The sequence below is a fragment of the Camellia sinensis genome, chromosome 1 (assembly GCF_055761805.1).
Source record: "Camellia sinensis isolate YWXY chromosome 1, ASM5576180v1, whole genome shotgun sequence".
Classification (NCBI taxonomy): Eukaryota; Viridiplantae; Streptophyta; class Magnoliopsida; order Ericales; family Theaceae; genus Camellia; species Camellia sinensis.
Window position 1 is genome coordinate 197,480,858 of NC_138961.1, and position 72,089 is coordinate 197,552,946.

The 72,089-nt window shown below is 34.3% G+C and overlaps 5 protein-coding genes across 6 annotated transcripts; 2 read left to right on the plus strand and 3 right to left on the minus strand.

The window, feature by feature from the left end:
- Window positions 1–6,875: 6,875 nt before the first annotated feature.
- On the minus strand, window positions 6,876–13,583 carry LOC114316020 (protein MID1-COMPLEMENTING ACTIVITY 1). The gene is made up of 9 exons (XM_082891756.1): window positions 13,015–13,583; window positions 12,816–12,896; window positions 11,812–12,575; window positions 9,969–10,387; window positions 9,586–9,695; window positions 8,946–9,017; window positions 7,908–8,014; window positions 7,348–7,441; window positions 6,876–7,156 (listed from the first exon to the last, which is right to left on the minus strand). The coding sequence occupies exons 3-9, from the start codon at window positions 12,220–12,222 to the stop codon at window positions 7,104–7,106; spliced, it is 1,266 nt and encodes a 421-aa protein (XP_082747882.1). The 5' UTR covers window positions 12,223–12,575; window positions 12,816–12,896; window positions 13,015–13,583; the 3' UTR covers window positions 6,876–7,103.
- Window positions 13,584–18,014: 4,431 nt separating this feature from the next.
- LOC145790492 (uncharacterized) lies at window positions 18,015–20,219 on the plus strand. The gene is made up of 3 exons (XM_082868403.1): window positions 18,015–18,978; window positions 19,068–19,208; window positions 19,847–20,219. Exons 1-3 carry the CDS (start codon window positions 18,022–18,024, stop codon window positions 20,198–20,200), a joined length of 1,452 nt encoding a protein of 483 aa, XP_082724529.1. The 5' UTR covers window positions 18,015–18,021; the 3' UTR covers window positions 20,201–20,219.
- Window positions 20,220–20,530: 311 nt separating this feature from the next.
- On the plus strand, window positions 20,531–22,811 carry LOC145822086 (uncharacterized). Its single transcript, XM_082918677.1, has 8 exons — window positions 20,531–20,696; window positions 20,910–20,996; window positions 21,095–21,398; window positions 21,494–21,578; window positions 21,667–21,756; window positions 21,880–22,131; window positions 22,247–22,386; window positions 22,467–22,811. The coding sequence occupies exons 1-8, from the start codon at window positions 20,531–20,533 to the stop codon at window positions 22,651–22,653; spliced, it is 1,311 nt and encodes a 436-aa protein (XP_082774803.1). The 3' UTR covers window positions 22,654–22,811.
- Window positions 22,812–23,546: 735 nt separating this feature from the next.
- On the minus strand, window positions 23,547–27,461 carry LOC145801170 (uncharacterized). Its single transcript, XM_082891668.1, has 2 exons — window positions 25,275–27,461; window positions 23,547–24,727 (listed from the first exon to the last, which is right to left on the minus strand). Exons 1-2 carry the CDS (start codon window positions 26,362–26,364, stop codon window positions 23,676–23,678), a joined length of 2,142 nt encoding a protein of 713 aa, XP_082747794.1. The 5' UTR covers window positions 26,365–27,461; the 3' UTR covers window positions 23,547–23,675.
- A 40,926-nt stretch (window positions 27,462–68,387) lies between these two features.
- LOC145801196 (uncharacterized) lies at window positions 68,388–71,217 on the minus strand. Of its 2 annotated transcripts, none has more exons than XM_082891762.1 (5): window positions 70,977–71,217; window positions 69,840–70,112; window positions 69,642–69,728; window positions 68,745–68,984; window positions 68,388–68,650 (listed from the first exon to the last, which is right to left on the minus strand). In XM_082891762.1, exons 1-5 carry the CDS (start codon window positions 71,178–71,180, stop codon window positions 68,606–68,608), a joined length of 849 nt encoding a protein of 282 aa, XP_082747888.1. In that variant the 5' UTR covers window positions 71,181–71,217; the 3' UTR covers window positions 68,388–68,605. The 2 variants fall into 2 exon arrangements, with proteins under 2 accessions (XP_082747888.1, XP_082747892.1); XM_082891766.1 differs by lacking the exon at window positions 70,977–71,217 and adding an exon at window positions 70,227–70,334.
- Window positions 71,218–72,089: the final 872 nt, after the last annotated feature.

Consider the following 72,089-nt stretch of genomic DNA (forward strand, 5'->3'; position numbering starts at 1 on the left):
AAGAGAGTACATGCATAGCGAAATTCGCTAGGCTTGCAATAGTTGTGTTGCTAGTGCAAGACATTGATCGTTGTATCTTGGGAGATAGACGTTCATTGAATCCTACGCACTGGTGGGAGGACAAATCTGTCTTAAGGAAAGAGTGTCACACACTCGACTCGATCAGGTTTTATCTATTTATGTGCTGTAAGTTTTGTTACGTTGTTTTGTCAATTTATTTCAGTTTTGGTTTTGCCCAAAAACCGTTTACATATTTTTAAATTATATTTTCCATATAGTTTGGTACTATTTTTCTAGCAATTAGTACTTCATTTTTTTTTTTTGAATAATGTACTAATTACTGTACTAACTAGTGTACTAATAGATAATGTGGCATCATTTTAGAGGTTTTGGGTATTTGTAATATTTATAATAAATGTGGTCAGTAATAATGTCATAAAACTAATTGATACATTAGTTAGTACACTAATTGATGCATGTGGCACCACCGTTTTATTAATTTATTATGTCAATCTCCAATTTAATTTTTTATTATTTTGATTGAATGTATTCTACAAAATGAATAATAGAATAATTGATAAATTAACAAATGTGTTTAATATCATCAGACAAATTTTGTCATAAGCTAACCAAAATTATGAAACACATAGGATTGAATATTTTTATAATTGATTGTAAATATAGTTTTATAATTTATTCTATTTTTATTTAATTCATACCAATAAAGTTATGAGATATGTATTTGTTATTGAAAACATAGCAAATAAAAATAAAGAACTCACTGTAGTTGTGATGAATATAGTTAAATTTTATTTAATTTTAAATTTATTATTATTATTATTTAAGTTTTAAAATAATTTTTAATTATTTATTTAAACATGTGCATAGCACAAGCATTATGCTAGTATCTATCTATACTATAGCCTTGTGAATCTCAAAATCCTCATACTATTTTTCTAGAATTCATACTTTTTAAATAATTAAAAAATCTTCTATTGACTAACTTTTATTGAATCATTAAAAAAAATCTTATTATACCTTGATTTACACATTTCTTTGAATCATTAAAAATCTCATTATACCTTGATTTACATAATTCAAGAAGAAAGTTAATTAATCTATTTAGCCTTCGTTTGGCAAGAAAAAGCTCAGGCTTTTTTGGCTAAAATAGCCACAAAAAACAAAATAGGCTATTTTAGTCACAAAAAACAAAACATCAAATCCAACCTATAATCATTACAATCCTCTCTCACAAAAAAAGTCAAAAAAGCCAAAAAGCCAAAAAACCCTTCCCAAACCAGGCTAAAATAGCCAAAAAGTCAAAAAGCCAAAAAGTCAACCCACTTCCCAAACGGAGGCTTAGAAATTTGAAAAGGAAAGTCATCTGACCAGTTTTAAAAAAAAATTTAAAAAAAAATCTTATTATATCTTGATTTACATATTTCAAAAAAAAAAAAAGTTAATTAATCCATTTAAAATTTAAAGTTAGAGATTTGAAGATCAGTTTTAAAATTTAAATTTTTGCACCACTAAAATATAGTAATCAATTCACATTTTTCAAAGATTTATTTCTCTTGATGCTTAATTTTTTAAATAATTAAAAAATATTTTATTGGTTAGTTTTTATTCCCTTATAATTTGATTGATGATCCATTTTATGAACTTACTTCCCCCACCCTCGTACTATTTTTCTAGAATTCTTATTTCTTTTATTGGCTAACTTTTATTGAATCATTAAAAAAAAATCTTATTATAACTTGATTTACACATTATAAAAGGAAAGTTAATCAATCCATTTAGAAATTTGAAAAGGAAAATTAACTAATCTGCTTCAAAATAAAAATAAATAAAAATAAAAGACTTATTATGCCTTGATTTACATATTTCAAAAAGAAAGTTAATTAATCCATTTACAATTTAAATTTAGAAATTTGAAAAAGATCAGTTTTAAAATTTAGATTTTTGTACCACTAAAATATAGGAATCAATTCACATTTTAAGAACTTGCTTCTCCCACGCTCATACAATTTTTCTGGAATTCTTATTTCTTTTATTGGCTAACTTTTATTGAATCATTAAAAAAAAATTTTATTATGCCTTGATTTACACATTTCAAAAGAAAAGTTAATTAATCCATTTATAAATTTAAATTCAAAAATTTAAAAAGGAAAGTTAAACTAATCAGTTTTTAAAAAAAAAATTAAAAATCTTATTATATCTTAATTTGCACATTTCAAAAAGAAAGTTAATTAATCTATTTAAAAATTTGAACTTAGAAATTTGAAAATGATTAGTTTTAAAATTTAGATTTTTGTTTCACTAAATATTGGAATCAATTCACATCTTCTGTAGATTATTTATTTTGACGTTTAATTTTTTCAACAATTAAAAAATATTTTATTGGCTAGCTTTTATTCCCTTATAATGTGATTGATAATCCATTTTAAGAACATGCTTCTCCCACCAAATATTATATTTATATATATATATATATATATATATATATTGATAATATATATCAATACAAAGGATCCAAAACTCCTTTCAAACATTGATGTTGTGTTTGGTTTATGATTTTTGGTAGAAATTTTGAAAAGAAAAATAAAAAGGTCTGTGAAATTAGATAAAATGTAGTTATATTTCATTCACATTTCACTTATCTTTTTATTTTCTCATTCCAAATTCTATTCAAATCCAAGAATCAAACATAACATAAAGTTGGTACATATTTTCTATATTGAAAATTTTGAATTAATATTATTTTTAAAATTGTGTACTACAACCTTTTATCACACATGTTTCTCCAAATAATAATGATTGAAATTTATTTTAGTAATCTCAAAGATTAGTTATAGAGTCAAAGAAAATGTGTGCTTCTTAAAGTTTTAAAATAAAAATTTTATATTAGAATTTGTTCAAATCTAATTCTCTTAATATTTATAATTTTTTTATTAATTGATAAAAAGTACGCTAAACATTAAGATTTTTTTTTAATGATATTGAGTTATTAAAATATGATGTATTATAGGCTCAAATGAAGAATTGTTAAAAAAAATAACTCGAACTAGATTTTTTAGGTTAATTTTTAATATTTATTCCAATATTAGAACTCCAAACTAGCTCATACTGGTAATGAACCGATAAAGACAATTTTTAATGATTAGGTGAAGGTTATATAAATATTTAGTCAAGTAGCTTCTAGATCACTTCTAATATTTAGTCCAACACTACAAGTCAATTTTAATCTATTTTCACGTGAGAATTGTAACATACGATAATTTACAATTTTGAGTAGACAGATTTTTCGGCTTTACAAAATAATAATAAAAAATTAGTATATTAACCAATATAATTTACTAGTATCATATGGTAAATTAAAATTATAAAACTTATAAAACGAAATGTATTTATATTTTATCATAAATAAAATTTTTGTAATTTGTTCTTTAATTATTATCAATTAAATTATGGCATGCAATTTTTTTATTAAGAACTTAGAACACACAATTAATGATATCAAAATAAAAAATTTCTCTGATGTGTAACTCTAATAAAAATGAATAAATTTTAATTAATTATAAATTATTTTTACAAAATATTTTAAAACTATCGTTAAAAATCAACTATTAGTGACATTTTTTTAATAGTGTATAATAAAAAATATCATTAATTATCATAAGACCTATTAGATAATAAATTCACTTAATAACACTTACATGTAAGTCCTCCTATTATTTTTTCGTTAAGAATTCTTAACAAAATCAAATTGATGAATGATTAAAAATGTATAATTATTTTATTATTTTTAATCATTAAAACACCTTTATTAAATTAATTCCCCCACTTTATTTTTAATTGTGAATTTAACGATATAATTTTATGGTGTAATCAGTCAGTGAGAGTAATTAATTTTTTTGGGATTAATTTTTATATAGAATAATCATTTTTATCTTCCGATTGAAAATACCTTTTGTGTATGTTTCAATTGAGTTATATAAATTGAATCTAAAATATTTTTAATAAAGTATTGGTGGAGGATCCTTGATGCATTAATACCCTTGTTATAATCACCTTATTTTATCTTGTAATTACTTATTTTTCTCAAATTATTCAACCATTTCAAAAATTCAAAACCATATTTTTCTTTATTTTATTTGAGTGGTCGGTAATTATTTTGAGCAAACTGGTCATTGTGAATTCGACCTCGGACTCATCGAGTTATATTACTTCGCGATATCCTGCACTTGAGATTGCAATATAAAAGTTGCAGCACAAATACTTGAACACATGAATTTTATTATTGATAATCTCATTGCTAATAATATTCACATTCCTTCTCAAGATTTATATCATTCAAATATTACATTCATGAAATTCTCACCTAATTAGATTACACCTAAACATAAGAATAATGAGATACACTACTCCTTGTACAATGAGATACACTACTTCTATATGTACAAATTAGTACATTAACTAGTGTATCAATTGATGATGTGACATAATTTCAGATATCTTTGATATTTATAATTTGTATAATGAGTGTATCATAACTAGTGTTGGTATACTAGTTAATACACTAATTGGTGCATGTAGCACCACTCAAAGTAAAAGGCTTGACATTGCCAAGAGCTATACCAAAAATCTAGAAGTTCTAACCTCCAAGTATTTTAATTGGGTTTTAAAATTTTACTTAAATTTAAATCAAATCTGGTTAACAGTTTTATTTGATATATGAATCATTTTAATGGACGAACTCACATTTAAATATAAATGTAAATAAAAGTCTTATTAATGACAAGGTGATAAATTTTAAAGTTGCAAAATAATTTTAAAATTTTGAAAAAGCGTTCGACTCTGTGCCCATTTGGACACTGTGGTTAAAAGCAAGTTTTGTAGTTTGTCCGAAAAAGGTTAGATTGGCTTTTTTAACATAAAAGTCATTTGGGAAGGTTCAAAAAAGTTACTTGTGAAATTACAATTATACTCTTCATGCTGTTTAGATTATATATGGGTAAAAATGTAAATTTTTTAAATTGGGTTGGAATAATTTGATCATTTTATTATGATGTGACATCATAAATAAATATTAAAAAAAAAAAATCAAAAGTAAATTTTTACCAATTATACAAATTACTTTCTAAAAAATTCAAAAAGTTTGGTTAAAAACTAAAAGTCAGTTTTTAATCTTCTTCCGAAAACACCTCTCTCCTTTTGATTTGAAAAATAAAAGAGGAAAATCATTTTGATACAAGTGAAATTTTTTGTATTATCACACTTTACTAATGAACAATTTTATTTTATTACTTTACTCATGATTTAGGATAAAATTTTATTTTATTACTTTACTCATGAACTATTAATTGGAACAATTAAGCCTTAAATTATTGACTAGTAGTTCACTTTATTCTAAATCATCAACATAGCTAATATTTTTACAAAAGGGAATGGCTTCCCTCCAATCTAATTATAAACTGGGGGTACTGTTGGGCCAGTGGAGGCCCACCATAAGTCTCATTTCAATAATTTGAACCGTTTGATGTGTAGAACTCGTCGAGTACTATATACTTGTGAAAAATTACATTGATTGGATATCGATAGCTATGTGATCAAATCAGATTTTTGTAAGCTATTTATTTTTCACCATCTATTTTTTTCATACAAAACCGATTTAATTACATAGCTATCGATCTTCGATTAACATGATTTTTTACAGGCCTAGCATACTCGACGAGTTTTACACATTGAATAGTTTAGATTTTCAAAACGAGACCCATGGTGGGTCCCCACGGATCCAATAGTATCCTTTAGTCCGTGATTGGACACAAGGAAAGCCATTCCCTTTTACAAAATATCGCACTTTTCACCACACAAAAAAATTTGAACATATGATTTGTTTAATTTAATTGTGTTCAAAGACAGTAATTTGTTACAATTATTTATGTTTTGTGTTTTATTGAATAATTTTCAAATAATTGGTTGTGTTTTGTTGCATGATATCTATATCCTTACTACGGGTAGAGCAAATCAATGCATTCAATTAATCATGTTTGCGCTAGCATGTGTGATATTCCATCAAAATATTAACCTTGTTTGGGATCAAATGAATTAATGTTAAAATTAAAATATGTATATATATATATATATGAATTAATGTTAATTATTTCAAAAAAAAAAATTAATGTTAATAGTTTAAAAGAATAATTATTTAAATTGATAGTTTAAGAAGTAAAAGTAACACAAGCATAATAATTTTAGAAAACGAAATGAAATTCATTTTAAATACGAGAGGAGAGGGTTTTTGAGAGTTTTTTTTTTTTTTTTTAAACTAAAAAATGAAAATAATTTGTCAAAATGACCTTTAAAAATGGCTTAACCACCTCCAACAAGCTTCATTGGGCCACCAACCCTTCGGGACATCTAGGTCCTGGTCAACATGTTTTTTTTTTTTTGGGGGGGGGGGGGTACTCGTGAGATGTTTGGCAATTTGTTAAAATAACTAAAAAAAATAAAAAAAATCAATATAATTCTTTCTATTTTTTTTTTTTTTTTTTTTACATCTTTACGAAAATTATCAAAAAAATCACTAAAAAAACTAGTTCCAAATCGAACCCTCAGTGCCTGCTTGGCTGTGCGATAGCTTCTAGTGAACTGCTTTACTGTGATTTCAAAAGAGCAACAGAGATTTGCCTATCAAGAGCGCTTTTGAACCTTCAATTTTTCCACCAGTAAGTTCTTTAAGTATGTAGCCAAACATATAATAAAGCACTTTTTAACAGCCAAAAAACACTCCTAAGCTACCACACCGTACCACCAAACAAAACCTTATAACAGTTAAAAGAGTTGGCAGCACAATATAATAACCAAACAATAAGTACAGAGAAACACTATTAACATTGAAAACAAATTTCTATGATACACATGCTGAATCTGGAAGGGGGGGGGGGGGGGGACTGCTTTACATAATATGTAATAATGTAAAAGCCGATGGCACAAGAGGAATCCCAGCAAAGATTATAAGAATGGCAATAGCCAACAGGCCATTATCTCTGTATAAAGCTAAGTATAAGAATATTGTAAACAGCTAATCAATTTTTACCGTTTCACGATTCCATGTATTGAGAGGGTGGAGGGCTTATCGTCGTCTTCTCAGGACCTGCAAGTTGGATTAATTTCACATATCACACACACAAGCTATGAGAGAGTACTTACAAAACAAAAGAAATCTACTAGAACCTCAAAGAAAAATAAGACAACTAGAAAGGATTAGATTTTTGAATTGTTGGTAAGTAGAGAATACATGCTGTTTCAATAAATTTTAAGCTAAGCATTATGCATAGGACATACCATAAGCCCCTCGAATCTCCACTTCTCGCCATTCTTGGACAAGGGCACAGCAACAACACATCAAATGCGAGAGAAAATCATCGACAAACCCTCCCTGCCAGAGAAGAAGATGATAAGATGTATTAAGTTCCTTGATTTGATAAATAAATCCCTACGTTACGTACACATGGATTATGTATAGAAGACATTGAGATGAGACCCCAGATATGAATAGACTGTAACTAAAAATATGTAAGTTGAAAATTGATGAAAAGTGACTTTGTACCATCAGATTTAGTATGACCATTGCATTGGGAACCAAGTAAAAATTTCAATTCAATTTTCAAACCAAATGGTTAAAAGGAATCCAACACTACCATTTTTTTGTCAAATGCACACAGCATTGACTAAATCTTGGGCTGTAAACAAAGGCAACAATTAGCTGGAGCTAAATTGTAAAACAAGGGGCACAGGATTAACTAGTGGATTGGAGGAGGCAAGAGCTAGAATACTATCCAGTTCCAATGGCTCATCTATGACACACAAAAATATAGTGTTGAAGTAGGGCATAGAGTGGCTACCGTGATGTTCAGCATCTTGCGAAGCTTCCGTCTGATGCAGCAAGTATAGCAACAGCATGACAATATCAGAGAATAAGCCATTAAGTCATTGCATGCTTCTGCTGAAGCTGATGATTAGATACAACAAATTCCTGTGTAAGCTTTCCATATAGGATACAAAATCATGAAGAAAAAAACATATATTCAACAATGTTGCAGCCTATCAATTGAAGCAAAAGAATAAAGGAGGTCATTTTAGAAGGAAGAATTTATAGTCTGAATTCTAAAAAACTAGTACACGATTGTAATATCATCTCCACAAGCATACATGTGATATATCCTCTGTTAGTGCACAAGAAGATTTCATGATATAATATCCCATCATCCTCAAACAGAAGAAAATTGGCTACTTCAATTTCCTTTTGAGAGGTTTCCTTCCACATAATCAACTAGTAAGCCAATTAAGACAGCTCAAGCAATTTCATCACACAGACTGAATGATCCAGTTTTATAAACAATCAATGACAACTGAGGGCCCTCATGAATTTACCTAGTTACTTTTTTAGTAACATGTGGCCTCCTAGTTATCTTGTTTCACTATTGCAAGATACCATAATGAAAAAGTGTACTATGTATTCATCATAAACAAAGTAAAACATCATGCACCATCTACCTTACATAATACTTAACAAATGAACACTCCATCTCATATTCACCAGCGAAAGCTCATCACTTGCAGTGTTTAGATTAGGCACGGGAATATTTGAGAATGAAAATAGTGTATGAACATTCATACAATAAACAGAAGCTCATTCATACATTTCATACAAATATATAAATCTGCAAACATGTAAATTCAAAATCTGGAGAATGCTCTTACAGTCCATACCTTCAAAGTTTTAAATAAAACCAAATAATCAACAATATGCAGTAAGAAATACATACATACATATTAAAGCATCGACATTTAGTTGAAGTGAATGCTCTAATCCTTGTTAGATGTAATCAGAAGGTAATGAAGATTGATAAGAAGCCTTGAACAATATGAGAGCCACTTACAGATGTGCCTGTTAGTTGCCACAGTAGCAATCTTTGAAAAAGTCCCACAAGGGCATAAACAAGTTTTTATACCTGTACAGTACAGACGAACTGCTCAGGATACATTTAAGTACAACAAAGATAATAACACCTCAATAACTAAAAGCAAAATATTAGTTGCACCAAACTTTTGGTGCAGTCATAGCAAAACAGAGCTTTACTTGAAAGGCAGGGCAGAAACAGCCCATAGAAGCTACATAGTTTTTGAACGGCTCCAACATTAAGTGCATGAAGAAGAACACAAGGAAGAAGAAGAAACCTTGCAAAGGGAGAATCTTTGCATCTTATAATTTGTAATTTGCAAAGGGTACCAGACCAATAAAGAATTGACTAAAAAAGGAAAAGAAAACACAAATAAGTAGAAATCCCCTATACATCCTATGTCCTAATTATCAGTCTATGTAGAGGAAAGAGGAAGGCAAATAGAAGTTACTCCACAAGACTACCTCTCTGCTCTAGAAAGGTAGAACATAGAAAACGAAACTGACTTTAAATTTATATCTGATAAGCCAATCAACACGTGTTCATTACACAAAATAGGTTACTGTTCTGGCATCATGCAGTTGAATAACAAGTGCTGTGATATAATCATATAACATACACAAAATAGGTTCAGAACAACAGCCGAGCAAATCTGAATGCCATTCATCATCCCAATTTGAACCTCTAGTAGACAGCAGATCACGTCCGGATGATACTGAAGAAGTGTTTCTGCAAAGAATTTAGACAGAAAATTCTCGCATCAGGCAACTGAGTTACGAATTCAAGCAATCTACTAGTTAAAATTTGTTGATGATTCAATGAATTACATGACAGAGTAAACACATTAACTGTTTTCTGATAAGCACAGATTTCAAACTAATGAGGCAATATAGGCCACTTGACACCAACACAAACTGCATTTTAAGGAATGATTTCACTCTCTTCTACAACAACAACAACAACAACAAACAAACAAAAACAAAAAAAGGAGAGAAAACAAACCTTGGAGTTGAGTGAGTCTCACTTTGCTTAGTATAGCTTTCATCGTATGAATGCTCCTTTTCACTATTAACATCCGAATAATTCTGCTCCACCTTTGTGGAATTTCTCATGGATGAACTCTTCTCAGATACAGAATTTACGGCAACAGCCTCTGTGACATCAAGCAGATGTTGAATCACTTCGCACTCACCCACATCCAAATTGGCTTGCGAACGTTGTAGTTCTAACTGAAGCTTTTCATTTTCTTTTTGGAGTGCCTCATTAAAAGGCAAGTTTGGGTAGGAACAAGAAAGAGTTTTCTTCAACCACATAGTGTCATTTTTTGAGGGGTCTGGTTTAAGAATTACATCTTGAACCTTCCTGTCCTCATCGTCCAATGTATATTCACGTTGGTCCCTTTCAATATCCTCCAGTCTTTCCTGCCAATTTGAGGGAAGTAAAAATCAATTTACATTAACAAATTAACCATACCATAAAGAAAACTGCACATAATAGTAAAAACGATATCCTGTTGACAATATCCAAGGTTCCATTCCAAATATTTTGGCCACCATGTCAAGCAGAGTTCACTATATGTAAAAATATAGAAATATAATCCACAACTGCATCAACAAAATCAGAAATCATCTTTTTCAATCATAGCCCCAACCAAACAAATATTAGAATCTACAAATTGCACTTCACAAGAAATGCCACTGCATGATGTATAGAAAAAATATGGTGCTCATTGTAGAAGGAGAAATAGAGGGAAAAAATATAGTACAAAAAAAAAGGCTAGCATGAACATATATCATGACTGGCTAGTCATATATCACCGCAAGGTTAAAGGACAATAAGCTAATTATTCTTACCAACACTATATATAGAGAGGGTGTATCCAATGGCAAAGATATAGTATAACAGTACTTAATAGGTTACCTCCAATCACCGAAAGTGTGCGTTGCATATTAGCAAAACAAATCACAGCTACTAAGAAAAAAAATGTCCAGTATGAGCATGTTCACAATATGTAAACAGTGCACAAAATACAAAGAGGGGACCGAGGTAAAATTACTTAGATTTTGGAGGGGCCAAAGTAAAATTACATAGATTTTGAAAGGGACAAAATATTAACTTCATTAATAAATACTCAAAATACAATGGGAGTCAAATGGGTATTATGTTACAAAATATGTTACAGGATTTGTGTCCACCAATGGGTATTATGTTATAAAATAAGGTAACAGATTTGTGTTCACATTAGCCAAAAGCATTTTGTTGACATTATGTTATAAAATATGTTAGAGGACTTGTGTTCACATTATGATGTTTTTCTTTTTTTCTTTTTCTATTGGGGCAATAACAGTAGGAAGTTACTTCATTACAAAATGAAAATTTTGTACTGCTAAGTTTTCAACTTGGTTTCAATTTCAATTAAAAAATTTGGCCACTATCAACAAGCTAGAGTTCCAACAGTAATCAAGCAGCAAAAAACACAATTTTAACAAACTTCATGTGCTTATACTTAATTAGCAGGGAAATCCCATAAAAAAATTTAAAAAAATCATGCAGTTCCAGTAAGGTTACAAAAACCAATGTTCCATAAAAAATAATTATAAGGCAGCTGATTGAGGTGGGTAGTAAAAAACAATTCTTGATTGGAAATGAGTACAGAATTTTTTTAACAAAGTTCACATCCACCAATAAAAAGTCATCAAATAAAATTATACTAAAAGAACCCAGCCAAAATACACTAGCAAACAGAGAGGAGAAAAATAAATAAATAATGAAAATTATTTACCAAACTTTAATTAACCAAAAAAAGGACAAGGAACAAAAATAATAACAAAGATTTATATAATACCCTGACTCGAGCATTATCAACAAGAGTTATGAGGGGGACGATCTTCAAGTATCGGTCGATCTCATTTTGAGCCTTCCTAAATTGGTACACAATGTTCCATCCCATTGCAAGGAGATAGAGATAGCTCCTGTCCTGGCAGCTGTTGACCAAAATGTAAGACCTCCTCAGGGCATCCTCAAGCTGCTCCAATGGTTCCCGGGTCTCCGGATACCTCTTAAGCTCCGAGATCCTGAGCTGCTCCAGCAGGTTACCAATCAATTTGAGATGCAGCGCAAATTGCCTGCAGTTCTTTTTGTGCATTCGAGCCGTGTTTGCGGCTTGTACAATCATCCCAATTAGCTTAACCGCATCAAGGCCGGTGAGTTGGGCTACATTTGCAATCTCACCTATTTGATCCCAAGAGGATGCCATCTTCACCACCTCAGATTAATCCCCAATCCTGACTATTTTAACTCACATCAAACACAATGACCACCTAATCGACATCTTCTGATCATATTGCTCAAATTACAGAACCAATGCAGTTTTTTTTTTTTTCTTTCATTCTTTCCCCTCTTCGTACACGAATTTCTCAGAAAATGTAGGAAAATCAGATTTTTTTTATTTTTTTTTCAGTTCCAACACCACTGCTCGTCCAATTGCACTTTTTCCGACATCAAAATAATAAAAATCGAAGATCGAGGTAAAGTCCTCAACTTGCACACTTCTACCGGAGGGAAAGCTGAAAGATCTCTTTGAATAACGTTCTGGAAATTCAAATTCAACTGCAATGGAATTCAGCAAAAGAATCAACAAAATCTCGAAGATTATCATTTACGCATCTTGACTTTCTTTTTTAATAAGCTATGAAAAAAAAATAAAAAGAGCAAAAATAAATAAATAAATAAAAATAAAGAAAGATTTTGTTTATGATAAAATCCCTCCTCTTCCACAAAAAGCAACGATAACTAAAAATAAATATAATAAAATATAGAGTGAAAATCTGGGGAATTCCGGAGCGTTACCTGAAATTTGCAGAAACCGCTGGCCTCACTGTTCTTCGCGGGAATCTAAACGACCGCTCGTGATCAATCTCAGTTTCAAAACTGTAATCCAAATCTTTCCATTACACATTTGTATATATATATATATATATATTCATATCATATGAATTGCTGCATGTACATATACATATATATAAATGTTGAAGACAAAGGTTTATACCTTCTTGATGCGCAAAAGCTTCCAATGTCTAGAGTTTGTGAATAGACAAAACAAATGATGAATCGAAGACGAGAAGGGACATGGAATTCTGCAAAAGCGACTTCTGGAACGGAGAAGATTTTGGAGGAATTTGAGCACCACAGAAACACCACAAACAGATCACACACACACACACACACACACACTCTCTCTCTCTCTCTCTCTCTCTCTCTTCTCTATCAAAGCTTCGGTGTCATTTGTCTTGACTATGTTCTGTTCTTGTTTGGGTTGTGACTCTTCTGTGAGTGGACATGTAAGGTAAACTATGCCGGACGATCAGGTATTAACTGCAGCAATAAAAGGCGGTCAGTGGAATGACTAAAAGGCCCTCAATGTTTGTCGGTATTACGAGAATGCGGGCGATCTTCACGGGACGTAAATGTAGAGAAGAAGAAGATAAACACACAGGAAGAGTGGGGTGGGGGGGTTGACTAGAAAAAATGAGATTGGGTCGAAAGTTTTTTTAACAGAAGAACCAACTCGGCTGACAGCTGGCTCCTGCAATTGCTGCCAAACAATCTTGAATGCCACCACCAATCAACATTCGCTCCATTAAATTCAGTGGTGTTTTGGGGGAGTTAATAAAAAATTAATTTTTTGATTTTTTTTTTTGTGATTTTTTGATTTTTATATAAAAAATAGAGGGTTTATGTGATTTAAAAAATCAAAAAATTAAAAAGTTAACTCTTTATTAGAGTACTATTAAGGATATCAAATTTTCTATTAAATAAATAACCAAATGGCTGATATGGGTGTGAGATTTGCAATTTTATGAATCTCATACCCATGTATGAATCTTATATCCATGTGAGATATTTGATAATTTATTTAGTAAACAATTTAGAACAAATATCATTTTCTTATTACCAACCACCAATTACATGCACATACCTAAATTTTTTATCTAAATTTTTACCAAATATTTTTATATAGAAGAAAAATATTAGAGGCTCTAAAAAATTTTGTTTGGTAAAAAAAAATTTGGTAATTTTTATAGGGCCTTTAGCATTGCCCTTTATATAATAATACAAAACTATGTGAGTGTTTAGAAATTTTAAAATTATAATAGTTATCAGTTTTTTAATTAACACAATTTGAAAATAAATTTTTTTAATTTAAAATATTTATAAATTTGTATTCATATTTTATAGTCATTTCCATTATATATAGAATGAAGAGGATTAAAATCCAAAATTTTGTATCTCTCTTCTTTTTTTTTAGGTGAATTAAATTTTTTTATCTCATACTCACAATTTTATGATAAATAATGTCAAAAATATTAAAGCTTTTAAATATTTTACATAGTTTTAATTATACAGTCTTTAAAATAAACCATGATTTGTGATCTAGTTTAAAAAAGGCTCTAGTGATTTATTTTTTTTAAATTAATACTAATTTTGTTTTTATTTTTCAGTTCATCTATATAGAAGGATCTACAAAAATTAGAAAAAAAAAACAATAATTAAAAACCAAAGAAAATCAAATATTTCTAATTTATTTTCTTTTTAGTAATCTTTTTATTTTTACTTTTACGGTATGTCTAGTCCAATAAAACCTGTAAAGCTTTTGAACTTTTTTTAATAAAAACTTTACTAAAACAAAAAAAAATCAACAAAAAAATTCATTAATACAGCTACTTCTAAACTACAAATTTTTTTAACGTTGACACTATATTTAAAATAAAAAAAAAATATTAAAGTGCTATATTTTATAAAATTGTAATTGTAAACTTATTAATTTTCTCAACTTTTTGTCACAAATTGTCATAGTTTATCCAAAATTGAATAAGATACTACATGTGCTTCTTTAATTTTCAGATCCATCCAATTTGGGAAGGACAGTACAACTTTAGATTGTTCTCACCTCTCATCATTGTTCTATCCGAATACATATTCCTCTCATATTTGTGATTTTTCTTTGCTCAAATTTACACCAATTGACTACATGACATCTTATGCTTATCTATAGTTTTACATTTATTTGTAGGTGGGGTTTGACAAAAAAATAAAAATTCTTTTATATGAAAAAAAGTTGATGCGTTCGAAAATTATTAAAAAAAGTTACTTTTTGTTATGTAAAAAATAAATTTGCGAGTCTTTTCAAACTTTTTTTTTGAGTGAAAAATTACTATATTACTATTTTTGAGTCTTTGTTAACATAATCAAAGGGACACTGTGAAATTTGTCAATATATTGAGAGTAAAGTCATTCTTACACAAATCTATAGTGATTTACAACAAAAAAAATCACCTTTTCATGAAAAAGTTAAACAGACTTTTCATTTTTTAATTTTTTTTAAACAAAAAGTAGTTTATTTGGAAATTGTCATTACAAGACAATATAAAAGAAATCTCCATTGACTTCAGTTAACTTAAAATTGATGAACATAACAAAATAAGGAAGAAATATGTAATTTACTAAAGTTATTTAACAGTATATACTATGAAAAAGAGAATATAAAAACTAAATGAAAACATACAAGATACAATGCCCTCACCAACCACAGATATTGTAAATAATTTTATTATTATTATTTATTTTTTTGGTGAATATCATGGAGGGTCTCCCATCCCATGTGGGGGAATGGGGGGATCATCATTCCATACTTTTCAATTTTAGCATGCTTCCAATCACATGGAAGCCCACTCTCCCATAAATTATCCTATGCCATCATTTATAAAAATAAAATAAAATAAAATTGATAAAGCAAGTCACGATGAGAGAGTAAGATATCGCTTAATTACAACTCGAGTTGTTACAAAAAGATTTTTTTTTATTATCAAGGTTTTAAATAAGGGGATTTTTTTTTAAGGTCCGTAATAATAACAATTTAGAGGCTAAAGGACACACAAAAAGATAGTAATGTCTCACGTCCCTGAAACAACTTGGCGCGCGTTTTTAATTATTTTGTGGACCAAAATACCCTCGCCAAAATCAACACAGAACCAAACTCATTCCGACGTCTCAGTTACATTCCAAACATCCAGCATCTTCACGAACAGGAGACCAGCAGAATTAGGGTTTCAACATCATCTGCACCATCGACATTACAGCTTCGTTATCCTCTCCAAAAATCATTCCCATTCCTTCCTCACAAATTTCTCTGACCTAGGTTAAAGCTTCGTTTTCACGGCTCATCATCATCTCAGTCCATCTTCGTCACGTCGCATCTTCATCGCGGACCATATCAGCTCATCATTCAAGTTTCATCCTAACTCTGGTCAGTTTTTCTACAATACAACTAGATTTTCTCTGGAAACACAGTTAATAGCATTTTATAATAACCTTTCATAAATTAGGGTTTCAATTTCGTAATAAAAAGCTACCTGCATTTGAAAAAATTTATTTCTGTGTATTTTGAACTTATTCTTCAACATGTTTGTTTGATTTTATCTGTAAATTTCTCTGGCATTTGAATTTCTCTGATTTTTTATTAATGTAATTTTCTTCTTTCAATTTTCTCTGGCAAGTTTATTTTCACAACAATTTTTTGTGTTTTTATCTTATTCTTGAACATGTTTCTGTAATTCTATCTATAAATTTTCCTGCTCCGTAAATTTCTCTGTAATATGTATTTTTAATTGCAATGTCTATCTTAATCTAGAATGTCTATTGCTTTCTTGCCTCTGTCTTAAGTTTCTCTGGTATTTATAATTTTCTCTGACCACATCACATCACTTTCCTCCCTTGTGTCTTTGTCATTTTAAATTTTCTCTGGAATTTTAATATTGTGGACTGGAATGAATGTTTCTTCTTGGAATTTTCTCTGCCATATGTACTTTGAGAAAAAGTTATTTCTCTGAATTTTGATCTTATTCTTGAATATGTTACTGTCATTTTGTATCTGAATTTCTCTGCTTTGTAAATTTCTCTGGAATATGTATCCTTCTCTGCAATGTCAATTACACTCTTGCATCTGTCTTAAGTTTCTCTGGTATTTATAATTTTCTCTGGAATGAATGTTTCTTCTTGGAATTTTCTCTGCCATATGTACTTTGAGAAAAAGTTATTTCTCTGAATTTTGATCTTATTCTTGAATATGTTTCTGTCATTTTGTATCTGAATTTCTCTGCTTTGTAAATTTCTCTGGAATATGTATCCTTCTCTGCAATGTCAATTACACTCTTGCCTCTGTCTTAAGTTTCTCTGGTATTTACAATTTTCTCTGACCACATCGCACCACTTTCCTCCCTTGTGTCTTTGTCATTTTAAATTTTCTCTGGAATTTTAATATTGTGGACTGGAATGAATGTTTCTTCTTGGAATTTTCTCTGAATTTTAATCTTATTCTTGAATATGTTTTGTCATTTTGTCTCTGAATTTCTCTGCTTTGTAAATTTCTCTGGAATATGTATCCTTCTCTGCAATGTCAATTACACTCTTGCCCCTGTCTAAGTTTCTCTGGTATTTATAATTTTCTCTGACCACATCGCACCACTTTCCTCCATTGAGTGTCTCTATCATGGTTAATTTTCTCTGCTTGTGTATGTAAATTTTTCTTGCATTTTAATATTATGAATTGAAATTTTCTCTGGAATGGAAATTTCCTCAAGAATGTGTAATTTTTTCCAGAATGTGCATTTTTCTCTGGTATGTTTATTTTGTTCAATTCTTGATTTCAATATGGTATACTTCTCAGTGCCATGTTTACATTACTTTGTTTATTTTATCTTTGCTAATTGTGGAATGCAAATTTTCTTTCACTTGCCATGTTTACTTTTTTCTATCATTCATTTTCTCTGGTATGTTTACTTCTATCTGTAATTTAAACAATTATTGAAAATTTCTCTCCCATGTTTATGATGCTGTGTTGATTTTCTCTGACATGTCAAATTTTCTGTAATTTTCCCTTATCTGTAATTTTCTCTGGCATCTCCAATTTTCTCCCTTATCTATAATTTTCTCTGACATTTCCATTTTTCTATGGGATTTAATGTTGACATCTCTATGCTTTAATCATTGTCTAGAAATGGCAAAACGTAAAGGCAGCGAAACACCGGAAACACCAAGCAAAAAACAGAAACTGTCTCAGTCTTCTTATGGACTAGGATCAAAAACCAGCAGCAAAACACTAGAAACACCAAGGAAGCAAGAACAACTCTCTCAGTCCTCTTATCATCTAAGATCAAAAACCAGCACTAAAACACCACAAACTCCTTCCCAAAACACACAAGTCCAAGCTCATGAAGCAACTAGCATCCAGATGAGTACCCCAACTTCAAAAGACTCAAGCTCAAGGGGGAAAAAACCTGTTAAACTCCACAGAAAGAGAGCTCACTACAGCATTCAATTCCGATCCAACCTCTCATCTGTCGTCTCCTTCTTTCAAACACTTAAATTCAGTTCAAAACATCTTCTAGAGCTTCAAAAGACCCCATTCTGGTATTTGATTCAAGCTCTAACCACTGGAAGGATGGATCCAAAGAAATCTAGGAAATCCGATGATGATGTAGTTGCCATAATCCAATGTTACAATGAAAAAACAAAAGCATTCACAGTTGGGAAGAAGAACCTGACCTTTACAACAAATGACATGACCTTGATTTTTGGTTTGGAAGGAGGTAAAGGAGCCATGTCATTAAGATACTCTAAAAAGCCAAAATCTGCATTCCTCAGGAGAAGATTCCAAAAGGACACAAGGCTCACTGGTCCTGTTCTTAAAAATGCCTTGGTCAAAGCAATGAAAGGCAAGCAACCAACTGACTTCAAAGATGTAGCAATCATTGTTACATTGTACTTGTGTCTCACCCTATTTTTTGCAACAAGTGGGAATTCAATAGGTTGGGTTTTTATAAAGTATGTGGAACCTCTTGAATCAATGAAACAGTATGATTGGCCGGAAGCAATCACATCAACATTGATTGATTCTATCATGGCATTGCATAGAACTCCAGAAAAAGTTACGGGGTGTGTCATTGCATTGCTGGTAAGTATAATATCCATTCAAATTTGCAGTTATCATACTTACAAATTTGTGCGTTTACAAAATTTTATTTACTTTCATTTTCATCACAGTATTGGCTATGTGAACATGCAACTATCATTGACTCAGAAGACAGTAACACAACAGACTTCCCAAGATGTGCCAAGTGGAACCTTCAAACCTTGACGAAACAGCTGCAGAAGACACCAGTCCACTCTCTTGCACCTCGACAGGTTAGATTCCTATTGCTACCGAAATCTCAGTGAAATTTCAAAAATTTCTCTGACTACTGCTTTGTTTCCCTCCTTGTGCATTGATTGATTAAGATTAATTTTCTCTGAAATATCAATTTCTGTTTTCTTCTTTGTTAACCACTGGTCTATTTCTGCCATTGTAATCAATTTTCTCTCCCATCCAAATTTCTCTGACCACAATTGTAACACATTAACTTATATGCCCTGATTCATTTTCTCTAATATCTGAATTATGTTCTTTGTCACATAATTTTCTCTGGCCCATCAAATTTTATCTCCTTGTGTGTAATTTTCTCTGCCCATAACTTGTGTGCCTTGCATCTTTGATTAACACTGTTTATTTCTACCCTTCTAATGAATTTTCACTGGAATTCAAATTTCTCTGACACAAATATAGTAAAACATTAACTTATAAACACTGTTTATTTCACTGTTTCATAATTTTCTCTGCCCCATACAATTAACTCCATGCCTCTAATTTTCTCTGGCCCAATACAATTTTCTCTGAAGTTTGTTTCCAATTAGTATCATTTAGATGAATTTTATTTTCCTTATTTGAATTTTTTCTCTGAGTGAATTTTGTAACATTTCTCTAATAAAAGAGTCTCCTGTTACAGATTGATAACAAGCAGCTAGTCAAAAATCCATCTGAGGAGTTTTGTCTTGGCAAAAAGACGAAGAAAGAATTAAAAAAGGCAATTGTCATATTCAAGGAGAAATTACAAGATCCATCTGAAGATGGAGGGAATGAACAAAAAGAAGAAGAAACCACCAAAGAAACCAGCAATGGACAAGAACATCAAGCAAGCAGCACAGAAGAAGAAACCACCAAAGAAAGTGAAGAAATAGAACCAGAAGACAAAGAACAAAATGAACAGAAAGAAAATGATGAAGAAAGTGATGAAGAAGAAAATAATGAGCAGATGGACCAACAACATGATGAAGAAAGTGATGAAGAAGAAAATGAATAGAAAGAAAGTGAACAAGAAGATGAAGATGAAGATGAACAAGAAGAAGAGAACAAGGATGAAAGTGATGAAGAAGAAAATAATGAGCAGATGGACCAACAACATGATGGCATTTGTGGCTCAACAATGCATCAGCCTGAAAAATTTGAGGAATCAAAGGATGCCCAAATTGCTGATCTACGTCAAAGACTGAAGGCGCTGTCTCAATCTAAAAAAGAAGAAGACAGAAATTGGATGGAATTACTTGCTGAAAAGGATATTTCAATAAGAATCCTGACATCACATAACTCAGAACTTCAAGAAAAAGAAAGCACAATCCGAATGAAACTAAGGATGTTAGAGGTTGAAAAAGCAGACGATGCAAAAACAATTCAACAGTTGAGGTGTTCAAATTCGGAGCTTGAAACTGAAAATGCCAAATTGCATGAACAAGTTCAAGAACTATCTGTCCAACTAGCAACACAACCATACCGAACACCAACACAACTTCAACCACAAGGTCAGTGAAAATCTTGAGCCACAAAAAGTTATGTCCTTGTGCCATCATAACTCAGAGAAATTTCTATTTATTATAATTTTCTCTGTCATTGGTAATTTTCTCTAGAAGTTATATCTCTCTCAACACATTAGTTATATTTCTACTGCTCATTTCATTTCTCTGTATATTTTCTTATTCCATTTTTGGGGCTTGTTTGATTTTCACTGTGTATAGTTGGAATGCAACTGGAACAACAACCAACAACCCAACAAGAGCAAATCCCACACAAACAACAACCGAAACAAAAGAAGAAACTCTATGGTAACTACAAAATATTGAATTAAATAAATTTACATATTGAAATATCATCTGTTGCTTCAGAGAAATTTCACTTTTCCTAATATTTTCACTGCCTACAGTCAAAAAAGATCCAACCTCAATGATAAAAAATTTAAAGGCAAAAGAAAGGAAGGAAAAGCAGCATGATCCAGAATTCCAATATCCGAAAGTTGCGAAAGTGACTAGAGCTTCAAAACAAGCTGCAAAACAAGTTGAGCAAAGCACAAAGGACAAAGAAGTGCTTGATGCTGATGCATACGTCTTGCCTCAACCTATAAACATCACAAAATCTTGGGTCTTTCCACAAACTCTTCCCATTTCAAGATTGATAAAAGATCATATAAAAGACATCTTGCAGCACATATCAAATGTGTCTGGGCTTGAGTAAGTACAACAAACAAAATAGAACATAACAAACAACAAATTACAAACTTATGTTGCATTAACAACAATTCAATCCCTTCTTTGTCATCTTGTAGAGCTTTAATTTGGACAAGTGAGTTGAATATCATTACCTTTGAAGACATTGGAAACCTCATAAAGCAAAAAGAAATTGCCAACAATGTAAGTCTTTCCCTTTCATCAACATTTCTCTGCAATGTTCCATCAGCCTTTATAAAACAATATTACAATTATAAATCATATTTTTCAGGTCATTGATGGCTATGGAGAGATCCTTTTGGCTGACCAAATCAGAGAGAAACAACAACCAACCTCATTTTTTTTCACATCCATGTGCTTAGTATGTTACTACTATTTTATTTGATTTTCTCTAGAATTTACTTTCTACTTTCTCTTCTTAATATACTTCTTGAAGTCAGTTGTGTCACTAACAAAACCATTTTTTGATTTTCTCTGAGCACAGAATTTCATCAACATGACAGAAAATCAAAGTTTTCGAGTGTCCTTATTTGACAAGCATATTGAAACAGCATGGAGGAACTATAGGTTCCTCCATTTCCCAATAAATACTGGAGGTAATGAGAAGTCCACACATGGAAATCACTGGACCTTGCTTGTCCTGGACAAACAAGACAATTTATGGAGGTTCTACAACTCATTGAGGCCAAGGAGGGATGATGCAGAAGACAAATATGTCAAAGATGCAAAACAATTGGTAACGAGTGCAAATTTCTCTGATCCATCATCATCTTTATGTGATGATAATTTTCATAGAATCCCATTGACTTGTCCGTAAATTTCTCTCTTATATAAAAATTATTTTTTTGCAGCAAGATTACGTGGAGAATTTTCTGAAAGCTTGTCTTGAAAGAGACGCTCAATCACAACCCTCTTTCAAATTAATTAACTCACAAAACACAAGTTATGACTTTGAGTATGTCAACAATGCTCCACAACAAGAAAGCGATTCGTAAGTTTCATACATCTATAAATAAGATAATTTCAGTTGCATGTTTCTTAAAACTAACCATACCTATAATTTGTATGCAGTCTGGATTGTGGCCTCTTCGTCTGCTATATAATGAAACAATATAGCAAGCATGAACCTATCAAATCCAAATTATCCACACAAGAGATAAGGTTGATGAGGGCAGAACTCATAGAGAGATTTGTGACCGAAGTTGGCAGGTCATGGACTGAACCAATTGAAATACCCCCAGAAGAACCACAAATGTAATAGTGAAACTAGTGAAAGGAAGACAATGTACATATCCACACAGAGAAAATTGTCTCACATATATGTATATATCCTTTCTTGTTCATACATTGAAGGAATGATGATCCTTGACGTATATGTATATATCCTTTCTTGACTAATCTAAATTTCATTTTTTTTTTTTTTTATTTCGACTAATGTAAATTTCAACAATTGTCTGCCAGAGAAAATTGTCTGCCAGAGAAAATTGTCTGCAGAAATTTCTCTGGTATAAACTACCAGAAATTCACAGAGAAATTTAACTTGTATCGTCCCAAGGGGATGCCTATATGATCATGTAATCTGTAAAACTTTGTGTTGGTACAAAACAATCATCAAACTCAACAAAACACAAAGCACACAGTAATTTTATCTGCCACTGGAAAATTTCATTGCATGAATTTCAAATTTCAGACCACAATGCCCATATAGTTTTCTCTGTTGGTGAAAAATTTCTCTGGATGAAAATTTCTCTGGCTTTGACACAAATTTCTGAGTTCAAGTGAGTCCAGAGAAATTCTCAACTCAGAGAAATTTTTTGAATGCTCTGTCTGCTGTGCACATTTCTTGAAATGACTGATATGAAGCTACCAGAAATTTACAGATAAATTTAACTCATATCTCACCAAAGAAGGTGCCTATATGATCATTCAATCTCTAATGCACTGTGTTAGTACAAAACAATTATCAAATTGAAAAAACACAATCCACACAGTACTTTAGTCTGCCATTGTCAAATTTATGTGGATGAATATGAAGCTTCAAAACACAACACACAGAATTTTCTCTGCCATAGGAAAATTTCTCTGGATGAATTTGACAGGTACTACAAACCCACTGCCTATAGTATATATCAACAAACACACTTTAACTCATATTGAAAAATTTCTCTGGATGAATTTGATTGATATTATTATATACACTGTCCAAAAAATAAATTTCACAAAACAAAATACACAAAGTAATCATCAAATGTATTATTCCATCAATAAAATGTATAATCCTCAACTATTTAACAAAGGTTCCTTGCATGTCCTCTTATTATGGTGACCAATACTCTCACAACGACTACACTTAATCACCCTTTTAAACTCTCCAGTAGAAGCAATTCTGTTCTTCTTCGGCCTCCCAGCAGGTCTCTTGCTCAATGGAGGTAAAATCATAGCATCTTCAATGCTACACACAGGTTTTTCAACAGTTGGAACTGGGCCAATCGAAAAGGAGTATGCTTGACGATACATATCAGCATGAAAAAATGGTTCAACAAATGAATTCAAATTCTTTCCACTCCTAAAAATTGCAGCAACAGCATGTTGACATGGATACCCATTTATTTCCCATTTTCGACATGAACAAGTTCTCAACCCAAGATCAACCATAACCGAAGGAAAACAATGCACTTCAAAGACATTATCAGATGATAAACTCACATTCCATGTCCTCCCGTCCAAAAAAGACTTCTCCAACACACTATCCATACGAGGACACAAAATTTTATTCCATTTACTAGAGAGCAGCCTCCTATCAGACCTCATATTCATGATTTGCAACCGTATCATGTCCACCAAATTTGTTATTGGCAAGTTCCGAGCTTCTCGTATCCATGAATTGAATGACTCAGCAACATTTGAATACATCTCACCATAACGTTTCCCTGCAAAATATGCATCACTCCAATTTTCATATGGTAAACTTCTCAAGAAAACACTCACAATGTCTCCTCCCTCACTTTTTAACTCATTTAACTTGAAATGAAATGATGCCTTTGTTGGAGCATATGCACATTCTGAAAACTTGGACACAATCGTCTCCCTAACCAAATTTGTGTTTCCACATGACAACTTATCCCTCAAATTTCTCTTTAGATGTTCCAGACAAAATCCATGAAAGCAGTTAGGGAAAAACCTAACAATTCCCTCCACAATTCCACAATGTCGATCTGATATGAAACTTATCACCCTTTCTGATCCTAATACTCCATATAAATGTTCAAGAAACCAACACCAATTGTCTTTATTCTCAGCATCAACAACAGCAAAAGCTACAGGAAAAAAACCTACAAAACAAATAGGAACAAGCATATTAGGTACACACATGCAGAGAAAAATAGAACAATAAACATCCAGAGAAAATTCACACATTGGCAACATCCAGAGAAAATTGAATAAGTGACCAGCTACAGAGAAAATTCACACAATCATAATATACAGAGAAAATTCACTTAGTGACCACCTACAAAACAACAGAGAAAAATAGAACAATAAAACAACAAGAGAAGTTTGACACTGCCAACATCCAGAGAAAATTCACACATTGGCAACATCCAGAGAAAATTGACTTAGTGACCAGCTACAGAGAAAATTCACACAATCATAATATACAGAGAAAATTCACTTAGTGACCACCTACAGATACAATTCACACAATGACAACATTCAGAGAAAATTCATACACTGACAAAAATCCATTGAAAATTCTCACAGTGGCCACCACAATAGAAAATCCACACAGTGGCCAAAACCAGAGAAAATTCACATTCACCCAATTCCTACATGTATAGAAAATTCACATACTTAGATAAAAATAGATATATTTACAATTACCTTCATTCCCATCTTTCCCCGTTGCAGCAAGCATAACTCCTTTGTATCGTCCTTTCAAAAATGTTCCATCAAGAAAAAGCAATGACCGACAATATTTGAAACCAGCAATGCATGCATGAAAAGCCACAAACACTCTTTTGAAACGCTTGTTATCTTCAAAATCTAACTCAAAACGACTCCCTGGATTGTTCTTCAATGCCTCATCAAAATACCACCGTAATTGATCAAATGACAAACAAGAATCCCCATATGTACTACATTTTGCTTTCTCAACACTCAACCAACCACAGTTATAACTAATTGAGACCCCATACTTGTCTTTCATTCCTTTCACAACATCCACTGGACGAGTTAAAGGTTTTGCACTTACCTCTTCAAGTTTCAGCCCAGAAACCAAGCTGGAAGTCATCCTCGAATGTTTACTCGTACGAACCGCCACACCACATGTATGTTCATTGTTCAAAGTCCTTATGTAGAAGAACCCATTTGTTTTTTCAACAGAAGCATGTACACGCCACATACATCCCCTTGATTCCTTATATGCACATTCTGCCGTAACCCTCAGCTTGTCATTTTTAACATACGTAAACTGAAAACCAACCTCAATAGCATACTTGCATAAAAAAGTACGGAACTCAACCACACCACCCTCAAACTTTTGTCCAACACTCATAATATTATTCCGCCAACTAGCCGACAATAACACCTTTTCTTGGTGAGAACAAAACTTAGAGAGTGAATTCCTTTCAACATCCACCAGCCTATCACACTCACCATCCACAACATCTACCCAATTAGACCCCACTTCATCCTCTTCATCAGAAGTACTACATCTACTAACTGAAACATCAACTATATCAACACCGCGTGCACAAACAACCCTCAACATATTCAGAAAATCAATATTATTTCGAACCATACAATTCGGATGGCCCAAAATAGAATATGAAATACACATAGTCTCAGGTTTCAAATTCTCCCATGTTTTACACAAAATGCCAACCAATTCCTCAAAATTCAATTCGCATGAAACATTAATGACAATAGTATCATTCCCATATTTGCACAGCAACAACACTGCACTGTCCATTAAAACTGAAACAAAAAACAACAAAAAAAATCACACAAACACTTCACAATAACAACATAAATGTCCAGAGAAATTTCTAAAAATTATAATTTTCTCTGAACTTAAAATAAAACTCCAAAGACATCTACAAACTGATATTCACCTTCAAGATGATAAAAAACAAAATCACAGAAACTTAATGAATCACAGAGAAATTTACTGCTAACAATTAAACACAATTATAGAAAAAAAATCACATAGAATACAAGTCCAGAAAAATACTTTTCTCTGAACTACAAACTGAAAGTGAGTAACAAACTTACAATTTTCTCTGAACTACAAATACAAGTATAGAGAAATTTATGAACTTACATTCACTTTCTCATATTCTATCGCCATTACAAACTTCTAATAATATGTCCATATGCACTTATAATTTCCTCTGGACTACACAAACAATAGTGCAGAAAATGAAATTTCTCTGGTTTGAAAAAACATAGAACACAACTATAATTCATCAGCATGTTGATAAAAAACAGAGCACCAAAAATGAACTCTAAACATCAAAATCACCTACACTGTCAACACTATCTGAAATTGATCAAAAAAACAAAGAATGAAAAATTAATTCCAAAAATAAAAATCAACTCTATCAAGCTGGCCTCTCTCTAAACAAAAATAAAAATACATTTGGAATCTAAATCGAAAACAAACCTAATTCAACTCAACTCAAAAACCTACGCGATCAACACACTGTCAACACTCTTTCAAATTGATTAAAAAACAAATAATAAAAAATTAATTCCAAAAATAAAAATCAACTCTATCAAGCTGGCCTCTCTCTACACAAAAATTCAAAACAAATATCAAAATGCATGTGCTATCTCCATCGAAAACAAACCTGATTCAACTCCACTGAAAATCTACGCGATCAATACACTATCACACCACTGAAATCTCCGACGAAATCTCCAACAAAATCTACACGATCGTAGCAATCTTTCTCGTCAACTCCACTGAAATCTCCGACGAAATCTCCACCATAAAATCTCCACTGAAATCTCCGACGAAAACTCCGACAAAATCTCCCCTTCAAATTCGGTTTCCAAAATGTATCAGTTAACTCAACCATATAATATTCAAACAAATTTGTGTTATAAAGGAAGGGTAATTTAGGTACTTTATAACCTAAAATAAATTTGAGGGACCTTAGCCATCAAAACATATTATAAAGGACCTCTCCTCATATCAAAAGTAGAGGAGGGACCTTAGGCCAATTTTCCCTTTAAATAATACTATTAAAATATATATTGATATTAATAATATAATTATATATCTATTAATATTGATTGATATAACATTAAATAACAATATTGAAAGTTGAAAATATTGATGTCTAATCAACATACAATATTTTACAATTCTCTACACATAAGATAAGATTGTGGGTTGGTTTAAAAAGTAATTTTTTGACTAAAATATGTGAGTTACAAAAATTAAAGTATTTTTTTGAATTTGTATAATAAAAAAAAAGTGCAAAACGTAAAAAAATAAAGAAAAATCTTATGACTTTTTGTATGTTTTTTTAAAAAAACCTTTTTAAATAATTTTGTTTACTGTTTAACTATGCTACTTGAGAGGGTAATTTTTTGTAAAAATTGGGCCGAGCTATGTGGTGGGCTTCGTGGCCCAAAGCACCAAGGACTTGGTGAAAAGGCCGCAAGGTTATTCCGGCCCAGGAGAGATAAAAGATACTCCGGCCCAAGCTGTTAAAGTTACTCCGGTTCAAGAACGATAGATTTATTCCGAGATGTTGACTTACTACGGTCAAAAGAGATGAAGTTACTTCGGCTAAGGAATCGTAAAGCTGCTTCGGTTTGGACAACTTGAGTTAGTACGGTCCCAAGAAAGGTAGTCCGGTCATGATGAATTCAGGGTAGGTCGGTCGGAATGTAGCTACTCAGTAGATCGGTCCAAGCATACCACGGTTCGTGTATGAGAGAACCGAGATATGGTGTAGCATGAAGAAAAACCAAACTACTGTTAGTACGGCCCACTTTGTGGCTCGGCATAGCTAATGTTACTTCGGTCAAATAGTAATTCGGCCATGGAGAAAACCATCCCACTTGGTTTAAGCAGTGGGGGAGGGTGTAAAAGGATAAGCATTATCCTTAGGAGAATGAATCCTAGGAGGACTCTACATGGAGAAGTACAAGTCCTACTAGGATTGTGCCACGGAAAACTTATAAAAGCCCACAAGCATCACCTTGGAGGAGGTAATTGAACACAATTCTTTCTGAGAGCATAAACTTTGTCTATTTGTCAAGTTTACTGACTTAGGCATCGGAGAGGTTTCCGGCACACACCCGCCGGCTAGCTCACGTTTGTGTTTTCAGGTGATAACGCGACGTCGTACGGAGGAGCATGGACTTGGTCAACAGGATTATACGAGGAGAATTATTTCCCCCCCGTACAATTGGCGCCGTCTGTGGGAATATCAGACAAGAACAAAAACCTCTTGACTAAGCTTCTCCTTTTTCACAAATCAATGGCACACATTGAAGACCTACCGCAGTCCGCCGTCGACGGGCTAACTCCAGACGGGGGCGCAAGACGAGAAGGATTACCCTCTGTCCCTCCTATGGCAGATCTAGAGCCCCAACAACATAACTCCAGGAGGAGTGGCAGGGGAAGGCGGAATAGCAGCCCTCGTCACTCTCAAAGTCCTGACAGGCAAAGGAGGAGGATTGATCCCCAAGCCCTGGAAGATCGCGTGAAGGAACAAGATGAACTAATTCGGAAGATGGCGGCGGACATGGAAGCATTAAAACGCCAGATGAAGACTAAAGATGTGGCGACAGGAGAGGGGCGCAAGCACAAGACGCCCCCTCGCCACTCAGAGAATCGTAGTAGGAATACTACACCCTCCCAAGGAGAGAGCAGAAGCCTCAGGACAGGCGACACTCACTCCTTATCTTCCAGGACTCGTCACTCCAGGTCTGAGAGGACGAGATCCGAAAGATCATATACTGAAGGAAGCACGTATTGGCCTTCCCATTCACACCAAACCAGATCTAGACAAACAGAACTGCCCAGGTCATCCGACTTACGAACCGTGCTCGAAGAAAAAGCACGATGCAAGGAGGATGCCAGGGCAAAGGATCCACACCGAGTTTCGGCCTTACAACGGTTGGCTCCTCGGACGCATGGAAGCGTCGAGGTTGGAATGCCAATACCGCGACCGGCCTACGAACCAACGGACAAAGCGTTGGCAAGACTACAGACTTCACCGTTTGTCCCAGCAATCGAAAACGCGCCCCTACCATCAAGCTTCCTTCAGCCGAAATTCACCACATATGAAGGGAAGACGGACCCGTATTCACACTTAAGCCACTTTCGCCAAGTCATGGCTGTGTACAGGCAAAACGAGGCCTTAATGTGCATACTCTTCCCGTCAAGTCTTGGCGACCTAGGCTTGACTTGGTTCGAAAAGCTCCCAGAGGGCAGCATAGCCTCCTGGGCCCAATTGGCAGAAGCGTTCGTAACGAGGTTTCGGACAAATACTAAAACACCGGTGGAGATAGACCAATTACTCTCCATCGACATGGGTGAAAAAGAGACCCTCAGATCTTACAACAGTCGCTACTGGGAGACATTCAACCAGATTGGAGACTGCCCCACCAATCTAGCCATTGCACAATATAAAAGAGGCCTACCAGTAGGGAACAGACTAAGGGATTCAATTACCATGACGCCACCCCTCACCATGGAGGCCCTGATGGAGAGAGTGCATCAGCACATCAGGGTAGAAGAGGATGGCGCACGTGCAAAGACAAAATCAAGCACGACCGTAGTACCAGAAAAGAAAACCTCTGCAAAGGTCAACACGGTTGACCGAAGTAACAAAAACGGGCGTGGCAGACGAGATAACGGAGAAGACCCAGACAAAAGATGGTTGAGAATCCGCACTGCCATAACAACGGTGTTCAAAAAACCAATATATCGGATTCTGAGCGAAATAAAAGACGAGCCTTTTGTCAAGTGGCCAGCCAAGCTAGGGGAAGGACAGAAAAATTATGACGACAGATCACGGTGCACCTTCCACAAAGAAAAAGGGCATCGAACTGAGAATTGCACGCCACTGAGACAGCACTTGGAAGAATTGGTGGCAGCAGGCCACTTGGACAAATACATTGAAGGAGGAGCGCAACCGGCCCCCCAAGATCATAATGACCATCCCAACAGAATGCCAATCGATGCACCGCCTCAAGGCATTATCAATGTAATTCATGGAGTTTTTGAACCTGAGCGCGTATGCGAGCTCAGAGGTTCAATCAAGAAAGCTGAGCACTTTAGGAAGGTATTAAGTGCCCAACCTGCCATCAAGAAGGGGAGGACAGAGGCAACAAACGTCATGTCCTTTTCGGATAAGGACTTGGAACGAATTTACTGCCCCCATAATGACGCCCTGGTTGTCACTCTCCGAGTCAAGGATTTTGACGTCAAGCGGATTCTGATTGACCAGGGTAGTTCATGTGAGATCATGTATTACGACACATTCAAGCAACTAAAGCTGCAAGACAAAGACTTGGCGCCTGCAGTTTCTCCCCTGATTGGATTCAACTCCATGCCAGAGTGGCCTGTTGGCAAAATAATCCTTCCGGTCAGAGCAGGAAGTGTAACAAAACAAGTGGAGTTCTGGGTATTGAAGGTCCCCTCCACATACAACATTATCTTGGGCAGAACATGGCTGCATGCCATGCGTTCGGTAGTGTCATCATACCATCAGGTAATGCGGTTCCCCAATGACACCGGCATAATTGAAGAAGTCTATGGCGATCAGATCATGTCAAAACAATGCTTCGCCACAGCGAATGGAAGCCGAGCTACCAAAGGATACGTTCATTCGGTGGAAGAACCAGAAAGTAATGAACTATTCGCGGACGTCGGCAAAAAGGCTGATCAGAAAGCGGTGGAGGACTTGGTGGAGGTAAAAATAGATGAGAAGAACCCGGATAAGTTCTTCTTGCTTGGCTCATCGTTATCCAGCGCTGAGAGATTAGAGGTCTTGGAATTCTTGACCTCTAATATCGAAGTGTTTGCCTGGACGCCCTACGACATGCCAGGTATTGACCCAAACTTCATCAGTCACCAACTTAATGTCCACCTATCCGCCAGACCAGTCATCCAACGCACACGCAGATCGGCACTCCACCACGCCGAAATAGTGGCAGAAGAGGTAGGCAACCTGCTGGAGGCAGGAGCAATAAGAGAGGTGCACTACCCAAGATGGTTCTCCAACACAGTTGTAGTGCCAAAAAAGAATGGTAAATGGCGTGTTTGCGTCGACTACAAAACAGTCAACAAGGCGTGCCCAAAAGATAGCTTTCCTCTACCAAGGATAGATCAACTGGTGGACTTAACGGCAGGGCATAACCGACTTAGCTTTCTGGATGCATACAGAGGCTACCACCAGATCGCCATGCATGAACCAGACCAGGAGGTCACATCCTTCACAACACCAAGGGGGTTATATTGCTACAAGGTCATGCCCTTTGGCCTAAAGAACGCAGGGGCGACATTCCAAAGGATGGTCACCAAGATGTTTGAACCATTGTTAGGTAGAACAATGGAGGCTTACATCGACGACATGGTGGTCAAAAGCAAGGATGAGAATGACCATCTGAAAGATTTGGGCGAGATGTTCCAGATCCTGAAGAAACACAAGTTGCGCCTCAACGCGTCCAAATGCGCATTCGGAGTTGGATCTGGCAAATTCTTGGGCTTCCTGGTGACCAATCGAGGTATAGAAGCAGACCCCTCTCAGATCAAAGCAATCCAGGAGTTGGAGAGACCAAACTCAGTCAAAGAAGTGCAGCATCTCACTGGTATGGCGGCTGCACTCAACCGGTTCATAAGCAGGTCATCAGACAGACTACGACCATTCTTCCAAGCTTTAAAGGCCAAGTTTGAATGGGATGAGGAATGCGACCGAGCTCTGGAAAGCTTGAAGGAGTACATGTCTTCCCCACCACTACTTGTTACTCCAGTACCTGGTGAAGAACTCTTTTTGTACCTGGCAGTCTCTCAGCACGCAGTCAGCGCAGTGTTGGTTCGTGTAGAAGGAATACAACACTTGCCCATCTTTTATGTCAGCAAGACATTGTTGGGAGCCGAAACGAGGTACTTGCCCTTGGAGAAACTAGCATTAGCATTAATGATAGCATCCAGAAAATTGGCGCATTACTTTCACGCCCACACCATAGTCGTCCTCACAGCCTTTCCATTAAAAGCTCTGTTTGAAAGGGCGAACTTTAGTGGGCGAATTTTGAAGTGGGCAGTAGAGTTGGGACAATTCGACATCAAATTCCAACCTAAAACCGCAATAAAAGCCCAATCCTTGGCAGACTTCGTCGCAGAATTTACTCCTGGAAGTCATCATATTTGCCCAGTCGACCTAACTGACACAACCGAACTAGGGACGGAAGTTGACGCCGGAATAGCGCAACCCCTAGTAGAAGGTAGTCAATCAAGCACCAAGGCAAACCACACTAAGGACAACAAGGAAGAGACAAACAAAGGCTCACCAGCAGTTCAAACAGAGGACAAAGGACAGACAGCCAACATGGACCTTGAAGAAAACACCATTCTTGACCTCACGACATCGTCTGATCCTTCCACTTGCTGGAAACTATTCGTTGGAGAGATGTGGAAGCTCTTTATGGATGGAGCATCCAACCGACATGGTGCAGGGCTTGGCATAGTCCTCATCTCTCCAGACGGCCTGGTTATAGAGCAAGCAATCAACCTTGGCTTCCCAGCATCCAACAATGAAGCGGAGTATGAGGCACTTCTCGCAGGACTCAAGTCGGCACACTTCATGAAAGCAACCGAACTAATGGTACACAGTGACTCTCTGCTGGTGGTAAACCAAATTTCTGGCGAATACGAAGCAAAGGACGACAGAATGGCCAAGTACCAAGAGTTAGTCAGAACAGAGATCAAGAAGTTTGATGTGGTAAGGATAGAACAAATTGGCAGGGAGGAAAACAGCCGAGCGGAAGAGCTAGCGGGCCTTGCCTCAATGGCAGATACATCAATCCCTCATCCATTACTCATCGACTTCTTACCAAGACCAAGCATAGAAGACCCCGAAGCAGAAGAAGTATGTTGCACAGAATTAGGCCCTTCTTGGATGGATCCCATCATCCTATTCCTAAAAGACGGCATCCTACCAGAAGAGAAAAAAGAAGCCAACAGAATAAGGGCAAAGTCGCAGCGATTTTGGTTATCTCCATCTTTGGCATTATACAAGAAGTCGTTCTCTGGGCCTTACCTCAAGTGCGTCCATCCCAGCAAAGTAGAAGCATTCTTGTTCGAAATACACGAAGGGGTGTGTGGAAGTCATCAAGGGGGAAGGTCGCTCGCTTACAGGGCTATTTCACAAGGATATTGGTGGCCATATATGCAAGCAGACTCCGAGAAATATGTGAAGAAGTGTGAAAAATGCCAGAAATTCGCACACCAAATACATCAACCAGCAAGAGAACTCCTACCCTTAACTAGCCCATGGCCTTTCGCAATGTGGGGCTTGGACATAGTAGGACCACTTCCAACAGCACCCGGCGGCAGAAAATTCTTTCTCGCAGCAACAGACTACTTCACAAAGTGGGTGGAAGTGGAAGCGGAAGCATTGGCGTCAATCAAAGAAAAAGATGTAAAGAAGTTTGTTTGGCAGAATATCATCACTCGGTTTGGCATACCAAAAGCACTGATCTCAGACAATGGAACTCAGTTCGACGGCAGAATCTTTAGAAGCTTTTGTGAAGAATACAAGATAGAGTTCTACAATTCCACACCGGCATATCCTCAAGCTAATGGGCAGGCTGAAGCTTCAAATAAAGTCGTCTTGGATGGACTAAAGAAAAGGCTAGAGAAAGCAAAAGGCAAATGGGCAGATGAACTTCCTCACGTCTTATGGGCTTACCGCACCACGCCTCGGCGATCAACTGGAGAAACACCATTCTCCTTAGCCTATGGAATAGAAGCAGTGATCCCACTAGAAGTTGGCCTCCCCACAATTCGAAGCGAAAATTTTGATCCAGACTTAAATGGAGAAGCCGTAGCCTTAGAACTCGACCTTGCAGAAGAAAGAAGAGAAAGAGCACTAGTCCACATCGCCTCATACCAACGAGAGCTAATCAGAAAATACAGCAAAAAGGTCCATCCAAGACAATTCAAGATTGGGGATTGGGTACTACGCAAAGTAATGGGAAACACCTTGATCCCAGGAGACGGCAAGTTAGGCCCAAATTGGGAAGGTCCTTATAAGGTGGTTGGGTTAGCAGGCAAAGGGGCATACCACCTAGAAGACAAGGATGGCAAGGCAATCCCTAGGCCATGGAATACGGCCAATCTCAAGTTATTTTACTTTTAGCTCTTCTTTTTTCAAACATGTGTAATTTTTTTTTTTTTCTTCCTTCAATAAAATAAGAAATTCTTTTTAGCACAAATTACTCTTTGTAAAAGTTAGCTTTCAAGACTTAAGTATATTGCAAGCATTCTATTCTAAGTTAGCTGGAAAAACTAACTCAGAGGTTGGCTGGATTAAACCAACACCCTTCCTAAGCCCAGGATAAGGATCCAGGCTGCAGGACATTTGGTCGGAATAACCAAATACTATAAGTTAGCTGGAAAAACTAACTTCAATAGTTGGCTGGAATAAACCAACTCTTGTTACTCCTCAGCCAAAGTAAGTGCATGGCTGAGGAGTGGTTGGCTGGAATAAACCAACACTTGTTACTCTTTCAGCCGAAGTAAGTGCATGGCTGAAGAGTAGTTGGCTGGAATAAACCAACACTTGTTACTCTTCAGCCGAAGTAAGTGTATGGCTGAAGAGTGGTTGGCTGGAATAAACCAACACTTGTTACTCTTTCAGCCGAAGTAAGTGCATGGCTGAGGAGTGGTTGGCTGGAATAAACCAACACTTGTTACTCTTGAGCCGAAGTAAGTGTATGGCTGAAGGGTGGTTGGCTGGAATAAACCAACACTTGTTACTCTTTCAGCCGAAGTAAGTGCATGGCTGAAGAGTGGTTGGCTGGAATAAACCAACACTTGTTACTCTTCAGCCGAAGTAAGTGTATGGCTGAAGAGTGGTTGGCTGGAATAAACCAACACTTGTTACTCTTCAGCCGAAGTAAGGGTATGGCCAAAGAGTGGTTGGCTGGAATAAACCAACTCTTGTTACTCCAGCCAAAGTAAGTGCATGGCTGAAGAGTGGTTGGCCGGAATAAAACAACACTTTATACTCCTCAGCCGAAGTAAGCATATCGACTAAGGAGTGGTTGGCTGGCAAGTGTAGTTTAACCATCTAAAACCGAAATAACAGTTGGAGTAATAGAAGACATTACAAAGTGCAGACATACAAATCAAAACCGGAGTAAGAGTTGCGTAAAATTTTCATTCAAAACAAAAGTCAATACAAAGGGGCATAGTTCGGTTACAAAGAAAAAAAGTACAAAATCAGGAAAAAAGTTCTTCAATATCAGCATCAAAACCTGCGTCACCACCAACTTGAAGACCGACTTCTGGAGGGAGCTCATTCACAACGGGGAGAGTCACTTCGGCTGGAACCACGGTCTCACTGGGAAGATCAACAGTTAGGTCTTCAACAGTGGGCACCGACCGAACTGGCTGGTCCACATTATCGACCGGAGTATCTTCAGAAGAGGAGTCATCGGAACCTGAGTCTTCCAGAAACTCTTGCTGCAGGGTATCGGCATACTCCGCAAGGGACTTCGGTATGAAGTAGTCTGGAGGGTTGAAGACCTCGGTCTGTTGGTCATGACCGAGCTGCTCAACAGCCGCCCTCCAGCCACATTTGAAGAACAACTCCTTGGCAGCATCACATTGTTTCACATAGGCTTCCTCCGCCTTCTTGTAGCCCTGCTTGTAACCCTCCTTTTCGGCTACCTCCGCACTCTTTTTTAGTTGGCTTATTTCGGTATCCTTTCTCTTTTCTAGCTTTAGCAGCTCACGCAGATATTTGTCTTTCATTACAATGGCCGCTTTTTGCCTCTCCGCTTCAGCCGAACTAACCAGATCGGCAAGTCGACCGTTCTCTGCTTGAAGCTCGGTCAGTTTCCTTTCGGCCTCCGCTAGTTCGGCCGCCTTGGCCTCAGCTTCCGCCATTGCTTGCCTTGTAGTTTTTCTTAGTTCTTGGACTTTCTTGTATGTAATATTGTTCTTTTGCAAGGCCTGGCAAAACAAAGATTTCTTTTCAGCCGAAGTAAAAGTTGGAAAAATTTAGACAGAAAAAACAGACAGAGCTACTTACCAAGATCATGGACTTGGAAGCAGACCGAATTGACTTCATTTCGGTGTTCAGTTGCTTCAAGTGGTGCTCCATGTCCTTGGGGAGGCACACACTTTTGGCCAGGTTAAAGGCCAATTGGTGGTCTTTTTCAGCCACGACCGAGTCAGTAGCTTTGATGTCTCGGTCGTTGAAGGTCAGCGGCGGAGCCTACTTTGGAGATTCAGCTCGGTCAGTTTGCTCCAGTTGAGGGGAAGGCTGAGGACTTCGGGGGATGGATTCAACCTCATCAACAAGTGGCTGTTCGGTCGATGTAGATCGGGCGCGTTTAGAGGGGCGAGATGAAGAAGGCCGTTGAGAGGGGAGAGCCACAACGGCAGGCTGCTCCTCAATCGTCGCTGGTACTTCGGCTCTGGTTGTCGAGGTCAGAAGGGCCCTAACTTTGCTTCTCTTTGCCATCTCTTCTTCAGCAGTTAATGGGACAAGTCGTATTTCTGGCAAGGTTGGGTCCGGTTCTGGTGCTTCCTCAAGTAGGAAATCGGTTACTCTTGCTTTTCGGCGACCGCTATATCGGTAGGTCGGTTCAAAATTTAGAAGCTTGGCCCAACCTCGTTCTTTAATCCGTAGGGCGGCTCGCAAAACCGCAAGGTTGGGATAGCTATACAGGGAACGGAGGTGGGCGAAATCTGCAAAAAAGAGAAGTGTTAGTTCGGTCAATAGACTAAAAAAACCGAGATAACATACAAGGAACAAGACCGAAGTTAAATTACCAGGCTCGCCCATTTTCCAATTTATAGGTCGGCCAGGAATTTGAGCTTGAAAATCCTCAAAGTTCCCAGAGACCCAGAAGAAATCATCGTCATTAAGATCTTTGTCCGGTGTGTGTTTAACTATCTTCTCTCGGCGGCGGCGGATCCTAAGGTAATAGACCCACCCAGCATCCTTCGAACCGATGGAATATTGATGGAATATTTCGGCAAGGCCAAGGTTTAATCCGGTTTGGTGGTTTAGTGCGGCTATTCCCATAATAATACGGTATGTATTGGTGGACAGTTGGGTGGGGCATAGCCTAGTTTGCCTAAGGAACTCACAGATCAATGGTTGGACAGGAAACCGTAGTCCGGTTTCTATTATGGATTGTAGGGTAAAGGGGACAAAACCTTCGTTGTCCCATGGAATAACGTTCTTTTTTGCCAAAGTCAAATGGACGTCATCCGGTATGTTATAGTCCTTCCTGAATTTGGCCATCCCACCAGGGGTCTCAACTAAATACCTATACTTACCCATTTGTTGTATAATTTACGGATAAGTTATTTCGGTGCAAAAATCGTGCTCAGTAGCTCGGTTGAGCGCACGCAGGAGTGCCTGGGTAACCTAAGTCTGCAAAGTAAAAAACAGAGGGGGTTAAAGCACTGATCAATGGACCGTGCTACAATTTAAAAGCAAGGTATAAGAGCCCTACTTCGGCCTCAAATTAACTGGTTCTATCTCGGTTCATCTAAAGGTTTGGCAGCTCGGTTTGAGCAGTTTGCTCGGTAGACCGGTTTAACGTCTAGGGGCAGCTTTCTGAGTTCGGTCTAAAAGACTAAGAGAGCTGGTTTAGCCCCAAGGCCTAAATCGGCTGCAATGTGAATAGAGTTACTTCGGTTAAGCCTTTGGGGGCGGCTTTCTGAGTTCGGTTTAGGAACCAAGAGAGCCGACTTGGCCCCAAAAGCTTAGTTCGGTTGACCACCGAGGTTCCTAGTTTGCTATATTCAAAACTTGGTGATCTTATTTCGGCTAAAGCGAGTTAGACTCTGGTAACCCCTTTGAAACTTTCAAGTTCTAGTTCGGTTATTGACTACAAAGATCTATCTATTTGGGGGCAAACAGGATCCTAGTTCGGTTGCTATGTGATTTTGGATCTAAGAGTGGTTTTCTACATAATAGTTCATACACACATGGAGTTCTACTGGTTTTTTCATAAAAGTACGAAAGCAAAGCAACAAATGGAGAAAGGTGTTTTCAAAAAAGCATACAAAACAGAAACAGATGATAACACAGGCAAAAGAGCAAGAAGGATACGCTTGCTTACCCGAGTAAGAGAGAAGCTAAGAGATGGAGGCAATGGCAGCAATAGAGGCACGAACACAGCAAGCTCAAAGCTCAAAAGCTCAGGAAACAGAGGAGAAGAGAAAGTGAAGAATGAAAGGTGAAGTGATTCAAGAAGAAGAAAGGTTGTTTTGTGAAAGAAGGGAGAGAAAAAGGCGGCAAAAAGAGGCGGGAATTGTACAAAATTTCTGCAGGGCGGCGTAACAGTTGGCCACGGCTTATCAGAGCCTGCCACGTGTCACTGGAATGGGAAGCGTTACAGACGCTATGATTGAAGAGACGTTTTTTACCGGACAAAACGGAGCCCGAAGTAAAATTTATCTCGGCTTAAAAGTTCGAGAGTTTTTAGCACGGCTGGAGAGGCTAAAGTATTTTTAGTTCGGCTGGAAAAGCTTAAAACAGGTGCCAGCTCGGCTGGTGGACTGGTAATCCCAATCATGCAATGCAGATGGAATTAAGGGGCAATTGAGAGGGTAATTTTTGGTAAAAATTGGGCCGAGCTATGTGGTGGGCTTCGTGGCCCAAAGCACCAAGGACTTGGTGAAAAGGCCGCAAGGTTATTCCGGCCCAGGAGAGATAAAAGATACTCCGGCCCAAGCTGTTAAAGTTACTCCGGTTCAAGAACGATAGATTTATTCCGAGATGTTGACTTACTACGGTCAAAAGAGATGAAGTTACTTCGGCTAAGGAATCGTAAAGCTGCTTCGGTTTGGACAACTTGAGTTAGTACGGTCCCAAGAAAGGTAGTCCGGTCATGATGAATTCAGGGTAGGTCGGTCGGAATGTAGCTACTCAGTAGATCGGTCCAAGCATACCACGGTTCGTGTATGAGAGAACCGAGATATGGTGTAGCATGAAGAAAAACCAAACTACTGTTAGTACGGCCCACTTTGTGGCTCGGCATAGCTAATGTTACTTCGGTCAAATAGTAATTCGGCCATGGAGAAAACCATCCCACTTGGTTTAAGCAGTGGGGGAGGGTGTAAAAGGATAAGCATTATCCTTAGGAGAATGAATCCTAGGAGGACTCTGCATGGAGAAGTACAAGTCCTACTAGGATTGTGCCACGGAAAACTTATAAAAGCCCACAAGCATCACCTTGGAGGAGGTAATTGAACACAATTCTTTCTGAGAGCATAAACTTTGTCTATTTGTCAAGTTTACTGACTTAGGCATCAGAGAGGTTTCCGGCACACACCCGCCGGCTAGCTCACGTTTGTGTTTTCAGGTGATAACGCGACGTCGTACGGAGGAGCGTGAACTTGGTCAACAGGATTATACGAGGAGAATTATTTCCCCCCCGTACACTACTCAATTGCCAAATCCTTTGGGATCTATTAAAAAAATAAAAGTTAAAACAATTGTTTATTATCAGGTACAAAGTCAAATATCGCATAAAAATTTTCACTTAGACCATCTCCAACGGTGAACCAAATCTGGCATCAAATTTAAAATTTGGTAAAAAAGTCACTTTTTTAAGCTCCAACGTTTTCACCAAATCGATATCAAATCCAGAATTCAGCAAAAATGGTACCAAACTGAGTGCAGGCGAAGCATTTCACCAAATCACTGTTCCTAACCGTTGGGATGAGACGAACGGGTCGACCATCCGGTTGACCAACCGGTTAATCAACCGGTCGCCCCGGAGAAAGTTCAGACAGTTCATAAAAAGGTTGAAACCAGTCACAAAAAAAAAAAAAAAAAAAAAAAATTTGCCTAGGTGGTCGACCGGCCGGTTGACCACCCGGTCAACCACCAAAAGTTCAAAAAGTTCAAAAAGAAAAGGTTCAAACCGGTAAAAAAAAAATTTTGCCGTTACCGGTTGACCGGCCGGTCAACCAACCGGTTGCCCGGCGCAAATTTAATGAAACGGATTTGATGTTGAACCGTTGGAGCGCGAAGTATCAAATTAAGGAAATGACCCCTTTTTGACTCAGATTTGGTGAAACATTTGGTACACCGTTAGAGATGCTCTTACAAAAAAAAAAAAAATGAACATTGCAACTTTCTTAATTTTTCTTTAAGTGTCAAAAGGCGCTAAAAAAATTAAAGGCAAATTATTCTATCAATTCCTGTGATTTAAGACTTATATTATTTTAGTTTTTGATTTTTTAATTGTGGTTTATTTAATCTTAAATTTTGAATATCATTTTAAATAAGGAAGTTGAAAATATTGTTACTCCATTTCAAGAGTAGGATCGTCAATTTGATAAAATATAAACTAATTTGATAGAAATAAATATCAAAAAATTATTTTTTAATTTTTTAAAATTACTTCTATCCACCAAAGATAAAATTATATAAAAATGATAAATCTTTTACATTTTTATTTTTAACTTTTTTACCAAATTAATTTTTAGTATGTATTTAGATGATGATCATATAATGAGTGGCTATTTTGTTAATATTTTTAAATGGTTATCATATAATAGATGGTTGTATTTGTTGTTAATAGATATTTTTAGATGATTATCATGTAATGGATGGTTATTAAACTTTTAATATGTAATTGATATGTTTAATATATGAAATATTTTTAGTTTTGTTTTTTTTTTATATAATGAATTGGTTTAATAACAATATCAAATCTATCGTCATGTTTGACTTTAAAAAATTAGAACTTAATTTAAAGAAATAAATATAAAAAAAATTATTTCTACCATTCCAAAAGATAAAATTATATAAAAATGATGTGTTTTTATTTTTTTTACCAATTTAATTTTTAGTTTCTTAGATTCTGAAAATCAAAGCAAGCAAAACTTTATAACCAAGAAAGTTCCAACATTTATATCTATACTATATATTAAGGAAAATAAGATTTTTAATAAGAAGAGCCTTATGAAACCCAAAACCATCATACTATTTTTCTAAAATTTTTATTTTTTAAGTAATTTAAAAAAATTTATTTGATAACTCTTATTGAATCATTAAAAAAAAATCTTATTATGCCTTGATTTACACATTTCAAAAGGAAAGTTAATTAATCCATTTATAAATTTAAATTTAGAAAAAGGAAACTTAACTAATTAGTTTTAAATTTTTTTAAAAATCTTCTAATTTTTATTGAATCATTTTTTTAAAAAAAAATTATGCCTTGATTCACACATTTCAAAAAGAAAGTTAATTAATCCATTTAAAAATTTAAATTTAAAAGTTTGAAAAGGATCAGTTTTAAAATTTAAATTTTTGTTGTACCATTAAGTATAAGAATCAATTCACATTTTCCATAGATTATTTCTCTTTATGTTTAATTTTTTTAAATAATTAAAAAATCTTTTACTGGTTAGATTTTATTCCCTTATAATGTGATTGATTATCTATTTTAAGAACTTTCTTCTTTCACCAAATATTATATCACCAAGGATCCTCTAGAGTGAAATTTCTCTAAAGTTTCCTAGAGTGCTATATTGTATGGTTGAGATTTACTGGCAAGTCACATCAGAAAAATTGATGTGACTTGCCAGTAAATCTCAACCACACAATGTAACACTCTAGGAAACTTTAGGAAAAAATCACTCTAGAGGATCCTTACTCATATTATATAGGTTTTTTTGGATAATATATATCAATACAATAAAGAATCCAAAACTCCTTCCAAACATTGATTTTGTGTTTGGTTTATGGTTTTGGTGTAGAAAAAATGAAAAGGTGTATGAACTTAGGTAGAATGTAATTACATTTAATTCACATTTCACATATCTTTTTCCTTTTTCCTTTCTCATTCCAAATTTCTACTTAAATCCATGAATCAAACATAACATAAAGTTAAGTACATATTTTCCATACTGAAATTTGAATTAATATTACTTTTTAAAATTGTGTACTGCAAACTCTTATCAGACATGCATCTCCATATAATAATGATTGAAATTTATTTTAGTTGCTATCTCAAAGATTAGTTATGGAGTCAAAGAAAATGTGTAGGTCTTAAAGTTTTGAAGTAAAAATTTTATGTTACAATTTGTTCAAATGTAATTCTCTTAATATTTATAATATTTTTTTATTGATTGATAAAAAGCACTGTAAATATTAAGATTCTTTTTTTTTAATGATATTTATTAAAATATGATATATTATAGACTTAAACCAATAAATGTTGGAAAAAAATCGACTCGAACTAGATATTTTAGGCTAATTTTTAATATTTAATCCAATATTGAACCCCAAACTAGTACATACCCGTCACAAACCGATAAAAATAATTTTAATGATTAGGTGAAGGTCACATTGGCATAAAATATTGAGTCGAGTAACCTAGGTCATTTCTAATATTTAGTCAAACACCATAAGTCAATCATAATCCATTTTCACGTAGGAGTTACGACGTACGACAATTTACAATTTTGAGTAGCCAAATTTGTAGACTTTACAAAATAAGCAAAAAATAGTATGTTAACAAATACAATTTTCTACTATCATATGATAAATTAAAATTACGAAACTTATAAAACAAAATGCATTTATATTTTATTATAAATATAATTTTTGTAATTTATTCTTTAATTTTTACCAATTAAATTATGACATGCAATTTTTTTAAAATCTTTTCTTATGTGTAACTCTGATAAAATTGAATTGATTATAAATCATTTTACTACATATTTTAAATAAAATTTATATTATTATTTTAACTTAGAAACTAATTTTTGATTATTTATTTATACTTGTGCATAGTAAGGATAATATGCTAGTTATTAATTAAAAAAATATTATTATATTTCAAACAACATATAAGTTAACTAATATAAAATAAGTTATATGACAACTTTACCTTTGAAATGGACCGTTTGCAATGGAAAGATTTTTTATTGTCTTTATTTGGAACAAGATTCAAAATTTAGAATCAAATATATCACAATTAAATAGTCAAGAAGTAAAGTAACATAAGTTCCAAATTATAGTAACTATTAATATAATTTGTCCAAAAATCAATCCTAAACAAAACTTGAATAACAAAGGTAAGCCAGCATGCTGCATCCATTAAAAATATCACATAGTTAAATTTTTTGCAAGCTTTAAATTGGGCATGGTGTTTCAAAACCATAGAATAACTTCTCCTCTTGGGGATGGAAGGTGGCCCAACATTGTCGCATGCTCACATTTCAATTTTTAGGACCCCCAAACCCATGTGGGTTGCGTAAGTGACAAATTGAAGTACGGAAAAATTATAGCACAGTGAGAATAAAAAAAAAAAATACAAAAATATGTGAGATATACGACTAATTAATGGGGTCAGGGCTAAAAGGCTAACACACCCAATTGTCGGGTCCACATTTCAATTTGTAGTTGAGTTGGTAGTTGTCACCGTGTTTATGCTGGTATATGAATTTAACTTCTAGTTTGCTGAATTGCCAAGTACTTAGGGTTAACTATTAAATTGAAGATTAATTAACCTTTATTCTTGCTATGATAGGTGGTGGACTAGACACTTCATTTTTTTTTAATGTATAATTAGTAAGATTCGATCTATACATTCGTTATTCACTAATTTTGTATTATTACTTTTTAATGTATAATTAGTAAGATTTGAACTATACATCCGTTATTCGCTAGTTCTGTATGATTAATGTGTCTTGCTAGTTAGTGTTTCTAAGTACAATTAAAAAAAATGAAGAACGTGAAATACTTTTCACTAAATTTAATATATTTTTTAATATTTTCACATATTTTTTATAAAATTTTTATATCAATACCAATATTAAAAATGCCCCTAAGGGCATTACTTAATATTTGCCATTATTATTGGACTACTAAGCATCCAAATGTCATCAATTTTTTTTTATCAATTTTCTGTTGTTTTTCTATTTTTTAATAAATAATAAATGAAGTAATAAGAGCATCTTCACCCGATATTTTAAATCTTATGCGATATTTCAACAGTTATATTTTGATATGAAGTATCAATTTTATCCAGTGCGTCAAAAGCTGATATCATCATTTCATGCCAATTTTGACATGAAGACCCCTGGATTTTTTTTTTTTTTTTTCTTTTCCTTTTCTTTTGTCTTCAAAGAAAGGGTTCAAATTTTAAAAATAATATAACAATAAATTTGACATATCAAATACAGAGATTCTATATCAAATTGGCATATTCTAATTTGCCATTCAAAACTTTAAAAAAAATTGACATACCAAATTTTAAAATTTTAGATGGAGTTGCTCTAATAGCATTAATTGTTAACTGTTAAAAAAAAAAAGGGTACTTACGTATAGGTCCTAATAAGTGGACTTATTGTCTAATAAGTTTTATGGAAAAAAATTATCAAAAAAAGGTGATGGGTCATTGAACACACCAAAATTAAACACTAAATTACACAAAATTCTTTTAGAATAATGGCAAATCCAGGTATCGATCCACAGGGACAATTGTGAAATTAAACTAATTTAATTGATAAATTCCTAAATTAATTTTAATGAAAAGAATGATTAATCATAACCTAATTTAATAACGAATAAATTAAACTAAATAATTGAATTATCAATTATAACTAAAAATGGATTTACTGAATTGGGGAAAAATCTAGGGCGAAGAGTCCACCACTAGTCACGTAAATAGGGTTTTCAAATTGAAAACAATTATGTTATGGTTCGAACGGAATAATGCTTCGTAACTACAAGTTCAAAGCATTTAACAAGAAAATCATCACGTTTAATGTACGAGCACGAACCATCTCAAGTAGTACGAATTGTTCACTATAAACTAAGGTAGTAATACGACTCGTCTCTCGTAGTATGATTCGTCTCATACCTTGAATGTGAAAGAATAGAAAACTCTTGTATGAAAAATATTCAACAATCACAGAAAGCCAAATATTTAAAGAAATAATGGAAAATATATATGTGAAACTTCTAAAACACCATACAAGTGTTCAAACATTTACATAATTGAAAATCCAAAAAGAAGAACCTATTACATGGCTAGGGTTTCATCAAAACTCTAGAAAATGAGACTAGCACTCATGGAGGAGTGGAAGGAGGTAGATGGAGAAGAAGCTACCATGGGAGACATGCTTGAAGTTTCAAGTTCCTCTTCTTTTCAAACCCTAGCCTCCTTTTCTTGACAAAACAATTTTAGACCCCTAATCCAGCCTTTTTCTTGCCTATTTATCTTTCTAGTGTCTTTCCAAACAGGTTTAAAACATCTGGCACGTTCTCCCAGAAAAAATCAACGCACGTGCGGGGAAAGTCAATGCACATGTGGGAAAGTCAACGCACGTACGGATAAAGTCAGCTCTCTCCAAATTCTATCTTTTTGCCCATTTTATGCTCCGACTATGTGCAACCTGATTGACATTCAATACACATAAAGTGTATATTTTGACAAACAAGTGAAGTTAAGAGATCCTAATTAACGGTCTCAATGATGTACAATTCAGCCTTAATCACAAGTTAAGAAATCCTAATGATGTACATTTTGACGTGCGTTGACTTTTTCGCCTGTGCGTTGACTTTTTCGGGAAAACGTGCCAGATGTTTTAAACTTGTTTGGAAAGACACCAGAAGGATAAATAGGCAAGAAAAAAGCTGGATTAGGGGTCTAAAGTTGTTTTGTCAAGAAAGGGGGACTAGGATTTAAAAAGAAGAGGAACTTGAAGCTTCAAGCATGTCTCCCATGGTGGCTTCTTCTCCATCTACCTCCTTCCATTCCTCCATGAGTGTCCATGAGTGGCTAGTCTCATTTTCTAGGGTTTTGATGAAACCCTAGCCATGTAATAGGTTTTTCTTTTTGGATTTTCAATTATATAAAGGTTTGAACACTTGTATGGTACTTTAGAAATTTCATATATATTTTTTTCATTATTTTTTCAAATATTATTTTCTGCAACCTAGCTATTATCAATGATGTACACCAAAGATTATAATAAAGAGGTCACCGCTATGAGAGTGTGTTTATGTGAATTAAGGCATACTTATGACAAGTGTACTAATACCACAAGCACAAACGACTCCCCTAGTGCAAACATTACATGCAAGTATCTGCCCAATAAATCCTTTTCATACAAGTCTACTATGTTCCCCAATTAACTTATACAAATATCATCACCCTACTAGTAACAAGTCACATCAAGTGAAGTAATGCAATCAAGTGAAGCAGGTACAAGCATGAATGATTGAGTCAAATAGGAATGCACAAAAGAAAATACCACCCTCATCCCCCAACTTGAATATGACATTGTCCTCAATGGAAAAGTAAAGAGAAATGAGAGAAGATTACCAGAGATTGTAGGTGCACATCCAGGTAGGCATATAGTAACACACACACACTCAACTCTTTTTTTTTTCTTTTTTTGAGAAAAGGAAATAACTGAAAAGAAATAAAAATAAAAATAAAAGAGATAAAGCAATATACAATGGGTACTATGGAGAAGTCGGTGGCGGTGGTGGCAAGAAATGCTGGGCAAACAAGGCTTGCATCAAAGATCGCGTCTCAAAGGCTTCATCCTAAACCCGTTGCTGGATGTCGAGATGGCGGGCGTGTAGCTGGTCGAAGGTTGCTTGAGAATAGTCTCGATGCGCTTGAAAATCCATGCGCAACTCCATGAGACTTTGGTGGTGATCACGAAGAGTACTGTGGACCTGATCCACAGAGTGCTGAAGCTATAAGTACTCATCGCGAGTCATGTAGAGTGGGCCCCCTTAGGGAGGCATGGGGGGAATAGGATGAGGTGGGTAGTCATGTACGAGGTCCTAGGCCTCATCAACTGGGGCACCAACCTACTGCGGGATGCGAGATATGCTATACTATCATTCCTGCTGGCCGAAAGTCGGATACGCTCTATCAATCTCCTCATTCTCAACAATGGAGAGGTCGTTCAGCTCAAACACAAGTGTCAACAAATTGGCCAATGGCAGTGGCCAAGTCAGGTTCTGCATAGGTTCAAGCCGAACTGCCTCTCGTTGAAATTTTCGCAAATGCATCCAGATGATATGCTCAAGTGAGACCTGATAGCCATGCTAATAACCGTGTAAAACCCGAACAAACTCCAAACGGCGCTCAGCTCTATGCCCAAGTGGAAGGACATTCTTATGGACCACGGAATCAATGAATAGCAAGCGGCTAAGCAGCTTGCTCCGCCGCAAGCATGTGAAACTGTTGTCACCGTAGGCCCCCGGGAAGTATTGCTGGATAAGGTTATGTATGGGTTGTCGATCCTCAACTTCCGAGAAGGGCTGATATTCTGGCTTGGCAAAAAACCCTAACGCGGTGGCAATCATGGATGAGGTGATGTGGACAATATGACCATCAATGGTAGATAGCAGTCCATCCTCGGTGAGTGACTCATACAGGTTTTGGTAGAAGAGTCGTACCAGACGAGAATAAGTGGGCGCTGTCACAGTGCAAACGCCCAACTGTTGCCGGAGTTGGAGCTGCTCAACGGCCCAAGTAGTGTCCGTGTCACGCTGAAAATATGGAATGTTGAACTGCGTGAGCTTGTGAAGCGGACGGGAAGCCCACTCCAGCCGTGGCAAGTTACCCGGTGGTAGTGGCGAGGATGGTGGCAGTGGTGGCGCCGAAGAGGCAGAACCTCTGGCCTTTTTGGAGGCCCGAGCGGAAATACGTCGATTCATATCCTGCACACACCAACAATAAACACGTATACCCATGAAACCAGCATGAGAATCAAATAAAATATTAAAACACAAGTCTGCCCACCGATGTACCACATGCAATTTGCACCAATTTTTTTTTTTTGTATTTATTTATATAAAAACGAAAAGAATTAGATAAATGAATAAAAATGATATTAAATAAACTAAACTAAACTATAAAAGAAGTAAACTATAGTACAAAATAAACTAAAGTATAGAATAAAATAAACTAAATTAAACCTTTTTTTTTTTTGGTGTGTCAACTAAAATAGAAGAAAACAAAATAAAATAAAATAAAAATTTAGAGAAAATAAAATAAAATAAAAATAAAAACTAAACTACTTAACAATTAAATGAACAATTACATCATAAAATAAAAATAAAATCACTAACAATTGATCATAACCTAATTTAATAATGAATAAATTAACTAAATAATTAAATTATCAATTATAACTAAAAATGGATTTACTGAATTGGGGAAAAACCTAAGGCGAAGAGTCCACCACTAGTCACGTAAATAGGGTTTTCAAATTGAAAACAATTATGTTATGGTTCGAACGGAATAATGCTTCGTAACTACAAGTTCAAAGCATTTAACAAAAAAATCATCACATTCAATGTACGAGCGCGAACCATCTCAAGTAGTACAAATCGTTCACTCTAAACTAAGGTAGTGATACAACTCGTCTCTCGTAGTACGATTCGTCTCATACCTTGAATCTGAAAGAATAAAAAATTCTTGTATGGAAAACATTCAACAATCACAGAAAGCCGAATATTTGAAGAAATAATGGAAAATATATCTATATATATATATGAAACCTTTAAAACATCATACAAGTGTTCAAACCTTTACATAATTGAAAATTCATAAAGAAAAACCTATTACATGCCTAGGGTTTCATTAAAACCCTAGTAAATGAGACTAGCCACTCATGGAGGAGTGGAAGGAGGTAGATGGAGAAGAAGCCACCATAGGAGACATGCTTGAAGCTTCAAGTTCCTCTTCTTTTCAAACCCTAGCCTCCCTTTCTTGACAAAACAATTTCAGACCCCTAATCTAGCCTTTTTCTTGCCTATTTATCCTTCTGGTGTCTTTCCAAACAGGTTTAAAACATCTGACACGTTTTCCCAGAAAAATTCAATGCACGTGCGGACAAAGTCAACGCACGTGCAGGAAAGTCAACTCTCTCCAAATTTTGTCCTTTTGCTCATTTTATACTCTGACTATGTACAACCTAATTGACATTCAACACACATAAAATACACATTTTGACAAGTAAGTGAAGTTAAGAGATCCTAATTAATAGCCTCAATGATGTATAATACGGCCTTAATCAAAACGTCACTAATTGTAAGTTTTAGCGACAATTTATAAAAATCATGACAAAAAATGTCACTAATTATCAATTTTGAGAGATATATATAAAAAATTGTCACAAAATTTATTTGTAGCGACAATTTTACCATGACTTATTTTCAATAGAACTTGATGGGAATTAAATCTAACTATTAGAATCTATTGATAGTTTACCCAAAAAAAAACAATACAATGTGTATGTGTCTGGAGTTGGCCCTGACTAATTCTAAACCAATTAGAGTGTCATATTTCTTTAATTTTTACATTGAACTTTTGAGCAATTGTACAAATAATTAACTGAAAGAACTTCAGTTTGGCATATATCCTAAAACTTTTATAAATCCTAGATTAGGACCAGCCACCCAAAAACATTAACGTTGCATAGCCATAAAGAATCAGTATGGACCTACTAAAAAAAATAAAAATCAATTGATATAACTAACAAAAATAAGTCAAGTCTACCAAAACAATTCAAAAAACCAACTCATAAAAAATTACCAACTTTTAGATAACACATCAGTGTAATATACAACAAGGGTTTTACAACAATGAAATTGCATGCAAATTCAAAATAGTTAGTCTACCTATTAGAGAGATATGATATAATATTTCAATGTAATTTACAATACAACTAATAATTTTTTGATTTTATATTTAAATAAAAATAAAAATAATATTCGCACTAAATTTTAAGAACACGTTTAATTGTAGGACACCATAAGGAGAGGATATACCTCTATTTTTAGAATAAGTGATGATAAGATAAGCTTCGCATAAAAAAAATTTTAAAAAAAAATGTAAAAAATAATGTATTCTTTTCTATTTCATATTTGATAGAGGTTAGATTAAATGATTTTATTGCATGCTGGTTACTTTTTGCATAAAGTTTTATTCAATCATATTTTATCCCAAAGTTATCTGGCTTTGATTGATTAAATAATTGTGATTAGTTATACTTTAAAAATAAAAAAAAAAATTAAAAAATATGGTAGGACACAAGAGAATGAGGAAATTAATATGGGGGAATTAAACAGTAGGAAGGGAAAAAGCAGAGAGGGACATAAAGAGACAGAAAATGGAGGGATTAAAGGTTGGTTGAGTTGTCAAGCTCTCTCTGTGGGTGTTTGTTTGTGTGTAGAAGCGAACGAACAGATTAGTATCTATTTGCATCAACTAAAAACAGGAGTGAGTGACGCATTGTCCATTTCATTTCATTCCATTCCACTCTTCTATTTCAATTTCAATTTCATAGAGCATCTTTATCTTAATCTATCAACAATTGCCACGTGGTGAGTGGGACTGGGCTCCACCACCGTACGGCCGCCACTGCACTTCGTGTCAACCATTGCTGCTCCCTCATCCATCTTCCCTGCTGCTAAGAAGTATTATTGAAATTTCATTCTAATAAAATCGTTGTTAAAATTAATTTTTTATATTGATTTTTTTTTTTTTTTTTGTATATATTGTTAAAAATTATTATTTAGTGATTTTTTTATCACAATTTTTATGAATTAGCATTAAAATTTATAATTAGTAACGTTCTTGTTGTTCATCTTGTGAAATTAATAAATAGATTTATGAAGAAAACAAAATTAAATATATACTAAGAGCACATGTTGATAATTACAACTAAATTTCAACAGAAAAATACAAAACAATAAAATGGTAAAGAAATCAAACCGAATCCTACACGGTAGCAGTTTCCTTAAAATAGATTTCGCTGCCTCACGGGTCGAGTGCTTGAGGAATCCCGACGTCTATCTCCCAGGATACGATGGTCAAAACCAGCTACGGCAGAAGCACTCTCTGTCTAGCTTAGCGAACAAAACGGTGGCAGTACTTTCTCACTGTAGAAATTTCTAGTAAACTGACTGAAAAATGGAGGAAACAATTTCTGTGTTTGAGACTTAACAGGAGGGTCTCAATTTATACATGTATAGGGGAGAGAGGAGAAGCCTCCAGCCTTTATGGCTGGCCATTAATGCACCATTAACCTCTGCAATAAAGGCAGGAGTTACAAACCCCATTAATGCAGGAGTTACAAACCTCATTAATGTTCTATTCAACTCTGTAATAAAGCCAGGAGTTACAAACCCCATTACCTCTTTAATGAAGCTAACTTCATGAGGCAATTTCTCATTCAAATCTCAATGGTTGTTGGACATTCTATTTGTGGTGTAAAGATCTCATTGCAAATTATCTAGACCCACTTAGACCCAACTCAATAGATGGTTGGGACCCACTTTAATATTTAATTAAAGTCACCAAAAAATTATTTTTTTTCCAACAATCCCCCACATGAATAAAAATTGACCAAATGACGCAACAAATGGACACCGTTCAACAATAAAGATTTGAAGAGAGAATACAACGAACTAACCCCGACATCAGAGAAGATAGCTTTTGGCTTTGAACCTCTCCCAATGAAAACCTATCGAGTTTACTGGCTGATCAGTGAATAAGACATCTTGAACTGCTCTGCCGTTTATGTAAACTAAGACAATAGATCTCACACGAGAATTACTCATACCACCATTTTGTTCTCACTGGTGTGCCCTGTATGGCCCTGGACACTAGCCTGGTTCAGCGAGTCGTTTCAAAGAATCTTGGCCTGCCCAATTCTTCTAGAAGCGGCCCCACTTCACACTCACATAGGTGACTCTACTTGAGTATCCTGCTATACTCAGCTCAACAGCTTAACACACTAAAGTCATTAAAAGCTTAGCTTAACCTCTACACTTGCAGGTATCACTGACATACCACCGTTACACGCAATTAGGTTGTCCCATTGAACCTAGATCTCGGGATCTCCAGTCAACTAGGTTGGGTTTCCATTTCGGTAACTTCCAAAGGCCTCAACGCCATTCCTTTTGACGACGTTTCGACTAACACTCGATTTAACCCTTTGGTTAGCGGATCCGCAATGTTGTCCTTAGACTTTACAAAGTCTAAAGAGACAACTCCATTCGAGAGTAGTTGTCGTATATGTCTATGACGGAAATGTCTAGACTTTCCATTATACATATTACTCTGTGCCCTACCAATTGCAAATTGACTATCACAATGAATACAAATAGCAGGCACAGGTTTAGACCAACGTGGAATATCTTCAAGGAAATGGCAAAGCCATTCAGTTACTTCCGTTGCTTTATCCAAAGCAATAAACTCTGATTCCATCGTTGATCTAGATATACACGTTTGCTTGGAAGATTTTCAAGACACGGCTGCCCCACCAAGAGTGAACACATATCCACTAGTGGACTTTGAGTCCTTTATATCTGATATCCAATTTGCATCACTACAGCCTTCAAGCACCGCTGGATATCGAGTATAATGCAGCCCATAATCCCGAGTGTAGCGTAAATACCTTAACACCCGCACAATGCCCTTCCAATGAGTAGCATTCGGATTACTCGTGTATCTACTAAGCCTGCTAACAAAGTAGGCTATATCCGGCCTTGTACAGCTCATCAAATATATCAAACTGCTAATGACCCAAGAATATTCTAGCTGAGAGACACTCTCACCAATATTCTTGGTCAAGTGTAGACTCACATCTACCGGTGTCTTAGACACACTTGTATTTGATTTACTAAGTTTCTCAAGTATTTTCTCAACTTAGTGAGACAGAGAAAGTACAATTCCACTAGATGTTCTGGTAATCTTAATACCTAGAATAACATCTGCAAGACCCACATCTTTCATGTCAAACTTAGAGTTTAACAATCTCTTGGTAGTTTTAATCATCTCATCATTACTACCAACAATGAGTAAGTCATCAATGTATAGACACAAAATGACACAACCACTGTCAGTGTCTTTAACATATACGTATTTTTCACACTCATTGATTCTAAATCCATTTGACAACATAACGTTGTCAAACTTCTCATGTCCTGGAGCTAAAAACCCCTCAGGTTGCTCCATGTAGATTTCTTCATTCAAACTCCATTTAAGAAAGTTGTCTTTACGTCCATCTGATGTATCTCTAGACCACGTAGCGTTGCTATCGCAATCACCATGCGAATGGATGTAATCCTTGTCACAGGTGAATACGTATCAAAGTAAGCGTTCTCTCTGCTTCTATCCTTTGATAATTAGCCCAGCTTTATACTTATCAATTGACCCATCAGCTTTCATCTTTCTCTTAAAGATCCACTTACTCTCCAAGGCCTTACTGCCTAGGGGTAGATCAACTAACTCCTAAGTATGATTCTGCAAGATGGAGTCAATCTCACTCTTAATTGCTTCTTTCCACAAAGGACTTTCAGGTGAAGTCACAGCTTCATGGAAAGTTCAAGATTCTCCCTCTAACATATAAGTCAAAAACCCGGACCAAAGGACTTTGCAGTCCTTAGCTCATCTACATCTTCAGCTTGATCATCAACTTGATCACGCAAGTGATCATTTGTTTGATTAGCTATGTAATCATTGTCACCTTCAACCTCTTACATGGAACTCGGAATACATTTTCAAAGAACGATGCATTTCTTGATTCCATGATAGTATTCTTGTGTATATCTAGAATAGCAGACTGAACCACAAGAAATCGATATGCACTGCTATATTGTGCATAACCGTTGAATACAAAGTCAACGAATTTTTAGGCTTATCCGAACCCTCTTGGGTTTAGGTATTCCCGCCTTTTGCATGACACCCCCACATTTGTAGAATTTATACAAAGGCTTTTAACTTTTTTTTCCGAAAATTCATACAGGGTCTTTAAACAATTCCTTGTGTCACAATGATTATGAAACTCTCAAAATCATATCACAGTAAATACATTCTCAGAATGTCATCAACCGAATGAGGCACCCAAATATATTTGGTCCAACCTATCACTCTGAAGCCAATAGTCTTACTATTAGGAAACACAAATCCAATGTTCGATAGTCTACTATATGGAACTTCATAACATGGCTAGTGGTCTTATCACTAGGAATCACTAATTTCTCAACATGTGGTCAGTAGACTTTCTACTACTAGGAATCACAATGTCTTAACCTGTGATCAGTAGTCACTTTACTACTAGGAATCACAACGTCCTGACATAGGATCAATAGACTCTTTCATTACTTGGAATCAGCATGTCTTGACATATGATCAGTAGCCTCTCTACTACTAGGAACCATCATGTCTTGACATGTGATCAGTAATCTGTTCACTACTAGGAATCACAATCTCATAACTGAGTAGCCAATGGTCTAACACCTCCTAGGAATCACCAGTTTTCTATCTCTGTGATCAGTGATCTTATACTCACTAGGAGCCACCAATTTAAGAATATATTTGAAATTTAAAAATTCAAAAATATATTCACCCACCCTAATGGGTTGTCTCATCTTTGCTTTCAAGCAAAGTCACATAGCAATCATATATGCTATAATTGACACAAGGATAACATACTAATTGCCTCTGATTAATTCAGAAATGTTATCATGTAATCTTATGATTTCCTTTAATCATACTTGATCTCTCTAGATCTTCTTTTAAGAATCTCATAAGGCTTAATGTTGTCAGGTCGAACAACATTTCTGTTGTCATCTCTTGAAGCCATGTCTGAAAAATCACAACAGAATTTCACTTCTGTGATTTCAGAAATTAAACTTAACCCTTAGAAAATCCCTCAGATGGAAATTTAATTCAAAACTAGTCTCACCATTTAACCTAGAATCGAACATGGTCAGGAATGTTCCCAGGAAGACTAGAGGGATCACATCGATCCCACTTAAAACCCAGTTAACCTTTTGACAAAACATTCAAGAGCATGTTGACTCCTAGTCCGTAGGAAACAATTTTAAAATTAAGATTTCCAGGGGATAAACCAGGTTATAGGTTATAACAAACCAATTCCTAAGCAAATAAAATTTGCTACCAGAATTACACCACTCATAAAAGTTAACCGGTTTTCCCAGAACTGAGCCCATGAAAGTTAACCGGTACTCCCGGAACTGAGCCTATGATTTCTGAATAAAAATCAGAGATATTTTAGCTAATGCTAAAATTTGGTTTCCTTTTTCAAAAACCAAACCACTTTGGACATAATCAAATTATAACCAAAGACTTTTTCCAAACATAGTTTTCCAACACTTTGATTAAACCAAAGACTTCCTCAAACTCCAAAAGTTTGAAACTAAATCCGTCTTAGTTGTCATTTTTGAACAAATAAGAACTACTCTTTAGCCAAAGCTAAACACTTTGGTTTCTATTATAGAAACCAAACCAAATTCTAAACTTACAAGCAACTTAAAAATTGCTACAACCAAATACATGCATATAAAATGCTTCTAACAATATAAGCAAATAAAACTTGCTGCTTCAAATTGGTAAACAAACCAACTAAATCTCTGAAGCTCTCTTGGCTGTTGCTCTCTAGCAAACTCAAACCTTAAGACACTTTAGTTGAAGCCCTCTGGCAAACTGTAGCCCTCCGTTTAATGCATTCTTTGCAAACTTCAAATGTTCTCATGCTCTCTAGTAGAAAATGAAGCCCTCTTGCTAAAATGAAGCCTACTGGCTTTGCTCAACTCATGCCCTCTAGCAAAAAATTTCTTCAAATATAAAGGAAAAATAAACCAATCCAATTGAGAATTATAAGTAGTCCATAGAATTCCTTTTTACGCTTAGGTATGCCTACAAAGAAAGTTAGTAGCAAACGACGGCATAATACAACGCAACTAATCTAAAGAAATTATAGATACAATCAAATATTATTTAACCTTCTAGCAAATCATAGAATAGCAAAATAAATAATGAATTAAGATACTATACAAGTTACAAAACCTTATAACTTCCACATAAATTACAAAACTTTAATTCATCCAATTAAATCAGACACTATTCATGGAAATAAATACACAAGTTACAAACCTTAAAATTTATGATCTCAAATACTAAAATTAAATTTATTGCCATGAGTTATAAAAGAATTATTAAATAATTGTTAGAAACCAATAACTATTTAGCAATTAACATGAAAAAAATTCTAAAGATTAAATCATGCAAATCATGGTAGTGGAATGATGAGCCATACGCATAAAATAAGATCAGATTAATACAATTAAGTATACAAATTATGATAGAGCATTCTAATTAAAATAAGCAATTAGAGAATCACATTGCATAATTTACAATCATTGAAATAGGGAACAATTCCACAACAGTTCCTAGTAATATTATACAATTGTCTATATAAATCTATTCGATCAATTTCATAGAAAATATATATAAATCTGTTTTAAGCTTGTTGTTCATCTTGTGAAATTAATAAATAGATTTATGAAGAAAACAAAATTAAATATATACTAAGAACACATGCTGATAATTACAACTAAATTTCAACAGAAAAATACAAAACAATAAAATGGTAAAGAAACCAAACCGAATCCTGCACGGTAGCAGTTTCCTTAAAACAGATTTCGCTGCCTCACGGGTCGAGTGCTTGAGGAATCCCAGCGTCTGTCTCCCAGGATGCGATGGTCAAAACCAGCTACAGCAGAAGCACTCTCTGTCTGGCTTAGCGAACAAAACAGTTGCAGTACTCTCTCACTGTAGAAATTTCTAGCAAACTGATTGAAAAATAGAAGAAACAATTTCTCTGCTTGAGACTTGACAAAAGGGTCTCAATTTATACATGTATGGGGGAGAGAAGAGAAGCCTCCAGCCTTTATGGCTGGCCATTAATGCACCATTAACCTCTGCAATAAAGGCAGGAGTTACAAACCCCATTAATGCAGGAGTTACAAACCTCATTAATGTTCTATTCAACTCTGTAATAAAGCCAGGAGTTACAAACCCCATTACCTCTTTCATGAAGCTAACTTCATGAGGCAATTTCTCATTCAAATCTCAATATTTTTTGCCATTATATTTGTGGTGTAAAGATCTCATTACAAAGTATCTTGACCCACTTAGACCCAACTCAATAGATGGTTGGGACCCACTTTAACATTTAATTAAAGTCACCAAAAAACTATTTTTTTTCTAACAATTTTTCTGTGACAATTTTTTTAAACTATCGCTGAAAGATAAAAATTAATAACGTTTGTTTGTGACAATTTTTTAAAACTCTTATGAACATATCCATTGCGATTTCTCATTTGAATTTCGAATCTATCCACTTTTAAAACAAGAACTATAATTTATAGTGGGTTTGTTGTGAGAAATGAGACTGGTTTGGTTGTTGTTGTGCATTTAACTGATATCAAGATCTAAGAAAAGATTATGCTAAAAGCAAATAAAATAAGTAATCCCAGGATGAACTCTTTTGGATATCATTTTATGTATCAGTCATATTAATAATAAGGCCTGGCTTTGGTCTAGTCCACCATCGGACTGGATCGTGCTGCTGGGTCCGTAGAGGCTCATTATGGGTCCCGTTTTAAAAATCTGAACCGTGCAATGTGTAGAACTCGTCGAATACTATATGTCTATAAAAAATTACGTTGATCGGATATCGATACCTATGTGATCAAAACAGTTTTTATCAACCGTTAATTTATTCACCGTCCATTTTTTTTTATACAAAACGGATTTGATCACATAGCTATTGATATCCGATCAACGTAATTTTTATGGGCATACAGTACTTAACGAGTTTTGCACATTAAACGGTTCAAATTTTTAAAATGGGACCCGTGGTGGACCCCCACGGGCCCAACAGCACGGTCCAGTCCGATGGTAGACTGGACCAAAGCTAGACCCTACTAATAACTCAATGATTTAGTAATAAAAGAGAAAATAAAATAAAATTCTTTACACATCTCATGTTGGGGAAATATATTCCTATAATTACTGTCAAGTGTGAATTAAAGTATATAAATTAATTTATTGAGACAAAGGAAGAATAGACAACACAAAATACATTAAAATTTACCTGAAAAACCTTGATAAAAAAAATTGAGAAATATAAAAGTATTTACTATTATATTATCTGAAATACTGGATACACCAACAAGATACTTTCTACTTAAATTATGGATACTCACATATCCCATTTTTGTATGAACACATTTTCCAATATAAATATTTAGGATACAAAATCTGCAAATATGTTTGTGATTTTATTTATTTCTGTCCGTCTATACAATCCATAATAATTCACACTTCATTTTCAATTACTTGAATTTACTATTTCTTCAATTGTGGAAGAACATTTACTACCTTTGAGATTTTGAACCAACATTGTGACATGAACTCAACATTCAAAACACTTATATATATTTTCATACATTATTTTATAATTTTATTATACTTCAATATTTTCCTTCCTTCATGTATAACCCCCCCCCCCCCTCCCCTCCAAAAAAAAAAAAAATCTTGAAAATACCTCAATAACTAACTAATAACTAACATTATATCCTAATTAAATAACAAATTATTATTTGTTAGTTTATACCTTGAACATAAAAAAGGGTCACACCAAAACATCGTCCGAGAAGATAACACAAACAAAAGTTCAAAAACGACATTTCAAGATGTGATGGCCATATAGTTGGTATTGCATTTTCATTTTTTACTTTAACTACAAATAATTTTTTTTAAAGCAAATTCCTTCAATGGAGTTAGCATAGTGATGATTAAAGTTTGGTAGTTCATGTTTAACTTGAAGCGACCGTGAGATCATCTTTCAATTTCTGTTCAATATTTTCCTATTCTCCCTCAATTATTGTTATTAATATTAATAATTACAATTTTACTATAATAATAATAATTAAGTAGCAAATATAGGCCACGAGTAATATTCTCAAGTCCAGCTCATTTAATAAACAAACTTAAAAAATTCATCACATTCAAACACTATAGATTTAAATATCAATTTCAAACCTTTAAGAAATAACGAGATGGAATAGGTGGGCTAGCCGCCATGCCTAGGGATGGCAATTTAAAACCGGCCCGACGGAGACCCGATCCCCCGACCCCGATTTATACGGTTTTTCCCCGAAAAATTCCCCCGACGGGACGGGGACGGTGTTCAAAAATTATTCCCCGATTAATTTCGGGCCGAGGACGGTGATAAGTGCCAAATCCCCGACCCCGGCCCGGCCCCGACTCGGCTGTCCCCGACCTGCTATATATATATATAATATAGTATGCTTTATATAATATAATATAATATATAATATAGTATGCTTTATATAATATAATATAATATAACTTTACTTTTCTCTCTCTCTCTCTTATTCTCACCAACTCATCACAGTCTCTCTCTCTCGTCTCTCACTCACTGACTCATCTCTCTCTTCTCACTGCGTTTCTCATCTCTGTATCCCTCATTGAGATCTCACTCAGATTTTTCTCACTTCTTATCATCATCAGCAATATTATCCACATCGACCACCACCACTGATCTAAACAGATCGTGAACCGTGGTCCGTCCGTGAAGCCATCCGTGGTCCGTTCGATCGATGTCTTGATCAATGGAAAGATCGTGAAGACCTCTCTCTCTCTCTATTCAGATCCTATCATATTCAGATTTGACTCTTTGTTCTCTAGATTTACATCCACCATTGAACAGATCTGTTATTGTTGGTGCAAATCCTATCACTTTCTCTCTCGAATCGTATTTTTTTAATTTTTTTATTATGTAAATTTAGATCTGTTATTGTTGTTGTTGTTGTTGATGATGAAACGGATTGCCACATAGTAATTTTATTTTTCTGTTCTTATGTTTCGACTCTTTTTTTTTTTTTTTTTTTTTTCTTCAGATCTGCGTTTCAGCCCTCTCCTCTTCAATTTCTGATTTTTTTTACATATGATGATTGTTGTTGAAAACAGATTATTTTTTATTTTTCTTGTTCTTGTGTTGTGTGTTGAACAAAAAAAAAAAAAAAATTGGCCGGGGATATTTCGGGGTCGGGGAAACCCGATCCCCGTTAGGGGGCGGGAGCGGGGGGAATGATGGGTTCCCCGTCGGGGATCGGGGGCGGGGACGGGGAGTTTTTCACCTTCGGGGATCGGGGACGGGGAGTGCGATCCCCGGCCCCGGCCCGGCCCGTTGCCATTCCTAGCCATGCCCACCCCTACCTTCGATTTCTCCTTTTGTTCTTTTTGATTGTTTTGAGTAGGGATGACAATGGATAACCTACTCTGTGGGTATTTATGGAGACCCAACCCAAATACATGAGTTTTTTCCTTTTTTTCTTATCCATTGGGTAGGGTAGGTGATATTCTTTGAATATCCACAGGGGATGGGTTGGGGATGGATACCCACTAATTTCCCCATATGTTTTTTTTTTTTTTTTTATTTATTTAAGATTCACAACAAAAACTAAATATACATTCAATCTTTTTTCTTTTATTTATTTATTTATTTATTTCAGGTTCACAACCAACTTCTTCTTCTTCTTCTTTTTTTTTTTTTTTTTTTTTTTAAATCCACAACCAAAGCTAAATATACCTTTAATCTTTTTTATTATTATTATTTTTTATTTTTAAGGTTCACAACCATTTTTTTTTTAATTTTTAAGATTCACAACCAAAGCTAAATATATATTCAATCTTTTTTTATTTTATTTTTTTATTGTTATTTTTTATTTTTTAAGGTTTACAATCATTTTTTTTTTTAAGATTCACAACCAAAGCTAAATATACATTCAATCTTATTTTATTTTATTTGGCTCAACAATAAAATCAAATACACTTTAATTAATATTGTCACATTATTCTTGTCAAATTTTATGCATATCTAGAATTTTTTTAATTTATTTAAAAAAATTAAGGATATTGTCTAGTGCATGTTTCAGTTTGCTTTTTTATGTTATTTTATTTTGTTATGTATTGTAATTTTTAGAATGGTTTGCTTGTTCTAAAATTTCAATTAACGAGTATGAATCTATTTGTTTTATGTTATCACACAATTTATACAACATATATATATATATATATATATGAATGTATTTGAAAATAGGAAAATTGTAGAGAATCGAAACAAGCATGAGTCGTGATTGGTTAGAAAGGATGGGTACAAAGATTTATGTGCTGGAAAAACAAAAAGGGGATACAAAGTTTTACTAAATAATTTTTTTTAAATAAAAGATTTTTTCTTAGTTATGAACAGATTTAACTGAAATCAGCTTGTTTCCCAATGTTATGCTTCATTTATTTAGATAGAAAATATTTTTTAATGAAAAATATTTTTATAAAAAAAATTAAAAATACATTTTTTTATATTTGGTGGTGGTGGTGATGAAACGAAGGTGAAAGTAGAGATTGTGACATAGTGGTGGGGTGATGGCGGTAGTGATGGTAGTGGCTATGGTGATGGTAGTGGCTGTGATGAAGGTGAGAATAGTGGTGATGGTGTTGCGAAATTAGTAAAAATTTAATTGAAAAAATATTTTTTGTTTTTTAAAAGTAACAAACAACAAAATTCGTGAGGGACTAAAGGAAGAAGATGGAGGATGGATTGGGTGTGGTAAGGCATAGATATCTTAAAATGAGTGGTTCAGATTTGTTAAAAGGTATAATTAGATTTTGGATAAATTAAAATGAATGGTTCAAATTTGCTAAGAGAAAGATGGTTGAATGTCTAACAGGTTCTTTCACATTTTATTTCTTCAAACAGGCTCTTATAACATTGTAAACAGGTTATTATAACATGTAGGGAAAAAGAGTGAGAGAGAGAGAGTGAGAGATGGTTGTAATTTTTTTTTAATCTTCCACGTTCTTCCACATTTTTTTTAATTACTAAAACTTATTTGATTGTCTCAAAATTATATATTTGATTATTATAAAACAAACTTTTTAATTAATTAATTAATGTGTATTTGATTTTGTTGTTGAACCAAATAAAATAAATAAGATTGAATGTATATTTAGCTTTTGTTGTAAACCTAAAAAAAAATAAAAAAATAAGTTATTAACATTAAATATATTAAAAAAGAAATAAAAAAGATTGAAGGTATATTTAGCTAAAACCTTAAAAAAAAAAAAGAAAAAAAAAGAAAAAAGAAGTTGTTAACATTAAATATATTAAAAAAGAAATAAAAAAGATTGAAGGTATATTTAGCTTTTGTTGTGAATCTTACCAAAAAAAAAATTGTTAACATTAAATATATTTAAAAAGAAAGAAAAAAGATTGAAGGTACATTTAACTTTTATTGTGAACCTTTAAAAAAAAAAAAAAAAAAGTTGTTAACATTAAATATATTTAAAAAGAAAGAAAAAAGATTGAAGGTATATTTAGTTTTTGTTGTGAACCTTAAAATAAAAAAAATAAAAAAAATTGTTGTTAACATTAAATATATTAAAAAAAAAGAAAAAAAATTGAAGGTACATTTAGCTTTTGTTGTGAACCTTAAAAAAAAAAAAAAAAAAAAAAAAAAAAAAAAAAAAAAAAAAAAAAAAAGTTGTTAACATTAAATATAAAAAATAAAAATAAAATAAAAATGGGGATTAAAGTGGGTTGGGGAAAATCCAAACCCATTAGGAAATGGGGAGGGTGGTACCCATGGGGAATGGGGAATGGGGAATGGGGAAAATTTATTATAGGGGAATGGGGATGAGGAATTAATATCCACCCCATTAATCCCCATTGCCATCCCTAGTTTTGAGCTTATTACGTGATCTTTGATTTATATGATAATCACTCTATAAAAAAAATTAACGAAAGACAATCCAATCTAATACAATATTTCTCCACCAAAATAACCTTCAGCTTGTGTTACATTGAAATTTTTATACATAGTTGCATTGCAATGTCACTAATGAGAGTTTGGGCCACTTACAATGATTAATTTGAGACCTAATCAATTTAAAAAGAGCCAGAGACTTGATGATGCCAAGAACAAACAAAATGGACAATGGAATCATTTGGAACAAAAAATAAAATTAGGGAAGACAACATAGTACAGGCTAGAGTGTTCCATATTATACATTTCCAATCATTGTCATGTGAATTTGGGATGTTTATTCCCTTTCACACAGTTAACAAAACAACCTTAATTACATAAAAAAAGTTTTGGCTCAATAATGCAAGTTTATGTGGACAGCAAATGAGGTTCAATAAAGAATACCAATGATTGGCATCAAGTTTAACGACTTAATTCGAGCCTTTCGTGATGTAACTCTCTTCTTAGTGATCGATAAAAAAAATAAAAGCTCCATGCATATGACCAAGTATCTTTTCAAGACACCTTTTGACATCATTATGTTCTGAAAATTGTGTTTAAATCTTGAATATGAATAGAAATTTTTTGGGAGAGAAAAGAAAATGAAAAACAAATGTATCATTCCCTTTTAATTTTTCTTCACAGATTAATTCAGGATCCAAACGTAGTGTAAAAGTTTAACGCAATCAAAAGATACCAAGAAGATAATAATAATTTGATTATATGGGAATGAAGAGGACGAGTTGAAGCCAACAAGGCTGTCCAAAACCGCCCCACTTTGAGTAGGCAGGTGAGACGTAGAGATTGAGAGAGTGGTATTCCAGCTTGGAAGCCACACCACACCACACACTTTTGAATGTCTATATGATTCATAAATGAAATAACTTGCCAGCAAATGTCATATTAACATGAAGTGCTAGTGCAAATGTAGAACACTAATACATCTTTTTGAGGATATATCTCTGGGTTACACGTACAGAAAGAATTTTCGCAAATGTACATTTTTTTCCTAGATTTAGAAATCTTCACAGCAAATGATAACCCTTGAGTCTGAGAGATTTAAAGAAATAAAAATATTTGAGAGTTCTAAAATAAGAGTTTTAATAGAACTGTAATTTTGTGGGCCTCACAGTGATGGTGATATTTATGATTGTGTTGTTTTTTTTTTCTTTTTTTCACGTCATTAGAGGGGTTAAGAACCCCGGGTTTAGAATTCTGAATCATCACTCTTAAAGAAAAGTATACTTGAATATTAGGGGTTGTTTGAGATGACCTAAATAAGTACACTTTTTGTCTTTTTACGAAAAGATGTGCAAAAAAGTAGAGAAGTGATGTGATGAAAAAAAGATAAAAATATGGATTATTTTTGAGTTGCCAAACTTGGCCTTATTCTCCACCTTCTATAAGTAATACATCATTAACCATTGAAAAATGATTTAGACCCCCAGCTGGGGTGTTGGGGGTCATCTGTGATTGAGCAAAAAAAACTATTTTTTTTTTTTTCAGCCAATCCCAAGCCAACACGTGGCACTAGGAGGGTCACTGGGGGTCGTCCGTACTGAGGGTCGGAAGCATTGTTGTTAACCATTTAGCATCAGGTTAATAAATTTATGCCGTAGCATAAGAATGGATTGAATTCAAAAACTAAAAAAATAAATTTAAGAAATGGTCGCTTTGCTTTTTTAATGAGTAGGAAGTAAGTTCTCAAAAAAATGAGTAGGAAATAATAATGAGCATGATTCATTGCATAATCCAATCTCTAAGTGCTAGGCTTAACTAGCTAGGGGCACATCTACGACATGATGGACCCTTTGGAGATGGTGGCTGTCACTGTTGTTGTTGTGCCCTCATTCATGGTGATTGTTAGCCTTTGATGTTGATGAGGACGTCAACCATTTGAGTGGGAGAGACTATCCGCACCTTGTTTCTCTCATTGTGTGCAAGCCTAGCTTAGTGCTTGCCTCCTCACATCTAAGCATTACAATAAAAATGTATTTTAGTGACACTACATTAGTAGCATATTTTTAAAAAATATCACAAAAAATAATATTTAGTGGCTCGTTTTTTAAAAATGCCACAAAACGACAAACATAAAAGGCTCTAGTGACATTTTAATGAACAAGTGTCACAAAACTACAACAAAAACATATTTTAGTGGCACTACACTAGTGGCATATTTTTAGAAAATGTCACAAAAATGATATCTAGTGGCACGTTTTTGAAAAATGTCACAAAACGACAAACATAAAAGGCTCTAGTGACATTTTAATGAACATGTGTCACAACACTACAACAAAAACATATTTTAGTGACACCATACTAGTGGCATGTTCTTAAAAAATGTCACAAAAAGAATATTTGGTGGCATTTTTTAGAAAAATGTCATAGCGCCACAAACATACAAGGCTCTAGTGGCATTTCAATTAAAAAAAGTGTCACTTCACTACAACAAAAATGTCACTACAACAAATTTATACTTTAGTGACACTACACTAGTAGCATGTTTTTAGAAAATGCCACAAAAATAAAAATTGGCATTAAATGTTTTAGAAAAATGCCACAGAACCACAAAACATATAAGGCTCTAGTGGCATTTCAATAAAGAAATGTCACATCAATTTTATGACATTTTATAAAATAATGACACAAAAAATTATGTTCGTGACATTTACCAACAGATGCCACTAAACTTTAGTTGCAATGGCATTTTTTTAAAAATGTCAGGACACTAGGTAGGTGCAAATTACTTTTTATGGCACTTAGGTGAAAAGTGTCATAAACAAATATTTTATAGCATTTTGAGAAATGCCACTAAGCCAAAAACTTTCCAAACTTATAATGACATTTTTGAAAAAATAAAAAATGCCAATATATTTTCTAAATTTTTAAAATGCAGTAAATGATTAAAAATAAATGAATTAAACTCAATATACACTACAGGAAAAAGCATATTCGGCGACTAAATTTCCTGACAAAAAAAATTTGGTCGCTGAAAGTATAGCTTTCAGCGACCAAAACAGCATTAGTTGCCAAAAGTAAAGCTTTTGGCGACTAAACAATTTTAGTAGCCAAAAGTCTACAATTGGCGACTAAAACTAAGTTTGGTGGCTGATTGTATGGGTTTTAGTGACTAAAAAATTTTTAGTAGTCCAAAGTAAAGCTTTTTGGTGACTAAAAAAATTTAATAGCCAAAAGTCTACAATTGGCGACTAAAAATAAGTTTGGTCGCTGATTTTATGGGTTTTACCGACCAAAAAAATTTTAGTAGCCAAAATTAAAGTTTTTTGGTGCCAAAAAAAATTTTAGTAGCCAAAAGTCTACAATTAGCGACTAAAAAATAAGTTTAGTCGCCAAAAGTGGTCATTTTTAACGCGGGAGAACTAAAATCTTAAGGCGGGAATAAAATTTTTTGGTGACCAAAATTTTGGTAGCTGAAAGTGCATCTTCGGCGACCAAATCCGATTTTGGTGGACAAAAGTTAAGTTTTTTAGCAACTAAAAAATAATTAGTAGTCAAAAGTATAGAATTGGCGACTAAAAAATATTTTTAGTCGCCAAAAGTGGTCTTTTTTTATTTTCGTAGTAAATAGTTTATTTTACATAAATTATGTTCAATAAAATAATTATGTTTATACATATACTTTTATATTAATATGAATTAATGTACTATATAAATAATATATGTTGCATATATAATCATGTAGCGCTATAGAGGTGTAGTGGGAAGAGTATGGTGTATAAGGTTTATGGTGCGGAAAGTTGGCGGTTCGAGTCTCCGTAAGAGCAGATCAAATTGTTCTACAACGAATTATCGTTATGAATGGCACTTGATAGCGTCACAAATAGTGTCTACCATGACATTAAAGTGTCACTAAAAGGTTTTAGTCTTGATGGTGTAACGACACTTAAAAGTGTCACTAACTCTTTTTTTAATGGCGCTTGATAGTGCCACAAATAATATCTACCATGACATTAAAATGTTATTGAAATTTTTCAGCCATGATGATGCAGTGGCACTTGCAAGTATCTACCGTGACACTCGTATCTACCGTGGCACCGATAGAAGTGGCACTTGTTCAAAATGCCACAAGACCAAAAAATGTCATTAGAAGAATAGTTTTGTGACACTTTCAAATGTCACTAAACTAAGAAGATGTTGTAGTGAAGCATTTTATTAGACAATACACATGTGTTCAGCACTTCATACTACTTGCAAGTCTGCATTGATAGCAAACAGGAGTGTGAAGCCCCTTTGAGCCAATGCAATAAACATGCCAAAACATACAAATATTATGGATATATATCCTTATTGATACTTGTGTAGTTCAATAACGCACTACAACATTTTCTTAGTTTAATGACATTTGAAAGTGCCACAAAACTATTCTTCTAATGACATTTTTCGGTCTTGTGGCATTTTGAACAAGTGCCACTTCTATCGGTGCCACGGTAGATACGAGTGACACGATAGATACTTGCAAGTGCCACTGCACCATCATGACTGAAAACATTCAATGACATTTTAATGTCATGGTAGATATTATTTGTGACACTATCAAGCGCCATTAAAAAAAGAATTAGTGACACTTATAAGTGTCATTACACCATCAAGACTAAAACTTTTCAGTGACACTTTCATGTCATGGTAGGCACTATTCGTGACGCTATCAAGTGCCATTAAAGAAGACTTGCAATCTAAAAAATGCCACGATATGGTTTTTAATGACGCTTATTATGCCACAATTGATATTTATAACGCCTTCATAAATGCCACTAAATCCAATTCATTTGCGCCATTAAATAGATATAAGTGCCATTGGAACTTATTTTAGTGACACTTTGCAAAGCTACTATCACTACTACAAAATGCCACTTATATATTTTTTTCATTGACACTTTTAAAAGCTACAATTATGCATGCGTAAATACCTATAAAAATTGAATCAATTTTATAAACAATTAAATATTAATTGCCACATCATATATTAATTTGACATCCATTCATCCTGTAATATTTTCATAATAATAAACAAATATTACCACCATAAGATCATCACATCACATCAAAAAAAAAAAAACCACAATCAATTATTTATTATTGAAATATAAATTTATTTATATTGCACAAAAAAATCCCTTGCCAAAATTATTAAATATTCTACCACACTAACAAAGTTAAAGCAAAAACAATTTAAAAGAAAATTATTCCAACCATAAGTTCTGAAAAGCCATAGTGATATGCATATTCCGGAGAGAAAAATTATCAAAAATAAAATCAGTTCCCAAATTCTCAACCTCACTTGTATAAATATTCTCGGCTAGCATACATAACTTGTGAAATCTGCATCCAAAAGATAAACATATGAAGGTAATTGAAACTATATTAAGTTAATATAAATTTGTTAATAAAATTAGTATTTACGAAAGAAATATACCACAAATGGAGCAGGCCAAGCAACATGAGCTCCAATAGCTTGTCCAATTATTTTGACAAGTCCATATGATCGGATCAAGCTCTCATTAGGTTTGATTGGCGCTTGAACATGTACCTCCCAATAGTCAGGTCCCAGTTCTTCCCCTTCTACTTCTTTAGATGCGTCTGTACTTTTAAGTACTCCGATTGCAACTGTTTCTGTTGGCCTAATGATACTTTTTAGAACAACTATATCTCCCACCTGTAAATCAAGATTTAACTACTTAAGTAATTGTATATTTAAAATTAAATTGCTAATATTAAAAAAAAAAAAACTAGTACAAAGTGCTAGAGTGAAGATGATCATAACTGAAAGTGATATGGATTTCTCTAGTAGATAAGCAAGCCAAATGCTTTAATCACTTAATTGGTTCACTACACTACAACAAATTATATAAAAGTAACAACCGTGAAGCTTTAGACCATATCAAACAATAGCTTAAAAAATCAATAACAACCAAAAGCACCAATCAACGACAATGAAAACCATGTCCATTATCAATATCAGGATCACCTAACCTCAACGATATAAATCAAATGTAATTGTGAAAAATGACAATCAACTAATTACTTTCAAGCAATATTTTGAGAGAATCAGAAATAGCCCATGCGGTAATAAATGATGGAAAGAAGTCTTGTTAAAGCTTTAAAAGAAAATTAAATTAATTTTTTAAAAAATAATAACACAAACTTCGTCATGTCATGATTTAGACTATGTAGCACATTTTGTCTAGATTTAAATAATGAAATTTATGTCCACAATATTCATTCCTTGGTTAATTGTAAAATAAATGTTGCATGCTATTCTAAAATAAAGTTGGAAGTAATGTGATCTATATGATTAGCTCTTAGTAGGTACCTGAGTAAGAGAAGTATCTTGTATCGATGACAAAGACCATGCTTGATGTCGAGCTGCCATGTCGAGAGGAGTAGAAGTTGTTGTGGCCTAACCAAATTTGAACTATTTAATTTTACAAACACACACACATAGATATATGTATGCATATATAAGTGTAGGAAAACATTAATTAATTATAAATTCTATTAAAAAAATTACCTGATTAGATGTGTTTGTCAAGTTATTCGGAGCATGTTGAACATGGGAAACTTTGGATCTTAGCTCCGAATTTTCAGCTTCCATGACATCCATTGTTGTGTCATGGTTTGCTTTATGACCAGATGTATCTCTCCATAAATTAGACGGGGAGACACCTAATCCATACATGCGAACTCGTCCATGTTTTTCTTTACCCATCACTTGTCCAAATGCATCATTTGGGCCCTTATTTGATAAATTTGCATTTAAGGTTGTCCTCTCATTCATTTCATCCTATAAGGTTGCAAAAAACATAACTTAATATATACATTTCAATAACTCAACACTATAATGTGGAAATTTTAACTAATCTACAAGTTCAAATGGACATAATTATTTGATACATACTATCATTGCTTTCGTTGCCTCAGGAGTTCCTGTCTCCTTTGTATAACATACTTTAAACATGTGAGCACGAGTTGGAGAGTGTCCCAACTTATTTTTCTACAAAATAATATTTTCCAAAATATAAATTATATCATTATGTCACATTATGTATACCTTATCATATTAAATATACAACATGAAAAGAGGAATTAACCTGCTCCTTTCGAACACGTGGAAAACTTTTTGTTCCAGTAGTATGATTATACTTTCGCTTTGCACGACTTGCTTTGTTTTTATCACTTTGTGCCTAAAATTACAAGTGCATAAATTAATGGCGTCCAAACTACAGCAAGTAAAATAACATATAATGATCAGATCGAGTATACCTTTACTTCTTCGATGGCCCAATACTTAATAAGGTGTTCCCACTGATCAGCATATACTCTACTATCTTTATAATGCTTTTGTTCGTCAAAACTCAAGTGGTTCTTATAATAATTTTTCTTTATGTTTGCCTTCCAGTCTTTTAACTTCTTACCAGAGCACTTCATAACCCACTTCCTAGCATGACTTGGAAGATCAAACTTTGACTGAAAAGAGAGAGAAAGAGAGAGAGAGAGAGTGAGAGAAGAATACAATAATAAAAAATTAATCTTCCCACATAAAAAATTAAAAATAAACAAAATTATAAAGAGTGTTGTTTTAATCACATTACTCATGTTTACTATTTTTCACATGTGATCATCTTTCACACAATATTGTGTCATTTACCTGTACAAGTGCCCATATGTGATCTTTGTAATGTTCTGGGACTTTATGCCAATTCTTGTAAGTGAGTGGTGCATTTTTCCCATCACGCACAATAGTTCCAATGAACGATGATAACTTTGTTGCCAATTTGTCATCAGGTTGGCCAAGTTTGTTCCAATTGACTGTTAGGCGCTCATCATCACGAGTACCCCAAATATTACGCATTTGCGTGGGACCTCTAGTTTTCTTTTGTCCACTAGCACCATCTAGTTATAAAAAATAAATAAATAATAATACTAATAATAAATTATATATGAAGAAATAATAACATTTTTATAAGGTTTAAACTTGCATACCTGCATCATCATTGGGTTGACTAGAATTTGGCTGTATCTCAGATGAAGTTGACTCACTAAACTCACCAACATTGCCTGAGCGAAACTGAAGATATGGGCCCATAGGCTTTTTGCTTTATAGATGAATCCTAGTATGATTCAAGTAAAATAGACAAATCAAATTGTAAACTTAAAATGATCCAAATAAATTATTTGCAAATGAACAAAATACTTGAAGAAAATTAACAAAAAAAAATTTGTGAATTCACCTTTATTGCGTTGCTATCTTGGTAGTGACTAAATGTAACATATAGTCTCATAAATATTTTGTAGCCACATATGAAAATCACATAGTTAAATTAAAAATGCATTATTCATTCTTCAAACAATCAATTAAATTAACAAAAACAATGATAAAGAAAGAGAACAAAATGAAACTATAGAATTGTTTTCAAATATAAATAACTGCCAATGTTCAATAAGTTTAACAGTCACATAAGATCTAATTCTTCCTCATCTCCATCATCATGAACATCGTTGTCTCTTAACACCTGAGAAAGTGGTGCATCTACAATTGCAGCAGACATGTCTGTCCGAACCAAATCAAAGTTATTGTCCCCATCACCACTTTGTGTATTGCATACAACACTCTGCAAGTATGCCTCCACATTGTCCACAGAAGACCCCGCATTCATATCATAAAAATCTCTCGGATTTATCTTGATAGCAACTTGCCAATCTTTGTGTTTCAGGTCTTCTACATACATTACCTGTTCTGCTTGAGAAGCCAACACAAAAG

Coding starts and splice junctions, on each gene's coding strand:
- LOC114316020 (XM_082891756.1), bottom strand. CDS start 12,222: ATGGCATCCTCTTGGGATCAAATAGGTGAGATTGCAAATGTAGCCCAA. Junction 9,018..9,585: donor TTGTTCTGAACCTATTTTGT/GTATGTTATATG, acceptor TGTACTGTACAG/GTATAAAAACTTGTTTATGC. Junction 8,015..8,945: donor GGCAACTAACAGGCACATCT/GTAAGTGGCTCT, acceptor TCTAATCATCAG/CTTCAGCAGAAGCATGCAAT.
- LOC145790492 (XM_082868403.1), top strand. CDS start 18,022: ATGGCAAAACGTAAAGGCAGCGAAACACCGGAAACACCAAGCAAAAAA. Junction 18,979..19,067: donor GGTGTGTCATTGCATTGCTG/GTAAGTATAATA, acceptor TTTTCATCACAG/TATTGGCTATGTGAACATGC. Junction 19,209..19,846: donor ACTCTCTTGCACCTCGACAG/GTTAGATTCCTA, acceptor CTCCTGTTACAG/ATTGATAACAAGCAGCTAGT.
- LOC145822086 (XM_082918677.1), top strand. CDS start 20,531: ATGTTAGAGGTTGAAAAAGCAGACGATGCAAAAACAATTCAACAGTTG. Junction 20,997..21,094: donor ACAAAAGAAGAAACTCTATG/GTAACTACAAAA, acceptor CACTGCCTACAG/TCAAAAAAGATCCAACCTCA. Junction 22,387..22,466: donor CCACAACAAGAAAGCGATTC/GTAAGTTTCATA, acceptor ATTTGTATGCAG/TCTGGATTGTGGCCTCTTCG.
- LOC145801170 (XM_082891668.1), bottom strand. CDS start 26,364: ATGGACAGTGCAGTGTTGTTGCTGTGCAAATATGGGAATGATACTATT. Junction 24,728..25,274: donor GGGGAAAGATGGGAATGAAG/GTAATTGTAAAT, acceptor TTTGTTTTGTAG/GTTTTTTTCCTGTAGCTTTT.
- LOC145801196 (XM_082891762.1), bottom strand. CDS start 71,180: ATGCGTAATATTTGGGGTACTCGTGATGATGAGCGCCTAACAGTCAAT. Junction 70,113..70,976: donor ACATATGGGCACTTGTACAG/GTAAATGACACA, acceptor GCAACCTTATAG/GATGAAATGAATGAGAGGAC. Junction 68,985..69,641: donor AAGATACTTCTCTTACTCAG/GTACCTACTAAG, acceptor CTTGATTTACAG/GTGGGAGATATAGTTGTTCT.